General features: G+C 41.8%; 2 protein-coding genes across 3 annotated transcripts in view; both read right to left on the bottom strand.

Annotated features, from left to right (window-relative positions):
- Positions 1–19071: 19071 nt before the first annotated feature.
- On the bottom strand, positions 19072–58058 carry SECISBP2 (SECIS binding protein 2). Of its 2 annotated transcripts, none has more exons than XM_073671007.1 (12): positions 57864–58058; positions 54482–54642; positions 49412–49570; positions 45882–45980; positions 43076–43214; positions 40917–41086; positions 36053–36248; positions 33746–33926; positions 28197–28417; positions 27063–27217; positions 24333–24531; positions 19072–22904 (listed from the first exon to the last, which is right to left on the bottom strand). In XM_073671007.1, the coding sequence occupies exons 1-12, from the start codon at positions 57883–57885 to the stop codon at positions 22807–22809; spliced, it is 1800 nt and encodes a 599-aa protein (XP_073527108.1). In that variant the 5' UTR covers positions 57886–58058; the 3' UTR covers positions 19072–22806. The 2 variants fall into 2 exon arrangements, with proteins under 2 accessions (XP_073527108.1, XP_073527109.1); XM_073671008.1 differs by having other exon boundaries at positions 36089–36248.
- A 5211-nt stretch (positions 58059–63269) lies between these two features.
- Positions 63270–72089, bottom strand: part of CKS2 (CDC28 protein kinase regulatory subunit 2) — a 17633-nt gene continuing 8813 nt past the window's right edge. Inside the window, exons 2-3 of the mRNA XM_073653181.1 lie at positions 71363–71490; positions 63270–63958 (exon numbers count right to left, since the gene is read on the bottom strand). Of these exons, the coding sequence (XP_073509282.1) occupies positions 63906–63958; positions 71363–71490 (181 nt within the window). The 3' untranslated portion in view covers positions 63270–63905. The remainder of the gene's footprint in view (positions 63959–71362; positions 71491–72089) is intronic.

Here is a 72089-nt window from a genome sequence, read left to right as displayed (position 1 = left end):
TGCGTATTTATGCGGTGTCAAACCTGCAGCGGCAAGATGTTACAGCATAGTGGATGGGATTTCTAGAAATGCCATGCCCACTATACATGCATCTGAGGCTGCGGATCACCCGCGGACACTGACATGCGGCACGTCTTTCAGGACTGCAGCATGTCAAATTCTCCTGCAGAGTTGCTAGTCGCTGCAACAGAAATTTGACCACTAGAATGTATTGAATGCAGTAAATCCGCATGGTTCATTGAACACATGCGGATTTACCTGTGTTCAATAGAATGCAGCGTTTTAGACGCAGCAAAGATATGCTACGTCCAAAGCGCTGCTACGTCTGGATAGTGGGCACATACCCTTAAATTAATAAAATGGCGTGGGCTCCCAGATCATTTTCATAACCAGCAGAGGGAAAGCCAACCACTGGGGGCTGATATTACTAGCCGCCATTAGCCAAAAATGTTCCTTGGCTATTAATAACAGCCCACAGCTACTTGCTTAGCCTTTAGTTAGATTACAGGGGGACCCCAGAAAAAAATTGACGTAGAGTTCCCCTATAAAATCTAACCAGCAAAGGCTAGGCAGACAGCTGCGGGCTGATATTAATAGCCAGGCAAGGGGCCATGGATCCTCGCCCCCTCCGAGGCTAATAATATCAGCTCTCGGCCGCCCCAGTATTGGCACATCTATAAGATGCACCAAATCTTGTGCTTAGCCTCCGCTCTTCCCACTTGCCCTGGTGCGGCGGCAAGCCGGGTAGTAAGGTTGGGGTTCATATCAGCCTTGTATTGGTAGCTGACATGAAGCCCAGGTTAGTAATAGAGGGTGTCTATAAGACGCCCCCATTACTAACGCCATAGTAAAGATTTTGAAATAAAGATGGCCAGAATAAAGTCTTATTTTAAATAAAATTACACACTGTTTTAATCATTTATTTAAAAATAAAAAGCACAGTATACTCCCCTAACGCCCAATCCGCTGAAGCCATTGTCACCTGTAAAAAAAACGAAAATAATAAACAACCATAACCCTCACCTGTCCGACGTGATGACATAATCCAGTGTCCCACGACGATCTGGGTCACTGCTAGAGCAGTCACATCAGCAATCACTGGTGTGACTGCTGTAGAAGACAGCACTGTATACACTGATAGGAGTGTAATCACTCCTGTGTCAGTGTATAGCGCTGAGGTGCCGAGATAGAGGTTACAAGAGTTCATCAGCTGTTGAGCTCCGGTAACCTCACTGCACCAATAAACTCAGTGCTATACACTTCCAGGAGCGATCGCGCTTCTGTCACTGTATAGAGTGCTGCCGGGTGATCGGATCACCGTGGGACATCGGGATTACGGCAGATTGGTGAGGATGAAGAGTTTATTTTAATAGCTATTTATTTTAACTTTTTCTTTTTACACGGAGCACAGGCACCGGCTAAAGAGACTACTTCTCCCCTCAGCGATGGGATGCAAAAATGTACAAAGAATTGACATGCTGCAGATTTAAACACAATGACAGGAAAATTCCTGATCATGAGCACAGCACTTCAGGATTGTCATTGTATTAGCTAGCACAAGGATTCCCTAGCCTTTTTGGCCCATTTCCACACGAAAACGCATAGTTTGCACATAGCCTTAGACTTAAGAAGTGCAACAATTATTTCTGCTGAAATTATAGACACCTTGACAAAAAACAAACAAACTTCCTTGTAATTAGTGGGGCTTCTTGTAGCATGGCATGTGTCAGTCATGGGGTGGTTCAGTTTCTCATGGTTTCCAATTTCTATTCATTGTTAGATTTTATTATATTATCAAAGTTGAATAAGTTAGTTTCTCTTTCCCATCACAAATCTGTAGATTCATGTCTTGGCCACTGATTCTCGCAATGCTGCCTGCACAACTGAATTACAGATTTGAAAAGCTGCAACCTCTGTCCCCTGATACGACGCATGATCAGTGATATCAGTTATAGGGGCTGGGCTAGTCCCTGCTTCGCCGAACATGCGTCTTATCAATTCAGACATATGCTTAATAGGATCTTGTCACTGTGCATTATTATTTTTAATGCATAGTAACAGTGTGCTCCCTCGCTGACCCTGATGTGAAGTGACGATTTGGCAAGAGAGCGCTCTGTCAGTGCATATTGTAAGGTGAAAACCTGGCAAGCAGAGACCAGCCCATGTGACTTAACTTGCGGGGACAGGGCTGGACTCTTCTCATTGGGTTTTCTCCTTCTAATTAGCATTGACAGTGTGCTCTCTTGCTGGCTCGTTACTTCTTATCAGAGTAGGAAAGTTAGCGCACTGTCACTGAGAAGAATATTGCACAGTGACAAGATCCTGTTGAAAATTGATAACCAATGCATGCTCAGAGCAGGGACTAGCCCAGGCCCTCCAACGGAGGTCACTGACGCTTCGTTTCAGGGTGAGGGTGACTGCAGTCTTGCCTCCTGATGTCGATTCATTTTGAGCATCCCAGCATGCACTTAGGGCTCTCAAATGAAGCATCATCAAACCGGAAATGGGTATAAAAAAAAAGTTTTTTTTAGATAGGGACTTTTTAAAGTAAACTAAAAAGTAATTTGATTATGACATTAAATAGGCATTTAGGATTAAAATAAATGTTAGTTTATGACAACCCCTGTTACATAGGGGTTTAGCACAGTATTTATATAAATGTATAGCTAGATACATTAAGATTTTGAGTATCTATATTTATTTATAAACTATAAAAAGTTCATAAGTCAAAAAGGATTATTACAATTTCATCAGTGGTTACTGCTACACAGTCACAGCATATACAGGCTCTATATATATATTCTGTGTACATTTCAATTAATAACTATTTAGGGCTTTATTTCCCCTATATTATGATTTAATTTCACTTTGTTTTATGGTAGGATTTTTTAGTGCATTTGAGAAAAATAAATAAAATTAAAGATTGGTCTCCAAATAAATCTCCAGTTCGCATAGTGTCCAAGACATAGCTTTAGAGCAGGCATGTCCAAAGTCCGGCCCGCGGGCCATTTGCGGCCCGCGGTCCGGACTAATAAGGCCCCCAGGTATCCAGCAGCATGTACCTTGCGGCCGCTGCCGCTCTCGTCGCCACCGCCGCTCTCGTCGCCACCGCCGCTCAGTACTCCGGCGCAGGGAGAAGAGCCGAAATCTCGGACATCGCGAGATTTCGGCTTTCCTTCTCCCTGCGCCGGAGTACTGAGCGGCGGCAACCGGCCAGCCAAGATCTCGCGACGTGCGAGATCTCCAGCCCCCAGGGGTTGTAAGACGTTCAGAGGTCAGATAGGCTGAAGACCTCAGCTTAGTTGTGTAAAATTATATAAATAATATATATATTAAGTTATATATAAGTCCCTGCGCCACCTTACACCTCCAGAAAGGTTAGGCCAGCAGGGCTCTCACACAAGCTTGTGGTAGCAAGCTGTCATACCCTTCATTAACCCCTGACTGCCTGTCACTGTGCTATAATTCCATTATCTGATGTGCGACTGTTGCACAGCTTGCTATTCTCTGCCTGTGTTATAAAGCATATAGCAGTATCTTATTTTTGCTGTTCCACCCTCTGCGCCTTTTAATCTCTCCCCTTCTGGCCAATTTTTATAATGGCAACTACAAATAAGAAACGAAAAGTTGACAGTGAGGGCCGCCGCTTCCAGGACAAGTGGAAAGTAGAATATTTTTTCACTGAAATAAAGAATCACTGTGTTTGTCTGATATGCCAAGAGACCGTTGCTGTTTATAAAGAATTTAATGTCAAGCGACACTATCAGACGAGACATAGCACATACGACAAGCTAACAGGGCACGACCGAAGTGAAAAGTATAAGCAACTTGAAGCTGTTTTATTGTCACAACAGCGATTTTTTACAAGAGCCCGTGAGTCAAATGAAAATGCCACAAAGGCGAGCTATGAGGTGGCAGCGTTAATTGCTAAAAATTGCAAATCTTTTGCAGAGGGTGACTTTATCAAACAATGTGTTATGAAAATGGTAGAGAATGTCTGTCCCGAGAAGAAGCAAGAGTTTTCCAACATTTGCCTGGCTCGTAACACTGTAGCACGGAGAATTGAAGAAATTTCATCGGATATTAAAAGACAGTTAATGTCAAAAGGAGCTGATTTTGACTTCTTTTCAATAGCCTGTGATGAAAGCACGGACCTATCTGACACGGCTCAGTTGCTGATTTTTTTAAGAGGGGTGGACGATGAAATGAATGTGACTGAAGAGCTACTTGACCTCCAGAGCCTCAAGGATCAAACAAGAGGGAAAGATTTATTTGATTCTGTTAGTTCTGCCATAGATGACATGAAACTGCCTTGGAACAAAGTTACTGGGATTATTACTGATGGGGCACCTGCCATGACTGGTGAACGAAGTGGATTATCAACCCTAATCTGTAACAAGGTGAGCGAAGAAGGAGGCAAAGCTATTAAACTTCATTGCATCATTCATCAACAAGTTCTCTGTGCTAAACATCTCCAATATGATCATGTTATGAAACCGGTACTAAAGACCATTAATTTTATCCGCTCTAAAGCCCTGTGCCACCGCCAGTTTAAACAGTTTCTACTGGATATCCAGGCTGAATATGAAGATGTTTCATATCATAACGATGTAAGATGGCTCAGTCGGGGGTCTGCACTGCAACGTTTCTACTCTCTCAGAAAGGAAATAGGAGAATTCTTGGAAACAAAGGGACAAACGATGCGAGAACTATCTGATCCAATTTGGCTGGCTGATTTGGGGTTTCTAGTCGACCTAACAAAGCATCTGAATGTACTGAACATGAATCTTCAGGGCAAAGATGCAGCGGTGAACCAACTTTATTCACACCTCAAAGCCTTTGGAACAAAGCTGCAACTTTTCCTAAGGCAGTTGTCACAAACACCGCCCAATACCATCCATTTTTCAGCGCTACAGGAAATAACAGTTTTCCACAGGATGATATCCATGCGCAAATAAGCAGGTATGCAGCAGACATCACATCTCTGGCTGGGAAGTTTCAACGGCGCTTTCAAGATTTTGCAGCTATTGAAAAGGAGATCAGCATTTTCTCCTCTCCATTCTCTGTTGACCCCGACAATGCTCCTGATCAGTTGCAGCTCGAGCTCATTGAGCTACATTGTGACAGCGAGTTACGCAGTCGTCATCAACAGCTCTCTCTTGTTAACTTTTACCGCCAACTGGATAAGAGCCGGTTTCAAGAGATTCGAACATTGGCTAAGAAAACCCTGAGCTTGTTTGGCTCAACATATTTGTGTGAGAAGACATTCTCTGTTATGAACTTTAACAAGAACCGCGTGAGGACAAGACTAAGTGACTCTCACCTGCGTGACATTTTGCGCATCAAAACCACGGCCATTGAACCAGACCTAGTCTATGTGCTGCAGTCCAGATCCCAGTTTCACCCTTCACATTAGTGCAGGCTAGTTTCTTTTTTTTAATTGAGATTAATATGTTGTAAAATCTCAATTAATGTCAGTTGGATAGACAGTTATATATTTGAACACATGTATACTTGCTGTTATGTTCCTGTTCACATTTTTTGAACTTATAAGTTGACAGACAACCTTACATTACTTTGTGTAATGTACTTTAAAATGTTCCTGAGATATCTCAGTTTCCTGTTTTTATTATATTAAAGGGGTTGTCCAAGTTCAGAACCCAGACATACCCCCTTTTTCACCCAGGCAGCCCCCCTGCCATGGGCATCAAAGCATCTCATGCTCCGATGTGCTCCCTTGCCCTGTGCTATTTACAATGACACACTGCCGGTAGGAGGCTTCACCGGCTCTAATGTGCAGGCTTTAGCGCTGCTCTAGCTGGTTTACTGGTGATAAAGCCCGCCCATCAGTGCCGGTGACGTCACTGGGCTTTCTGCCAGCCCCGTGGAGAGCCGGGTATGTCACTAGAACTCCAGAAAATGCCTTTCCTCTGCGCAATTTAGTGCAGGGCAAAAGTAGGACATTGGAGCATAAACTGCTTCGATGCTCAAGTCGGGGAGGGGCTTCCTGGGTGAGAATGGGGGTATGTCTGGGTTAACCCCTTTAAGGCAGATTGATTAAACACCTGTTTAGATTTGTCATCCAAGTCACAAAATAAAAAGTATGCCGTTTTCAATAAACTTTGCAAAAAAAGTTTATTTGCATTCATTTTAATGGTCCAAAGAATGTCAAGCAAAATGATCGGCCCTCGCACATGTTCACTTCATCAAATTTGGCACTCTTAGAAAAAAGTTTGGACACCCCTGCTTTAGAGGATTGATCTTCATTGCATCTTCTATCTGGACACCATGCGGGCAATGGCATGAAGAGTCCTTAACAAGGCAACGCTATAACAGTCATACTCCCAGGATTATGGTATGGAATGGCATAATATATGGTAGCCGGACCCCTCTAGTCTTCATGCTAGGTACAATAACTGGTCGTGGAACCAGTGAAGACTTTTTTTTTAATACAGTAATGCAACAATTTCATGTTGCTTGTGCTACTGTGAGCAGCCTGTGTGGCTGAAATGTGTTATCATGGCCTGCAGGATCTTCAAACTTATCTCCGATCGAGCATATCTAGTCGGCAATTACAAAGAGAGCTGCCAACAGTGAATCTTGATGATGTGCATGCCCAAGTGCATTCAGAGCGGCAGAACATTCCTCAGACAACCATTAATAACCTCTTGGATAGCATACCAAGGCTTGTAAGTGTGTGTAGGTTTGTGCCTGACACTCATACTCAATACTAAATAAATCGTGAGGTTTTGAAAATGTTTATATTTCTTCATCATTTACATGGCACCAACATGTTTATCAATCCTGTGATTTCCATAATTCCACAATTTTTTTTCTTCTTGGTGTTTTAATTTCAATGCTGAGGAGTGTATCTAGTTATAATAGAAAGCAGTTTCTTCGCTGTAGGGCTGGAGAACAGTACAATAATGAGTGTCTTCAGGCAACAACAGTGAAGCAAGGTGCAAGTTCCTTCCATGTTTGGGGCTACATTTCACCAAATAGGGATTTGATCAGGATTAATGGTTTCCTTAATGCTGAGACATACAGACACTTATCCATCATGTAAAACCATCAGGGAGGAGTCTTCAAATTTATTATACAGCAGAACAACTACCTGAATCATACAGCCAATGTCATCAAGAACTATCTACAGCATTTACAGTGGGGAAAATAAGTATTTGATACACTGCCGAATTTGCAAGTTTTCCCACCTACAAAGAATGGAGCCATCTGTAATTTTTATCGTAGTGTACACTTCAACTGTGAGAGACAGAATCTAAACATATAAAGACCAGAAAATCACATTGTATGATTTTTAAATAATTAAATTATTTGATCACTGTAAAGGGAAGTGTCCTAGGTTGTACATGTATATATGTATCTGCATGCTAGCCATGCTTGCAGATACGTATACATGTATATATTGGCCTCACATCTCCCTATGTGTTTCAGTCTGTTTGCTGCTGCTGGGGGAGGAACAACAGAATGTCCAGCCATGTACTAAAACAGGTTTGGCTGGACATGAACAAAGACCTTAGCCAGTGGGCGGGAAATATCACCTCATTTCCTGTGCTGGACTTAAAACCCCAGAGCCCACATGTGCTAGGCCTCTTTGACTGTTGGAGAGATGGACATAACACATGGCTGAGTATCTCTCTTCTCTTGTAACTTCTTTACTTACTAGCCCTACATACCCTGTACTAACCCTACTAGATATTGATATCCTTGTATCTATCTATCTATCTAGGGAAAGTTAGTATAGTTGGGTGGGCTGATATTGCATGAGTGATTAGGAAACGTGGGTGGAAAATATATTAGGTAATTGGGAATTGTATATCCATTTTGTGTACTGTGTTAGTGTGATAAATAGTAGTATATTAACTAGACTTTTGTGTAATAAATACCTTTTATTAGCACACGGTTTTGTCTCAGTTGGTCTACAGTATAAGGCACAGATAACGTTAGTGGATATTAATTATTAATAGTCAAGTTTGATGTTAATAGTTAATATCGGACCTCAATAGAGGTGTAGGAGAGTTCCCCATTAATAACTGATATTTTTGGAGGGAATCTCGTCCTTTAACAATCACCTACAAACAAGCAAGAATTCTGGCTCTCACAGACCTGTTAGTTTTTCTTTAGGAAGTCCTCCTACTCTGCACTCATTACCTGTATTAATTGCACCTGTTTGAACTCTTTACCTGTATAAAAGACACCTGTCCACACACTCAATCACGCGTCAACCTCTCCATCATGGCCAAGACCAAAGAGCTGTCTAAGGACATCAGAGACAAAATTGTAGACTTGCACAAGGCAGCGATGAGCTACAGGACAATAGGCAAGAAGCTTGATGAGAAGACAACTGTTGGCACAATTATTAAAAAATGGAAGAAACACAAGATGATTGTCAATCTTTTTCGGTCTGGGGCTCCATGAAGGATCTCGTCTCGTGGGGTAAGGATGATTCTGAGAAAGGTCAGGAATCAGCCCAGAACTACACGGGAGGACCTGGTCAATGACCTGAAGAGACCTGGGAACACAGTCTCAAACATTACCGTTAGTAACACACTAAGCCATCATGGATTAAAATCCTGTAGGGCACAAAAGGTTTCCCTACTCACGCCAGCACATGTCCAGGCCCGTTTGAAGTTCGCCAATGACCATCTGGATGATCCAGTGGTGGCATGGGAGAAGGTCATGTGGTCAGATGAGACCAAAATAGAACTTTTTGGCATCAACTCCACTCGCTGTGTTTGGAGGAAGAAGGACGAGTACAACCTCAAAAATACCATCCCAACCGTGAAGCATGGTGGGGGAAACATTATACTTAGGGGGTGGTTTTCTGCAAAGATGACAGGACGACTGCACCGTATTGAAGGGAGGATGGATAGGGTCATGTATTGTGAGATTTTGGCCAACAACCTCCTTCCTTCAGTAAGCACATTAAAGATTGGTTGTGGCTGGGTCTTCCAGCATGACAATGACCCAAAACACACAGCCAGGGCAACTAAGGAGTGGCTTTGTAAGAAGCATTTCAAGGTGCTGGAGTGGCCTAGCCAGTCTCCAGACCTGAACCCAATAGAAAATCTTTGGAGGGAGCTGAAACTCAATGTTGCCCAGCGACAGCACCAAAACCTGAAAGATCTGGAGAAGATCTGTATGGAGGAGTGAGCCAACATCCCTGCTGCAGTGTGTGCAAACTTGGTCAAGAACTACAGGAAATGTCTGACCTCTAATTGCAAACAAAGGTTTCTGTACCAAATATTAAGTTCTGTTTTTCTATTGTATAAATACTTATTTCATGCAATAAAATGCAAATTAATTATGTAAAAATCATACAATGTGGTTTTCTGGATTTATTTTTAAGATTCTGTCTCTCACAGTTGAAGTGTACCTACGATAAAAATTACAGACCTCTCCATTTGTTGCAGGTGGGAAAACTTGCAAAATCTGCAATGTGTCAAATACTTATTTTCCCCACTGTAGAAGAACATAGACTCCTGGAAGTGATGTTATGTCCCCCACAGAGCCATGATATCAACCTGATTGAGACTGTCTGGGATTACATGAAGAGACAGAAGGATTTGAACAAGCCTACATCCACAGAAGAACATTTTTACTTTGCAGTATTTTTTCCACACCTGCCTAAAGCTTTTACCAAATTACTGTATATGCATTGTGTGACAGCGTCACTGGCGATGTATGTGAGGAGAGATGTGCGTCATTGAGGTTGCCATCATCCGTGATGTGAAACCCAGAAGCTTTTCTCCAGCATGTTAGGCGCTGAAGAGGTTAATCAGCCATTTTGGGTTGTTTTTTGTGTGAGTAGGTGTGAGATGGACAGGACGCCTACTCACCATATCTCCACCTCAAGGGTGTGGCTGGAGAAGTTAAATCTCCAGCATTGAGGTTTTTTTTCTATTTTCTGTTTGGAGACCAGGAAGTGTCTTGTGTGCGGAACTTCAGTAGGAGCTCAAGTGTACGGCAACCTGTGTGGGTGAATCCCGCATGCTATGGATTGTTCTATCATTTATCTTTTTGTTTTCCGCTATGCTAGAATGGCCGTGTTTATTTTGTTAAACCTGCAGATAAAAATGTTCCTGTGTCTACCTCTGGAAGCAGCTGAGTGAGTCAATCTACCACAGTTGGTGCTAGAAGTACAGGCAATATCCTCAGAAAGCAAGTGTGACTGCTGTATGTCCTGGGTAAAGTCGGCTATAGGGATGGAACAGCGGTCTGACAAAATGGAGGAGCAGATCAAGCATCTGAGCCAAAGCCAACAGCAGCAGCTCCGCGAGCAGCAGCAGGTACAGCAGGAGACAAAAACTCCTGATGCAGCAGATCCAACAGCAGCGACAGATGGAACTCCTAGCAGGGGAGGTCCGCAGCAGAGAAACCACTCCTCCCCCAAGTGCAAGTGATGTCTCATACGTCTGGAAGGCGGTAAGGTGAGCTATGCAAAAGATGACCCCAGGTGATGTTGAGGCATTTTTGACTTTTCAAAAGGGTAGCAGAGTGGGCGAAGCTGGCAGAAGAGCAGTAGGTAGAGGTGCTGGCCCCCTATTTAACGGGTGAACCCCAAAAGGCTTATGACCTCACAGATGTTTGACTTGTTACATGTAGTCCAAAAATGGTTGCAGCCAAAGCCTTCCACTCCTTCCCAAATGGTCGAGCGTGTGGTGATGGACAGATTTATCCACTCCCTTCCCAGGCCAGTACAGACCTGGGTTGCCCAGAGCAACCCTCAGAACGCAGACGACCTGGTTGGCCTAGTAGAGAGGTACCAGGTTGTCGAGAAACTGAACATCACCACTTCCCCATACTGGTATACCCAAAGGGGGGCGGACTCACCACAAAGGGGGTCCAGAGCCACAAACTGGGAGCATCCCAATCCCAGTGAGAGTCCGCCAAAGTCTGTTAAGGACGTGGTCTGTTGGCGATGTCACAATCCTGGACACATAGCCACCCGGTGTCATATCCCCTTAACCAATGTACTGCAGCCTAGGCAGATGTTCCTATTACGCCTATCCGGCCTGTAGTGTGGACTATCAACTCGGATGGTGGAGACTCTGTGATTTAACATATGGAGGACTCAGATAAGTAAAACCTTGTCATTATACATTATATCCATGAGAGATTTGCCTAAATAAGATACTCCTGATGAACCTGGTTAAAGGGGAAACGAGTTGTTGTACAGGCATTGAGTCGTATATGCACTGATTTGGCAATATATATTTTTATTCATGACATGTAATTTATGAACAGTGATCATGAGCTATATATGAATTGATCCGAGCTATATAGGTAATGAATTATGGATACACTGACTGGGCAATATATACATTTATTAAATGGATCCCTTGTCCATGACAATTTATAAACTGTGATCATGAGCTATATATAAACTGATCGGGCAGTGTGTATGGTTTTGGAATGGATCCTCTGTCCATGTCATGAAAGTTAAGCAGTGCATTTTAAGATTTATCCTTCTATGTGGCATGTATGCGTATTGATTATATCTATGCACCCTTTTGTATCTGTGGCCAAATTGTGCTTATCAGGGCTACAGCTATATAAAAACTTTTTTGTATTTTTTCTATTTGTCACAAGAAATTGTTTGTTCTCCACTAAGAATCCCTGTACCCCATTGGCCGACATTATAGGATTTTATAGGGATCCCAGGGAGAGTCATCGTTGAGTGGGGGCGCCATTGCGCAGGAAAATAGGGTGCCAACCACCGCGGCAAGGCAGGGTGAGATAGGGCCTTAATAGGGTGAGGCACTATCCCCTCCTCTTATTGTGCACTGATGTTGTGGTTTGTTATTTTATGGCTGTCAATATTTTAATACATATATTAAAGGTTATATTTTAGAATTTGTTTTGAAGAGGTACGATTTCTGTGAATTGTCGTATTGATTGGTACCGTAACCATATAGATTCTTTACTGTGATTTTTAATTATAAAGTCCACCAGCCAGGCCGAAGAAAGCCGTACCAGGTTTATCACGTGAACTTGCTCAAGCTGTGGTGAGATCGGGAAACATTGGGAGGTCCTTGCCTGGGAGCCACTCCTGAAGCCAAAGTGGAGGATGTCATGATAGCAGAGGCTATCGCCGGCCCAGAAGCAACAGTGTCGAGAACTGCTGCAGCAGAACCGTGACCTGTTCTCGGAGTTGCCAGGGCATATGCAGGTGGTGGAACATGACGTGCTGACAGAGCCGCATATAAGGGTGAACCTTAAGCCCTATAGGATTCCCAAAGCACGCAGTGAGGTGATCTCAGCTGAGGTGAAGAGAATGTTAGACCTTGGTGTGATAGAGGAGTCCAAGAGCAGATGGTCGAGTCCCATCGTTTTTATGCCAAAGCCCGACAGTGAGTGGAGGTTTTGCAATGACTACCACAGGGTGAATGAAGTATCCAAGTGTGACGCATACCCGATACCCCACGTCGATGAACTCATTGAGAGGCTTGGACCTGCGAGGTACATTACCACCCTCGACCTGACGAAGGGCTACTGGCAGATCCCCATGTCCCAGAGGGCCAAGGAGAAGATGGCTCTCAACCCCTGATGGGTGTTTTCAACACACTAGAATGCCTTTTGGACTGCAGGGGGCCATGGATCGGATCCTAGCTTCACATAAGAAGTATACCTTGATGACATTGTGGTCTTTAGCCCAGACTGGGGTAGTCATCTACCAAAGGTACAGGCGATTCTGGATGCTCTGAGAAAGGCAGAGTTTACTATAAATTCGAAAAATGTGCCATTGGGAAAGAAGAGGCCAAGCCTATATCGTCGGGAGAGGCGATATCAAGCCGCAAGTAAACAAGGTCGAGGCAATCCAAAAGTAGCCGCAACCGCTTTCCAAGAAGCAGGTGAGAGCATTTCTTGAAATTGTGGGATATTACCGGCGGTTTATCCTAAATTTAGCCATGATGGCTGCACCACTGACTGATCTTCTGAAAGGCACCAAATCAACGATGGCCAAATGGACGACTGAAACAGAGACGGCATTCCAAGAGCTGGAACTATGTAAGCAACCGGTCCTGGTCGCACCGGATTTTAATAAAGAATTCGTGGTTCAGGCAGATGCTTCAGAAGTTGGCTTAGGAGCCGTGCTGTTTCAAGAGATAAATGAGGAGGAATATCCCATCCTGTATCTGAGCAGGAAGCTCTCTTCCTGCGATAAAAACTACGCTATTGTTAAGAAAGAATGTTTAGCCATAACATGGGCCGTAGATACGCTAAAGTATTACCTACTAGGCCGGAAGTTTAAACTAGTGTCAGACAATGCCCCTCTGAGATGGTTAAGGTAAAAGAAGGGTACAAATGCCCGGGTGACTTGGTGGTTCTTAGGTCTCTAGGACTTTCAGCATAGAGCATAGGCCCGGAAAGTTACATGATAACGTGGACGCCCTCTCTAGAATTCCCTGTTTGGTGTCTGAGGTTGCCCAAACCCCCGGCTTTGGGCACAGGGGAGGGGGGATATGTGACAGGGTCACTGGCGATGTGAGGGGAGATGTGTGTCATGGAGGTAGCTATCTTCCGTGATGTGAAATGCAGAAGCTTTTATTCAGCATGTAAGGAGCTGAAGAGGTTAATCAGCCATCTTGGGTTGTTTTTTTGTGAGTAGGTGTGAGGTGGGCGGGACACAATCACCATATCTCCACCTCAAGGGTGTGGCTGGAGAAGATAAATCTCCAGCATTGAAGTTTTTTTTCTATTGTCTGTTTGGAGACCAGGAAGTATCCTGTGTGTGGCACTTCAGTAGGAGCTGAAGTGTATGGCAACCTGAGTGGGCGAATCCAGCATGCTATGGACTATGCTATCCTTTATGTTTTTGTTTGCCGTTATGCCAGCTAGGCCGTGTTTAGTTGGTTAAACCTGCAGATGAAAACGTTCCTGTGTCTACCTCTGGAAGCAGCAGAGTGAGTCAATCTACCACAATTGATTGTTTATAAATTACAAAAAATGAAAGGTAATACATAATTTATTATGAAAATAAGGTTCTAATCAATTTTACTAGTGTATTACACCAAGTGAGTTTTTGATGTTAATAGATTTTCTACAGTATTTCTGTACCTATTAGGTAAATTAAGTTACTTTTTCATTGTGTTTGAGTGTATTTTTTTTTATCGATATTCTGCAGAACATGCATACAATCCTTGTGTATGGAAAGTTAGCCAAGTTCAGAGAGTGATATTGCATTTGAAGAGAGCAATACTGAAAGTTCTAATGATTGTTCTGGGTAGAGTCAGCCTAGTACCAGCAGCGAGACAAGGGCACATGGAAATGGTACAATAACAAGAACATGAAATCCTTGAAGACCTTGCTTTAATTTTGGAAATGCCAAATACTACTGCACAACATGCATGTACTTTGCTTTCAAGACAATAAAGATGTGTATGTCGACTGTGATGTACACTGATGCCAATATGTCAGTTTGAGAAACAAGGCAAATACATGGGTGGGGTCAAGCTGCCGGATCAGGTGTTAAAGAGAACCTGTCACCAGAAAAAACGATATTAACCTGCAGATAACCTGCCCGGTGCCTGTACTTAGGCGAACGATGCGAGGAGATAATGAACTTTATTCCCCCGTCAACATTCTGGTTTCAGTCACGAGGGCCAGGTGGCAAGCGTTAATAGCATTTTTTTCTGGTGACTGGTTCTCTTTAAAGAACTATTTTTATCTTCATAAATGGATATTGTAAAAAACAAAGATTTTGCAATTCACCAATTATTAAAAGCTACATACTAAAATTCTTGAGATACTAACATTTTTCATTTTGTTTACAGCTTGTTGCTCAGGAGACCGACCACCGCTTCGGTCTAACTTCTAAGCACTGCCCTGAAGCTGGCAAGAATTAGGAGGTAACTGTGAATTTCATTGAACCTAGCCAGCCTAAAAACAGGGCTTACAAGCGCAATAGAAAAGAGCTTGTAAGCACCGCATGTTCTGCTGACTGGCGACAAAAGAAAAGTATTACAATTTTATAGCTGAAACATGAGCAAACCTCAAGGAGCAGTTACCATTCAGTAACAGCTTAGTTAAGTACGTGGCAGAGCGTGGCAGATCTCGCCCTTTCACTACGAGAAGGACTGCGTAGGGTTATGGGATCCTACTCTGCTTGCCAGGGTCTCACAACCTGGAAAGTCCAGCAAAGCTAGAAAAAAATTAAAAGTGCCAATTTTCTACTAGACCCCTCTTTGTATACCATAAGGGAACGTCTTTACTTAGTAGTGTACGTTTTAGGCCATTTTTGAAATTCTGGCACCATAAGTTTATTGCAAAGACAGTGTGGTGTCATAAAATAATTAAGAAAAAAAAAAAGAGGAGTAGAACTTGAAAGTTAAAGAAGTGCAAATAAGGTTGAGTGCATAAAATGCCGACACAGACATTAACCTGCATATTTGTGGTTTAAAGCAACTAAGAAGAGCTGGCTTTCTACATTTAGTCCTTACATAGACCTTTTAACATTTTATACAAATTTGAAAGCAATAATATGCCAAAATAATAAAAAAAATCTTTGTTCATAGTTTGTCACTTACATAGGATAGTTCAGCTATACAAAGCAGTTCAAAGTTATAACTGATTAAAACCTAAAATTTAGTTGAAGCATCAATGATCCTTGATCCTGAAAAGGTTAGTCAAAAAGCTTGATACACTAAAAAATATATGAACTCATATGGTAAATATAGTTTTTGAAAAAATAAAAATGGCAGAATTGCCATTTTTTGGGGTCAACACCACTCACCCCAAAAATGGAATAAAAAGGAGTGAAATCAGCAAACGTACCCAAAAATGTTATTAAAATGGCATCTCACAATGCAAAGAACAAGCCCTCGTACAGTTCAACTTAAGAAAAAAATAAGCTTTGGCTCTCAAAAAATGGTGACAAATCAATTTTTTTTAAATGGTAAAAACAAAATTTCAAAACTATACAACCTTTTTATTGCCCTATTGGTATTGACCTAAACAATTCTGTAGTCAGGTAATTTTTGCTGCAAACTGAACAACGTAAAAATAATTCAATTAACAATGGCGAAATTGCAGAGTGTTTTTTGACGATTTCACTGCGCTTAATTTTTTTTTCCCTATTTTTCAATACATTTTATGGTAAAATTATAAATTATAACTCTTTACTGAACAAAAATGCACCGTACACTCACTAAATGGGCCTTTGAAACCACACAAAACCAGTTGTCAGGGAAAAAATTAAAGAAAAAAAAAAAGATGAACACAAGTGCAACTTTATCACCATTTTTAATACTTCACATATGGCTCTTCACAATACTCTAAAAAAGCACTAGCATAAATTACTACATGATCCTGTGTTGGGCTCTTTAATTCCTAACCAGTCCAGGATTACATTCCGCCGTGCCTCTAATCTGTGCACTATGATTGCATCCTGTTGTCTCAAGAAAAGAACTGCACCAGAAATGCAATCCAGTACAAAAACCAGGCTGCTATAAATGCAATGTTAAGAAATGCATGTGCTGCAACACGATTAAAGCGCACCTGTCAGTGTATGTGGTTTACGGAGCACAATCCTACTGACAGGTGGGCGACATTACACTGATTAAAATGATATCTTGGTTGATGAAATCCTTCCTGTGGTTCTTGTGTAATCTTTACTTTCAGTTTGGAGATCATGATATGCTCATGCTTCAGGGCGGCCTGTGCGGGCGCTCTATCTGGTGCTCTGCTTACATATTCATCTGTATGCTCTTATGACAGCTCACTGTGCCTTCACTGACCTGCCTCCTATTTTACCTAACCAAGCACTACTAGATGCATTATATAAAATAGGAGGCAGGTCAGTGAAGGCCCAGTGACCTGTCATAAGAGCATACAGATGAATATGTAGCAAAGCACCAGATAGAGCGCACCCCACAGGCCGCCCTGAAGCACGAGCATATCATTATCTCCAAACTGAAAGTAAAGATTACACAAGAACCACAGGACGGATTTCATCAACCAAGGTATCATTTTAATCAGAGTAATGTCACCCACCTGACAGTTTATGTGGTTTACTGACCACAATCCTGCTGACGGGTGCACTTTAAGCACAACACTATCCACTTTTCGTCCAACAGCACAGGGGAAAGTCTCCCCATCTATATCATCAAATGTAACTGCAGTTTTCAATCTGTAGAAAGAAGTCCTCAGCCTCTTCATAGGAGGCTAAACTCACATAGGGCCAATATTTCTAAAGCAGGAGAGGAGAATTTTTTTTCTGACGAGGGCTATTTATGCCATCCTTCAAGCGCCGTATAAATCGCGCACTAACTCCGCCCACAAAGTATGTCCTGATGCTGGCACTGGTGTCAGGACAATCTTTCATGTGAGCACTGTGTGTAAGTGCTCACAGAGCAAGAAGAAATTAATGGGCTGTTGGCTTTCAAAATACAGCTGCCAGCCCAAGTACTGCTGTCCCCGGGAATGTTGGGGACCGGATAAAGGGTCCACGAGGGCCATAAACGGCCCGCGGGTCTGAAGTTCCCACCCCTGCTCTAAAGGCTTTCTTCATCATGGCCTCTTGAGTCACTGTGCAACATCTCACAATACAGATATAGCCAGTATCAAAATCATACCCACTTAATTTATTCCCCCTGAAAACCCAAACAGAATGGAGGTATTATGGAGGTTTATTTGATTTATGGATTACATGCACTCAAACCCCGAGGTCTAAATGAGATCGCGGAGATCTTTATGTAACCAATATGTCAGTACTGTGTTATTCTATATTAGCTTTTAACAAGTCCATTAATCATGTGAATTTTTGATCTATTTAGTTTTGATCATATTATTTTGAACTAAATTAACTCACTCCAACCATATAGGTATCCTCTAGATATTTCTTATGTATATTCGATCGCTCATCCCTACTCATTGACCTATTCCGAAAATCTATCATCGATCATTTAATCCCTCTACCTATTTCTTTCAAGTTGACAATCATCGTTATTCGATTTTTTAAGTTTGAGACACTTGCTATTTACATATTTATTTTCCTAATTTTTATATTTACATATAGGGTCACATATACATTATATATATATTTTTTATGTATAATAAACAACTGTTCTTTATAAATTCCTTTCACCACCCCTCTCCCCTTTTTTATTCCCTCAATATGAATTTTTAGCACGCTCATTGTTATGGACTATAACACTATGAAATACAGTTTCTCATAGAACACACTATTATATATACATCTTTTCTACGCATCACATCAGTATATGTATTCCGTATATGTGCAATACCTATGTATATATAAATAGATTCAATAAACATAGCAGAAACAAGGCAGCCGTATTTACCAAAACAGGTCAGAAAACTAATGTACTAACCGGATACAGAAGCCGCCTTGATAAAGGCAGAGGCAGCACATGTGCAAAATACTGATGAAACAACCAATCACAACCGACCAATTCATGGAGGGGGTAGTCGCCTAGTATTGGAATTGCACATGGATAAGACTTATATAGTGATGCCCATACTATTAGATTAGGGAGGCTGAATAGCGCTATGTAAGTGCACACCACAGTGACAGGCACCCTAGTTTCCAAGGCCACGATGATGGACTTGGCTGTATCCTGCATAAAAAAAAAATGTATAAAATATATATATAATAGTTTTATATTTCTATTTCTCATACCTTCATTTTGATATATATGATGTCATCCTTTCCCCTGGATTTCCTTAGGTTTCTTTTCTTCCTTTGTAAGGAATTTAATCACAGAATGAAGCTCCAAATCCCTCACTTTGTAGAGTCGCACTGTACTGCACTTGCCATCCTGTCACTTCCAGTGCTTTCATCAGACTGAACTTCTACTCTGTCTGTAGCATTGTCTGTGCATTTCCAGACAAGTCTCAACTTGCAAAGAAAAGCTCCGCTCTCTAACACTGACAGAACATGCCAGATTTTTTTATCTGGATTTTTCTCTTGTCTGCATTATAACATTACTATTCACATTTACGATCACAATTCCTCATTGACTGATTAGAACAAACTGCTTCCATTTACCCTCTCTTATATACACATTCTTAATTTCTTCTACTTATCCCACTATAAATTGACCAAATCTCACACTACCTCACACACAATCAGGCACCAAAGATGAATATAAAATACAAAATAATCTGATGTTAGTCTCTTGATCTCTCGTTTTTGTTCTCCTGACCGCTACACGCGAACATTCACCATCATCACTTTTCTTCCTATTTTAAGTTATTAACTTCTATCCCATTTCAAGAGAGTATCCTTTTGTCTACCCCAATATATTTCCTACGAAGAAACCCAGAAACTTGAATTTCATTTTAGAAACCATTCCCACAGCCCTACAATTCTTTCCTACTCCTAACAACTAAACACCCTATGCCTACAATTTCCTCCCTATTACCTTTTCACATTGCACAGCTTTTATAGCCCCACTGCTTGTTCACCACCTCTAGTGAACCTGCGCCTCACCTCACATCCCTCCATTAATGAATCCTCTCTTTGCACCCTTAATGCTTGACTGCAATTTTTTGCATTATTTCCTCATACTTTTTTCTTTCTAAATTTTTTTTTACATTTTTACACTTTTTACTTTTATTTAATTGCATTTTTTTTTTACTTTAACACCATGCAGACAGTGTTCCCCTTTTGTACACACTCAGTGGGCATCTCAGGTGCCACTTTTTTAAATATTTAAGCCCCTTTTCTTGTCGGTCACTGTTCATTGCAGTTTACTCTTCAGGAAGGAACTAGTTCAGTTCCGAAACAAGTTGACCAACAAACTGCACCACCTCTTTACACCATCCTTACGAGTGCAGCTCGATCTACATCCAGCAGTGCTGTGTTTTATCCATGAACACATCTTCCTCTACATAAACTCTCCCTTGAAGGCAGATGTTGGTAGAAAGTAGGGATGGACATACTAGATTGTAACATGCCCAATCCTTTATTCTCATGAGAAAGGTACCTGTCAGCGGTATATTCCCTTTTTCCTAATAAAAAGCACTAGAACTTTGATTCTATTTTACTTCATGTTAAAACTAAAATGTTGTCCATTTACTGTCACCAACTTATTCAGAATCATTGAATCACCACAGCAGTGAAGCTACAAATCCTGGGATAAATCCCTAAATATATGGAATAGGGTTTGTTTGCAGTGCTAAGTAATGTAGCATAGGTGTACGCTGTTGTACAAGATTGTACATTAGACTTTATTTTCCACGTTACACAGTTTCAGATCATCTGTACACATGGAGATTGTACCATGTCCACCAGAGGTTACCAGGTTTTCACTACTAGACAGAACGTGATGATGTCTGGGTCTCACCTGCAACTAAAATCCACAACAAACGTAAAAAATGAGTAAACTGGATCTGGAGGCTTAATATAACCTCCCCTTACTTGGGGCTGTATAAAACATGCAGGTCTGTACTTCTGGTACCTAAAAAGGCAGAGAAAAATAAAATACATCAACACATAGTTTGAATCCGCAGTGTTTATGAGGAGAGTGATTCCCGATTCCTCAAGGGAGTGACTGACACAAACATACAGCAGCCTGTTACTCTAAGGCTACATTCACATATCCGTGTGGCACAACCCACTGTTGTCCGTTTTTTTTCTGAGATAGCACACAGACCCATACAGTTTTATTGAGACATGTACACATTGGTTTTAAATTCGGATTAAATTTGTCTGATCCGTGAAACTCCGAACATGTCCAATTCTCACCCGGTTTACAGATCAGACTTAGTTATTGAAGTCTATGGGAATCCCTCGCCCTATCCCTTGCCTCGTTTCAGTTAAATCCTCCTTTTTTGTCCGAACTCTGTCGATATCTAATTTGTTATTATTTATCATGTTTTGAAGCCTTTTTTGTGCTCATTTAATTAGCTTTTCTACTTTCCACTGTATCATGGCTCAATAAACACTTGGAAATATAAAGTCTATGGAGAACAGTATAAAACAGTGGAAACATGGAAAACATACTTTGTGCTTCAGAGCTCCATTCAGTTTTCTCTTATCCATTGCCAAGAGTCAATGTATAAAAAAATTCAGACAGTCTACCTGATCCAGTGAAAAAAACTGAAGCAATTAGGGTGATACCCAAGAAAGAAAATCGGTCCTTTTCTCTATTGACACTTCACAGGGATATGTAAATGCAACCAAAGGCCGGTTACACACAACTATGTAATGCACAGACCGGCCATGAGTCTCCTGACCCGAACTCAACAACCTTATAGGAATATATGGAACTGTCGAGTTTGGACAAGGAGACCGGCGGTACGTACTTGGACTGTTAAACAAGGGTATGTGAAACCGGCCTTAACAAGGGGATGAAGGAAAGCGTGCTCATCGTGGATACAGAATACTCTATGCATTTATTTCAGCATATTTTTAATTTAAAATGGGGGATCTCAATCCTTTTCTGGAAAACTATAACTAGAAAATATTTGTACAAGTATTTCAGATGTGCAAAGAAAGGCAACACAGAGTAGCCACATATTATGGGATCAAAATGGAATTCAACATGCTAATACAAGTTCATGTTTCCCCAAACCTTATTTCTTGAAAAGGTATTTCTGTTTTTCTTCCCAATAACATGATGAGATTCAGTTTTGCAGTTACACAGGTTGTACAGTATTACAGAATCATTGCACCATGGCTCTGGCATTCTCTGGGCTTTGTGTGCTATTACACCTCTGCTCCACTGAGGTGACTAGGGCTCAGCTGCAGTACCACAAACAACCTATAGGTGTGCCATTATTTTTGGAAATGTTTTTCTACCTACAGAACAAGTTTTAAACTTCTGGGTGTGCAAACTGTCTCTTCAGAGAGGAAGCTGCTTCTAATAGGTGGCGCTATAGAGCTCTAGTCCTCTTCCTCTCTGAAGAGGCAATTTGCATATTTAATTTCCCAGAGGATCATGCATGGCTTATAAGTCTCCTCACTCTGACATGCCAGGGTTGGCTTGTCACTCTCCACAAGGAGAAATGTTACCCCTTAGACCCCAAACTTCTGGGTGAAAACTGTAGGATACTAGGTTAACATTTACAAATCACATTTGTTATGGGTGGTCAAACTTTATGAAGTTGTGATGTTAACAGTTTACAGCAGAAGGGTTCAGACATCTATTACTGTCCAAAGTGGAAGGATACCCTTTTAATCCAATATTCCCTTTTCATTCTTCTACAACATTAATAAAATGTAAAAAAAATTGCTCCACTGATCTGAAAGCCGGTGGTTTAACAAAAATAGTCCTAATGAAGTATTAGCAGAAAACAATAACTGTTTTCAGATGTTGTCGATAACCCCTGAAAACTATAAAGAATTATATGAAAAAGGGTAATATTCAGCAGAGCCAGAAGGGTAAAGGATGGCTGCTTGTAATATGAAAGAACTTGCTTTACACAGTCGTTATTTCTTGCTTCTAGATCACTTTTCCTCTGCTGGTCAGTGGTATGGAGAAGCCAAATTTATATTAGATAGTCGGAGAAACATTAACGTAACAATAAACATAATTTCCGCTTTAATTAGTGGTAAAATAAATCAATGAAGTTGTAATGATTTGAAAGTATCTTCAGCTTCATTCCAAGTCAAACGGGAGTCTGTCATTCATGTGACGGCTTAGGGCTCGTTTACCTAAACGAGGTGGGGTCGGGGTCCGTCATTTAGCAAAAGCTAAGAGACCTCTTGCTCTTGTCTCAGGAAAACCACATGGGGCTACGACCACTTGTTTTCAGTGCACTGGCCCACACAGAGTTGTCGGACAGATCTCAGTTCTTGTGAGCTTGAAACAACAGTAATCAAAGATGAAAATTGAACATGTCATTTGTCACAGATTCTTCAAGGCTCACGGCATATGGAGTATATTTCTCTTCTAGCATTCGTTTCCATACTTTTACTGAAAGAACAAAAAAAGATTAAGCAAATAGAGTTAAATGTAAGACTCATTATGGCCATTCCACACAGAGGTCAATTCATCAAGCAATTTTTGACAGAATTCTGTTGTAAAACTGCTTGAAAGGTTGAAAAATTTAGTTAGTTACTTTTATAGTTTTTAAGCCAGGCGTGGCCTGCTCCATCAACTTTTTGAAAAGGGGACGCATCTGGGCCAAACAAGCCCAACAGATTCATTAAAATTTGTGGCATGTCAAATATACGCCACCCTCTGCCTGGCACACACTTCTGGCAGTGGAGTGCGTCAGTTGAAAAAATCCGCCAAATTCATTAAAGAGGTGCTTGGCTCTTCATGGATTTGGCGCATCTTACTCCATCAAAATGTTTATGAAGACACCTTAATTAATGTTTTTTTGGCATTAAGTATGGATCTTCTGACCTGTGCCCAATATAAAAAAGGAGCCCAAGTGTCCTGAAACGCATTATCCTGTCCAGAGTGTTAAATATTCTAATAAATCCATGGATAAAAAATACACTAGCGCCCAAAGGGATGGTGGGGGAAGAATACTAGAAGCTGCTGGCAGATACACAGGTCCTGAGGATGGCTCGTAAGTGGGGGAATGGATAATGTGAACAGTACTGTCGTGCTAATAGATTGGGGGAGTGCAGTAGGAAAAAACTGCACTCCCCCAATTTATTAGCGTGGAAGTACTATTCACTATACTCTAATAAATGACTTTAACGAGAAATCTTCACTACCGGTTATATTCTCATTGTAAGCTCAATCCCATACAATGTCACTTTTATTTTTGCTTTAGACTGTATGCGTCAACCTAACTGGAAGACAGCTAAAAATCATACCCAACCGCTGTATAACCAGGACTATGGCTGGAAAATAAGGAGAACTAGAAAATAACACTACACCTGAACTGCAAAACCACATACATGTGGACAAGTAGTGGTGGTAGTTTTGGAGGAAAGCAGCCATGATCTCCTAACCTTGGAAAACCTATTAAACCACTGGATCTGGAAATATCACAGAGCACCGGTTACCATGTAAAAACACTAAACCAAACAATCACCTGAAAATAAAGTAAAGGGCTTCTCATTGCCCCATTGGGTTGATGTTGCATAGGTGTAGTTAATTGCAGTGGTGACGGAGAAACCATCTTTCTGGAGCCCATGATTTTTAAGATCTTAAAAATCCTTTTTCTTCTGACTATGTATACAGACCAAACAAGATGTATAACTAATGTCACCGATGTCTTTGTTGGCCTTCAACGTCTTTGCAACAGTTAAATGTTCTTGGAATAAAAAAACTGATGTTCTTATCATTGAAGACATAACTATTTCTCACATTGGACTGGTTTTATGTGTAAATCTCTATAAGGTAAGCTGGTCCGAGAATGTCAAGTATTTGGGGGACACATACTGTAATTCGGCTCCTCTGTCTCCTCTATGGCAGATTCTGTAGCAACTTCCACAGACTCTTGCCGGATGTCTTCTGAGACACTTTCAACATCATTTTCTTCGCCCTCATTTTCTTTCTGCTGCGTTTGTAAAGAGTTAATCATGTCCTTATAATCTTGTCTTGCCTTCATTGTGAGATCATATAATTTGTGAAAATGGTCCTGTAACACATATCAGACACGGGATATTAAATATCCGACTGACAGCCCATATAGCAGCACTCCCTGTGCTCACTTTGGCACAAACAGCCTTGGCAATAACATTATAAAATGCCTGGAGGCAAAATTACCATAAAATTCCTATAGTAATTTCAGATTTTCTAATATTTAACAATTTGGGTGGAAATCTTAAACTCTATCTTCACTAATGAACATCATGTTATAATTTACATCCAGAATTAATCTACTCAAAAGGAATCTGTCATCATATTTGACCTATCTGAACTATTATTACAGACATACAGGTTATAGACTGCGGAGGAGAGTGATCCCTGTATGTCTCACATCAGATGTCTTGAGAAATCCTCTTTCATCACTTTATATAAATGACCTCTTCCACGCTCTGGGGCGGATGGTGTCTGTAAGATAACTCTGCCTCCATAGATTATACATAAAAAGAGGAGTTACCAGGACAATAATACACAGCAGCCTAAAGTCATCCCCCATACAATACTGTTAGTCACACCCCCATCATAAAGACCAGAAACATTTGCACTAAATAAAAAGGCCCGTATCTCAGTAACCATATGGTAGATTGAAAGAAACAAAAAAAAATACACGGGAAAAAATAAAATAAAAAACTTGCAGGACCTCTTTAAAGGAAAGCAGTCATCACAGCTTTCCCCTTGCAGCTAATAGAGCACCAGTGTGGAATATACCTTTAAATGTGTCTGTTGTATTCAGCAGTGAGACGAAAAACCATAAAAATTAACTTAGATCACTGCACCACCACAATGGCCAAGGAGGTGCCCACTGTTACTTAGGTGGATATCCTGAATGTGGGCGGGATTAGCCATGACTGTTTAGTGCTATAGCTCCACCCAGATGACTGAACGACATGTGGCAGGAGTGGAAGCTCATTTCCTGGCTTCCAGTCTCATTCACTAAGGACATGTTTACAAAGGTAATATTCCACACTGTACTGCCCTATCAGTGGAATAGTTATAAAGGGAAATATGTGAAAAGGTTCCCTTTATTGGCTATAAATAGAAAAAGTATGAAAAAAAAAAATTAACAGAAGACCTATCACCAATTCCATCACATTTGATGGGACGACTAGCCATTCCTTCTGTCCAAACCATGTACGTCACAAGAGAACCCCTGAAGAACCTCCTTGTAAGTCACAAGAGAACCCCTGAAGAACCTCCTTGTAAGTCACAACAGAACCACTGAAGAACCTCTTTGTAAGTCACAAAAGAACACCTGAAGAACTTCATTCTAAGTCACAAAAGAACCTCTGAAGAACCTCATTCTAAGTCACAAGAGAACCCCTGAAGAACCTCCTTGTAAGTCACAAGAGAACCCCTGAAGAACCTCCTTGTAAGTCACAAGAGAACCCCTGAAGAACCTCCTTGTAAGTCACAAGAGAACCCCTGAAGAACCTCCTTGTAAGTCACAAGAGAACCCCTGAAGAACCTCCTTGTAAGTCACAAGAGAACCCCTGAAGAACCTCCTTGTAAGTCACAAGAGAACCCCTGAAGAACCTCCTTGTAAGTCACAAGAGAACCCCTGAAGAACCTCCTTGTAAGTCACAAGAGAACCCCTGAAGAACCTCCTTGTAAGTCACAAGAGAACCCCTGAAGAACCTCCTTCTAAGTCACAAAATAACCCCCCTCAAGAACCTCCTTGTAAGTCACAACAGAACCCCTGAAGAACCTCATTCTAAGTCACAAAAGAACCCCTGAAGAACCTCATTCTAAGTCACAAAAGAACACCTGAAGAACCTCATTCTAAGTCACAAAAGAACACCTGAAGAACTTCATTCTAAGTCACAAAAGAACCTCTGAAGAACCTCATTCTAAGTCACAAAAGAACCTCTGAAGAACCTCATTCTAAGTCACAAGAGAACCCCTGAAGAACCTCCTTGTATGTCACAAGAGAACCCCTGAAGAACCTCCTTGTAAGTCACAAGAGAACCCCTCAAGAACCTCCTTGTAAGTCACAAGAGAACCCCTCAAGAACCTCCTTGTAAGTCACAAGAGAACCCCTCAAGAACCTCCTTGTAAGTCACAAGAGAACCCCTGAAGAACCTCCTTGTAAGTCACAAGAGAACCCCTCAAGAACCTCCTTGTAAGTCACAAGAGAACCCCTGAAGAACCTCCTTGTAAGGCACAAGAGAACCCCTGAAGAACCTCCTTGTAAGTCACAAAAGAACCCCCCTCAAGAACCTCCTTGTAAGTCACAACAGAACCCCTGAAGAACCTCCTTGTAAGTCACAACAGAACCCCTGAAGAACCACCTTGTAAGTCAATTGATGAACACAGAAATCCAGTAGAGCGATAAAATCAGGTGCAACAATAATGACGTAACATAAAAAAAAATGTTATTTTTATTTTTTTGCAGTTATGGTGCCTTTGCATGTGTTGATGCTCTGTGTCCTATACATAAAAATGACAGAACTGCAATTTACCTTACATGTTTTTTTACATTTACCCGATCTTTTACCATCAGAAAATGGAGAACTGCTGCCTCACCTGCGCTCCATCATAGCTGAATATGCCAACCACGCTGACAGGTACAGCCTTGTTCACACAACGACCCAAAGCTTTACGATTAAGGGCAAACACAAAGGGAATATTCTGTTCACAGGCACAGTTAATGATTGCTTGCAGAGTGTCATCCAAACCTCCTGGAGAAAAAAGAATCCAAGAAAAGATGATCTGGGCTGAAGGACAATTTACCCAGGGCGAGATTACAACACTATATTAAGCTATGAAGCTTAGAATTCCCTTAGGGCAAGGCCAATATCTGCACACTACATATTCATCCATCAAACTTACAACATTCACAATTTTATGGAATTGGATCTTATGTATTAAAGAGATATTTTACAAGAGCAATTGCCACAACTGGCATAGACACGACTGGTCTCAGCAGTCACGTCCTTACTTACTGGCATCCACTGCTCAGCCATGGACCTAATGAAAAGCTATAAATGTAGCAACAGTTAAAGGGGCTGTCCGAGATAACCTCTTATTTGCAGCCATGACATCAGGTCGACAGCGCACATGACTACCAGAGACGATCACAGTGCGTAGCGGCTCTGCAGATGTGGACGGCATGGGTCGCTGAGCCTAGTGATTGCCTGTACTGGTTACATGTGTTGCTGACGTGACGCCACCGCTGCAGCCTATTAACAGAGACCAGAGCAGCGGCAGAGAGGCTGGCTCTGGGATCGGGGAGGGAAACTGCTTAGCTTTATATATCTACAAGCCTTAGTTTAACAGAAAGTTTATAGCGGACAATCCCTTAAAAAGGAGTTTTCTTGGATTTTACATGAATTACCCCCAGGATCCCCAATGTCCAGAACAATGAGGCAATAGTGGTCCACTTCATGGCCATACCTCATACTATGACACCTGTGAATATGAGGATATGCCTGGTAGAGCAGCTAAATCCTTCCACAAGAACAAGGCAGAACAGCAATACCCACAAAATGCCATCGTGTGGCGCTATTACTGTGAAGTGATTGTTTTGCTCAAGTGAGTACCATTGCCCCCTCTACTCTGCTGAATAAAATCACGGAAAACCCTTTACATGAAATAAAATAATAGACATAGTGGTTACAAAGAATTAGGAATTCTCAGACTATGTGCAGTTTCATTTACCTTTAGACTGAATCTTTTCGCAGTTGGGAGAAATGATTATACATTTAAGCTTCTTCAGTTTCAGATGTTTCAGCACCTCCCGTAATCCCATCACCAGACGCCTTTTGGTTTTTGCCTTCACTGGATCTTTGAGGTACAAACGATCCTGGAAACGCACCAGCTCCTTAAGCAGTTCTGTCACACAAGCGTCCACTTCTTTGCTGAGAACCTGACTGCAGTACCTGAAAATACACAATAAATCACTAAATACACAGGTAACTGCTTATTCGTGCTCTCCATCACTGGTCCAATGCCGCGATAAAGGTAAATCTGGAGCAATACCTATATGTGGTCATCCAGACGCCTTGGCAAATGGCTAGATTGGCAGAACACGGTCCCTCTGATAGCTCCAGAAATGGAAGACACGCTTATTTATTTATGGCATACAGAGTACTGCCACTATGTATAATTCACATCGGCATACCCTTTATAATAATAATAATAATAATAATAATCTTTATTTATATAGCGCCAACATATTCCGCAACGCTTTACAATTCAGACAATTTACAGACATTATGGGCACTGTCCCCATTGGGGCTCACAATCTACATTCCCTATCAGTATGTCTTTGGAGTGTGGGAGGAAATCGGAGAACCCGGAAGAACCCTTGCAAACATGGGTAAAACATACAAACTCCTTGCAGATGTTGTCCTTGGTGGGACAATCTCTGTTTGGCTGCAGTGGTGACGTCATGTGCTGCAGCCAATCACTGAGATCAGCGGCTCTGCTCATGTTAACGACACAAGTCGTTGAACTCACAGATAGATACAGTGCAGGGTTTGGATACAGTACTGGACTTTGTTTTTTTAAGAGATCAATCGCAGCACATGGCATAATATTTTGCAAAAGAAGGGCTGGTCCGAAACTAAAATTTATTTTAATCCTAAATCTCCATCAATTTAATATCATAATCTAATCTTTTTTCTAATATACTTTAATTATAAATTCCGTATCGTTCCCTCACTACTCTGTTTTAATTTACTTATTTTTTACTACTTGCTGTTAAATGATGCTTTCTTTGAGAGTTGTCAACAGGGGACAGATGCTGCGGTCACTGCTACAGTCTCTGCCCTGCCCTGAAATGAAGCGTCATCAGTGACGTAGCTAGTCCCTGCTGTACGGAGCACGTGTCGGCTGTCAATTTAACGTATGCTCAGTAGGTTCTTGTCACTGTGGACTAGTCTTCTCAGTGCACAGTGACAATGCGCTCTCTCGATGGCTCTGATGAGAAGTGACGAGCCAGCAAAAGAGCGCACTGTCAGTGTGCATTGTAAGGAGAGAACAAGCAGAGACCAATGATGTCACTTGCGGAGGCCGGGCTGGGATCTGTTTGAAGCGTTCTCTCCTTACAAGGCGCACTGACACTGCGCTCTCTTGCTGGCTCCTCACTTCTCACCAGAGCAGGCGAGGGAGCTCATTGTCACTGAGCATACTGCACAGTAACAAGATCCTACTGAGGATACATCGGGACTAACAACCACGCATGCTCGGTAGAGCAAGGACTAGACCAGCTGCTGAAACAGATGTCACTGATGACGATTCGTTTTAGGGTGGGGCAGTGACCGCAGCATCTGTACCAAATGATAACTCACTTGAATATCCCAGCATGCATTGGGATTCTCAAAGAAATCGTCACCACACGGGAAGTAGTGAAACATACATTATAATATTAATATACCATTCCCATTTAATTTAGGTGTATCCATATAAATGGCCCACCCTGTATATATGTGTGTATAATATATATTATATATATATATATATATATATATATATATATATATATATACACATATACATACACATACACACTACTGTTCAAAAGTTTAGGGTCACCCAGACAATTTTGTGTTTCCCATGAAAACTCATACTTTTATTTATCAAATGAGTTGCAAAAATAATAGAAAATATAGTCCAGACATTGACAAGGTTAGAAATAATGATTTTTATTAGAAAGAATAATTTTCTCCTTCAGACTTTGCTTTCGTCACAGAATGCTCCCTTTGCAGCAATTACAGCATTGCTGACCTTTGGCATTCTAGCGGTTAATTTGCTGAGGTAATCTTGAGAAATTTCCCCCCATGCTTCCTGAAGACCCTCCCACAAGTTGGATTGGCTTGATGGGCACTTTTTGCGTACCATACGGTCAAGCTTCTCCCACAACAGCTCAATGGGGTTGAGATCTGGTGACTGTGCGGGCCACTCCATTACAGATAGAATACCAGCTGCCTGCTTCTTCCCTAAATAGTTAATGCATAATTTGGAGGTGTGCTTTGGGTCATTGTCCTGTTGTAGGATGAAATTGGCTCCAATCAAGCGCTCTCCACAGGGTATGACATGGCGTTGCAAAATGGAGTGATAGCCTTCCTTATTCAAAATCCCATTTACCTTGTACAAATCTCCCACTTTACCAGCACCAAAGCGACCCCAGACCATCACATTACCTCCACCATGCTTGACAGATGGCGTCAGGCACTCTTCCAGCATCTTTTCAGTTGTTCTGCGTCTCACAAATGTTCTTCTGTGTTATCCAAACACCTCAAACTTTGATTCATCTGTACATAAAACTTTTTTCCAATCTTCCTTTGTCCAATGTCTGTGTTCTTTTGCCCATATTAATCTTTTCCTTTTATTAGCCAGGCTCAGATATGGCTTTTTCTTTGCCACTTTGCCCTGAAGGCCAGCATCCCGGAGTCACCTCTTCACTGTAGACATTGACACTGGCGTTTTGCGTGTACTATTTAATGAAGCTGCCAGTTGAGGAGCTGTGAGGCGTCGATTTCTCAAACTAGAGACTCTAATGTACTTGTCTTGTTGCTCAGTTGTGCAGCGGGGCCTCCCACTTCTCTTTCTACTCTTGTTAGAGCCTGTTTGTGCTCTCCTCTGAAGGGAGTAGTACACACTGTTGTAGGAAATCTTCCATTTCTTGGCAATCTCTCGCATGGAATAGCCTTCATTTCTAAGAACAAGAATAGACTGTCGAGTTTCACAAGAAAGTTCTCTTTTTCTGGCCATTTTGAGAGTTTCATAGAACAAACAAATGTAATGCTCCAGATTCTCAACTAGCTCAAAGGAAGGTCAATTTTATAGCTTCTCAAATCAGCCAAACCCTTTTCAGCTGGTCTAACATACATGTGCAAGGGTTTTCTAAACATCCATTAGCCTTCTTACACAGTTAGAAAACACAATGTACCATTAAAACACTGGAGTGGTGGTTGTTGGAAATGGGCCTCTATACACCTATGTAGATATTGCAATAAAAACAAGACGTTTGCAGCTAGAATAGTCATTTAACACATTAACAATGTATAGATTGTATTTCTGATTCATTTTATGTTAGCTTCATTGAAAAAAAATGTGCTTTTCTTTCAAAAATAATGAAATTTCTAAATGAACCCAAACTTTTGAACGGTAGAGTGTGTGTGTGTGTATATTTATATATATATATATATATATATATATATATATATATATATATATATATATATATATATATATACACACACACACACATACACAGTCCAGACCAAAAGTTTGGACACACCTTCTCATTTAAGGATTTTTCATGACTATGAAAATTGGACGTTCACACTGAAGGCATCAAAACTATGAATTAACACATGTGGAATTATATACTTAACAAAAAAGTGTGAAACAACTGAAAATATGTCTTATATTCTAGGTTCTTCAAAGTAGCCACCTTTCGCTTTGATGACTGCTTTGCACACTCTTGGCATTCTCTTGATGAGCTTCAAGAGGTAGTCACCGGAAATGGTTTTCACTTCACAGGTGTGCCCTGTCAGGTTTAATAAGTGGGATTTCTTGCCTTATAAATGGGGTTGGGACCATCAGTTGTGTTGTGCAGAAGTCTGGTGGATACACAGCTGATAGTCCTACTGAATAGACTGTTAGAATTTGTATTATGGCAAGAAAAAAGCAGCTAAGTAAAGAAAAAGGAGTGGCCATCATTACTTTAAGAAATGAAGGTCAGTCAGTGCGAAAAATTGGGAAAACTTTGAAAGTGTCCCCAAGTGCAGTTGCAAAAACCATCAAGCGCTACAAAGAAACTGGCTCGCATGAGGACCGCCCCAGGAAAGGAAGACCAAGAGTCACCTCTGCTTCTGAGGATAAGTTTATCCGAGTCACCAGCCTCAGAAATCGCAGGTTAACAGCAGCTCAGATTAGAGACCAGGTCAATGCCACACAGAGTTCTAGCAGCGGACACATCTGTTCAACAACTGTTAAGAGGAGACTTTGTGCAGCAGGCCTTCATGGTAAAATAGCTGCTAGGAAACCACTGCTAAGGACAGGCAACAAGCAGAAGAGACTTGTTTGGGCTAAAGAACACAATAAATGGACATTAGACCAGTGGAAATCTGTGCTTTGGTCTGATGAGTCCAAATTTGAGATCTTTGGTTCCAACCACCGTGTCTTTGTGCGACGCAGAAAAGGTGAACGGATGGACTCTACATGCCTGGCTCCCACCGTGAAGCATGGAGGAGGAGGTGTGATGGTGTGGGGGTGCTTTGCTGGTCACACTGTTGGGGATTTATTCAAAATTGAAGGCATATTGAACCAGCATGGCTACCACAGCATCTTGCAGCGGCATGCTATTCCATCCGGTTTGTGTTTAGTTGGGCCATCATTTATTTTTCAATAGGACAATGACCCCACACACACCTCCAGGCTGTGTAAGGGCTATTTGACCAAGAGGGAGAGTGATGGGATGCTACGCCAGATGACCTGGCCTCCACAGTCATCAAACCTGAACCCAATCGAGATGGTTTGGGGTGAGCCGGACCGCAGAGTGAAGGCAAAAGGGCCAACAAGTGCTAAGTATCTCTGGGAACTCCTTCAAGATTGTTGGAAGACCATTTCCGGTGACTACCTCTTGAAGCTCATCAAGAGAATGCCAAGAGTGTGCAAAGCAGTCATCAAAGCAAAAGGTGGCTACTTTGAAGAACCTAGAATATAAGACATATTTTCAGTTGTTTCACACTTTTTTGTTAAGTATATGATTCCACATGTGTTAATTCATAGTTTTGATGCCTTCAGTGTGAATGTACAATTTTCAGTCATGAAAATACAGAAAAATCTTTAAATGAGAAGGTGTGTCCAAACTTTTGGTCTGTACTGTACATACATACACAGTACAGACCAAAAGTTTGGACACACCTTCTCATTTAAAGATTTTTCTGTATTTTCATGACTATGAAAATTGTACATTCACACTGAAGGCATCAAAACTATGAATTAACACATGTGGAATTATATACTTAACAAAAAAGCAGTGACAGAGTAGCGAGGGAATGACAGGGTATTTTTAATAAACGTATACAAGAAAAAAAAGTTAGAATAGGATATTAAATAGAGAATTAAATAGAGATGTAGGATTGCAATACATTTGACCACCCCTTTAAGTGCAGCCTTTGAGAATGGTACTATCAAACAATTTGGCACCAAGACCAAAAAAAAATTGTACATGATGAGATTCTGAATTTACTCACTCTCGAAATCGCCTGCTGTGAATCTTGGGGAGGTTGGAGCTTGGTTGTGGGACAGGAACAGAAACGTCTGTGGCATCAGGAACATCCTGAGACGGTTCGTCAGGAGGAGATACACAGACATCAGTCGGTTCTGTACTTTCTTCTTCTGCTATCTCAGGACAGTGATCAGCCAGTCCAGAATCTATGAATAGATATTTTTTTATATCATTGAACTCAAACACGGGTAGAGAAGCTTATCACGTGCATCAGTCTTTGTTTCAATTAATTTTAGATATAAAAAAAAAACAATCATACTGAGAGCTTATGTCCACATTATGACTAATCTGCATATTTTAGCCTTGTTTAGCTCTTTTAAATGGTGTCTGGGTATTTTCTCTCGTTAGTCTTTCTGGTGTGATGTAAGAGCTGTAGTGAGCCCATCGCATGCCCCTCTACTGCACCTGCCCCTCTCTCAGCATGCAGCGTCACTGGTCAAAAACTGCAGCTGCATCCTGAGCATTCTACACTTGGTTGCTGTACTCTACACACAGAATTACTGCAGAGGTTTCTGAATATTTACAGAAAGCTTGGAGAAAATATAGATTCATATATTTCATCCATTTTAAAAATAAACTTTTTTTTATATATTTCTATATAATTAAAGGGCTATTTCATCACAGAATGTTTTGGCATATCACTAGGATATTCTGACGTTGAGAAACCGTCCTTTGTCAATTCAGATGGGACTGATGTCCTTTCAACTTTTCTCCTGTATTGCGTCACTCCTTGCTACCAGCTACAAAAGAGAATCAGGCACCAGGTTTTTCCCACCTAACCTGAGAGCAGCATGATGTAGAGACAGAGACCCGGATTCCAGCGATATGTCACTTATTGTGCTGCTTAGTATAGTTTTGATAATCAGCTGATAAAACAGAATATTCATGAGCTCTGTATAACCCTGCCACCACCACTGATTGGTAGCTTTCTGTACACCGTGTACACAGACAGAAAGTTGCCAATCAGTGATGTGGGTGGAGTTATACAGATCAACATTCAGAGAACTGGAAGATCTGCAGCAGATAAAACAGTAAGTGAGTCATCACTGGAGTCAGGGTCTCTGTCCGTACATTATGCTGCTCTCATATGGGGTAGCAAAAACCTGATGACAGATTCCTTTTAAATAAATGGCAACACAGCTGTGTTTAATGAAATGAGCAGTGTTGTAGTTCCCTGCATGGCAGGTAGCAGACAGCATCTCTGAGCAAACACAATACGTCACAATGGTTCATGCAGTAAATCAGTAAGTGTTGGCATAGTCTAGCATTCGATATGAAGAATTGTGGAAAGCAGCATTCACCAGATCTTTCTTGGCTTAAAAGTCCTTTATTCCATCATATATGGACAATCCAGGAAAACATGTGACAAGCAGGTAAAAACAGGGAGTAGATGCAGGAGAAGGAGAGAGGATGACGGCCGTCTCCTGCATCTACTCCCTGTTTTTACCTGCTTGTCCATATATGATGGAATAAAGGACTTTTAAAGGGGTTGTCCAATAGTATTAATAATGTGCCAATTTATTTTTATGGTGAAAAGAAGCTTCTTTGTAATTACCTTATGTTGCCGTTACTGCCTGTGATCGGCACTACTGTGGGCCGCTCACAGGCATCATGTGACCCCGCGCTGATGTCACGTGAAGTGAGGTGTGACATCAGTGACGTGGTTCCTGTGGTGGATGCCGGGCTGTGGGCGGGGTTACCCCACGTGTCACACCCAGCATCCACCGCACGCTTTCCCAATGAATGGGGATAGGGAGAGCGCGCGGTGGATGCTGGGTATAATGCGTGGGGAAACCCACACACAACCCAGCAGCCATCGTGGAACGCAGAAGTAAGTCACCCCGGCTGCAGCCGGGGGTCACGTGATGCCTGTGAGCGGCCCCCATACATATTAGAGCATCGGCCAAACCCGTCAATATCAGCCATCAGTTGGCCGGCGCCCCCATACATATTAGAGCATCGGCCAGACCAGTCAATAGCCATTAGTCGGCCGGTGCCCCCATACATATTAGAGCATCGGCCAAACCAGTCATTATCAGCCATTAGTTGGCCAGTGCCCCCACACATATTAGAGCATCGGCCAAACCCGTCAATATCAGCCATCAGTTGGCCGGCGCCCCCATACATATTAGAGAATCGGCCAAACCAGTCGATATTGGAGGGTTCGGCTGACATTTGTCTAATGTGTAAGGGGGGCTTTAGTTACAATGTGGTCTGTTATAAAACGTGTTAAATTAAAGAAGTACTTGCATAGAAAGTTAACCCCTCTAACCTTTCTTGAGTGCTTCTTGGACTTGATCGTAATTACCAATATTGTGCGGATCTGGAGACGCTGGAGACCGTTCAGTTAGGGCTTGGCTTTCTGCTGTACAATCTGTATCTAATGGAGGTAATGGTACTGGCTGAGCTGCTTCTTGGGAAGGGAATACATTGAGCTGTTTGCGTTGCTCTCGCTCTTTCAAAATGATCTATGACAAAAAAAAAAAAAATAGACCAATAGTTTTTCTTTCCTCAACTAAATTAGCTACATAAGATTCTTGAAGTGAACAGGCAGCAAAGTCCCATCAAGCACATTCAGGTCACTTGTGCAACAATCAGAACAGTTCAGATGTCATTTTGCCGAGGCTTTCCAGAAAAATGACGGCTACAAGATAATTGGTTGGTGTGGACAATGCCTACAATTTGCCAGTTAAATATTTTGCAACAACTTTTACAAAACTTCCGGTTTTTGCATCTTTTCAACTGATTGATTAGGTGAATCATGAAGCCAACAACTCTCAGGTAATGCACCCTATTACTCTATGGGAAACATAAGGGAACATTATGGCACCTTGCTACATTTTCTTGCACAGTATCAAATGCATCTGACATGACTTCATGTTTTACAATCATGGACAAACTCACAGAAAGCTAAGAGTCTATAAATGTGCTCCCTTTTTCCAACTCAATGCAATATAAATCACTGACCCATTAATAGACATATAGCAGAAATTACATATTTAATTGCTATGTATTTTATTGATGAGTAATAAAAGCTCATGGTGCAGTACTTATTCGTACAATCACACAGTAGTGGGGGCTTATGAAGGTCTTCTATATTTATCGATGGCAAAGGATTCTGAATAACATCCTTTCCTTCTAAACAGTCAGTTTTACCCCCATTTCCTAGGCTTAACGGGGAATTTCCATCTTGTACATTTAAAGCACCACTCCAGCATTTATTTTTATTTCAGCGCTGGAGCCACTAACGTAAGGTCCCTTATACCATCACCACAAGCCACCGCTCCGATCCAACGCTGCCAACTTGTGACCGCAACTTCTGACTGACTGGAAGTCACAAGCGCTCACTGAAAGTCTATGAGGGCCTTGTTCCGGCCTCATAGTTTTACATTGAAAAGTGACCTCCGGTTCACCCAGCAAACACTGGAGCGATCCGGCAGGTCACAACCTGTAGAAGACCAATTGGAGTGGCGCCAATAACAGATGAAGACAGCGGCTGGTGAGTAGAAGACTAGGGGCAGGGAACTCAGATTAGTACCACCACTTCAGCGCGGAAATAAAAAAACAAAAAAAAAACAAAACGCTGGAATGGAGCTTTAAGACTTATCCAAATGCAATGGCAGCCATACCAAAGTATTGCAAATGTGGATCCTATCAATGGAACCTGCATCAATCTCAAGAATGGGGACATGATGCTCTCCACTGTCAGTAGAGAGGTGATCAGAATTTCCATTTATTTGTATGTCACTTCTGACCACATCTCCAATAAAAACAGCATGCAACAGGACCTGATTCTTGAGACAGATGCAGGTCCTACTGGTGGGACCTGCATCCTTTATACATTTATGGCATATTGCTTGGATATCCCATAAATGTACAAGATGGGAAACACACTTTGAAGGGGTTATCCAGGACCATTTTATTTTTTTCTCAAGGGCCCTTTCTGGCAGGTATTTGCTAACCATTTGCCTGTTGTGCCTTGCACCGATCTCTGCCGGCTCAGAGCAGTTACAGACCGCTCCTGCTGGTTATTCTGCAGCTTCCGGTGAAATCACATAGACAGAGAAGCGGCTTCTCTTCTGCTCCGTTGATGGGCGTGACTGCTTATGTCATGCTGATTGACAGTCGCCTTCCCACTGCATAACTTTCTGCAGCCATCTGTCAATAAGCATGACGCTGGCAGTGAAGCCCCATCAACAGACAGCCCGAAAAAAGAAGAAGAGCTCTTCTGTTGATGTGAAGCTGGAGAATTGCTGGCAGGATCGGTTTCTGACTGTGCAACTACCTACCTGGCTGTCAGTTCTTAGCCTCGTGAGAATAAAATCAAATCTCAGATAAACCCTTTAAGGAGAGAAAGCAGTATAGTGTTGCTTCACTAGACCCAGCCTCCACTGAGCCTCCTTTCTTAGTACCATTTGTTCCAATTGTCCTACAAGGAATTGTTAAAGGATCTGGGAATTCTTAGCTTGCAAAAAAGAAGGCTGAGAGGAGACTTAATAGCTGTCTACAAATATCTCAAGGGCTGTCACACTGTAGAGGGATCAGCTTTACTCTCATTTTCACATGGAAACATGAGAAGTAATGGGATGAAACTGAATGGGAGAAGATACAGATTAGATATTAGAAAAAACTTTTGACAGTGAGGGTGATCAATGAGTGGAACAGTCTGCCACGAGAGGTGGTGAGTTCTCCTTCAAAGGAAGTCTTCAGAGGCTGGACAGATATCTGTCTGAGATGGTTTAGTGAATCCTGCATTGAGCAAAGGAATTGGACCAGATGACCCAGGAGGTCCCTCCCAATTCTAGCATTCTATGATTCAATTCATAAAATTAGGTGACACCATTTCATCAACCACTTTACAATTGGGGTAATTTACCTTATCGCTTGCTCCTGCCTGGCTAATTATGGGGACAATTCCAGAAGTCTCATCAAAGAGAATTGGAAACACAATTACGTTAAAAAGGGAGACCCCAATAATGACAGAAGTATGGACGAAACATAATGTCAATGCGGAAAGTAGTTTTCTTTAGGGAATTTAGCTGATAAAACCACCAAAAGGCTGGAGATTGGAGCAACCTGATCCTATGAAAGGAGGCTCAATAAAAGAAAAATTAAATAAAAAAAAAAAAATAGTCCAAATCTATATAAAGTGTCACTAGGAATAGCTATTAATCAGAAGGTGCTACTCAGTGAAAACCCTACGACCAGGAAGCTGAGTGAACAAAGTGACCACTGAAAAGGTGTCAACAACAATATATTTTTATTTGCACAATCACAGAACTCTAACATATCAAAACGTAAAAAACAGATGCCTCTTGTGTGAGGAACACAAAAAATAAATCAGCCCAATACAAACAACACCCTTGGTCAAAAAACACCCTTGCGAAAATAGGAAACAGGAAATTTAATAGTCAGTGAAAGATATCCCCCACTGATACAGAAGGAGAAGTTATTCCTTGTCATGCAGGTTTAATGGCTTTGCTACATACAGGTGCATCTCACTAAATTAGAATATTGTCAAAAAGTTAATTTATTTCAATTCTTCAATACAAAAAGTGAAACTCATATTATATAGAGTCATTACAGAGTGATCTATTTCAAGTGTTTATTTCTGTTAATGTTGATGATTATGGCTTACAGCCAATGAAAACACAAAAGTCATTTTCTCAATAAATTAAAATAATTAACAAAAAACACCTGCAAAAGCTTCCTAAGGGTTTAAAAAGGTCCCTTAGTCTGTTTCAGTAGGCTCCACAATCATGGGGAAGACTGCTGACTTGACAGATGTCCAGAAGGCAGTCATTGACACACTCCACGAGGTCCCAGAGTTCCAATTTTCATTTGGAAATCAAGGTCCCAGAGTCTGGAGGAAGAGTGGAGAGGCACACAATCCAAGCTGCTTGAGGTCTAGTGTGAGGTTTCCACAATCAGTGATGGTTTGGGGAGCCATGTCATCTGCTGGTGTAGGTCCAGTGTGTTTAATCAAGACCAAAGTCAGCGCAGCCGTCTACCAGGAAATTTTACAGCACTTCATGCTTCCCTCTGGCGACAAGGTTTTTTGGAGATGGAAATTTCATTCTCCAGCAGGACTTGGCACCTGTCCACACTGCCAAAAGTACCAATACCTGGTTTAAAAACAACAGTATCACTGTGCTTGATTGGCCAGCAAACTTGCCTGACCTTAACCCCATAGAGAATCTATGGGGTATTGTCAAGAGGAAGATGAGAGACACCAGACCCAACAATGCAGACGAGCTGAAGGCTGCTGTCAAAGCAACCTGGGCTTCCATAACACCTCAGCAGTGCCACAGGCTGATCGCCTCCATGCCATGCCGCATTGATGCAGTAACTGATGCAAAGGAGCCCCGACCAAGTATTGAGTGCATTTAGTGAACATACATTTCAGAAGGCCAACATTTCGGATTTTAAAATCATTTTTCAAGCTGTTGTTATAAAATATTCTAATTTACTGAGATAATGACTTTTGTGTTTTCATTGGCTGTAAGCCATAATCATTAACATTAACAGAAATAAACACTTGAAATAGATCACTCTGTTTGTAATGACTCTATATAAATATACAAGTTTCACTTTTTGTATTGAAGACCTGAAATAAATAAACTTTTTGATGATATTGTAATTTTGTGAGATGAACCTGTATATACACCCCAAAGAAGCAAAAAATAAGTCACATAATATATTAAGGTGCATGTGCATAAAGGGTTATCATTATACTTTCATAAAGAATGGACAGCAAAAAATAAGATGACCATTGTAGAAAGTGCCTGTGCATTTAAGGGTGTCAGTAGTGAAGGTAAGCTGGTATATGTGAACAGTGGCTATTCACCTTGTATGAACTGCAACAAAGGTGTAGTGCACCAGTACCCAATTTGCATATTCATAAAAAAGCAGCGCATTTTTACATAAAAGTATGCTGCTAAGTACAAGTGCCTTTTTCACATGTAAAGCGCCATGGAACAAATGGCACTATAATAATAACAATAATAATTTTACACCACTATTAACTAAGTGTCATTTCACCATCACTTGAGAAGCTAATTCAATAGTGATGAACCGCGAGCCAAACCAAAACAAAGAATGGTTGGGGGTCTCCAAATTCAGAAAGAACTAAGTACCTTTTTAAGGGAAGTGGGTTTTTTGGCTTTGGGCACTTCCCTCTGCTTTCCTTTCTTGACGAGCGGGGAAGTGGAATCCAGGGGGTTGTGTGGGGTCAAACTCAGTTTTGATTGTAGGTTCTTCCCCACATTTGGTGGCTCTCTGGGTTTTACAGTGACGCCGCTCCCAACTGAAACAAAATAAAAAATGAATACCATCGTCCAAAATAAATGATTTATCGTCAAAATGAATAACATGGTACATATAGTAGAATATTTTACAATGTGGTAAAGCAAATTTTCACCTTGGAACACCATTCAATAATTTCATATACAATTAATTTATGGAAAAATTGGAGTCATTTCGAAAATACACTATCACTAATTGTGTACTGATCACGGTTATAGCCTGTATTTATACAGTAAATGCATTGTATTGCTACAGCTTTAGACGCATGGTAGAGAAGGTAAGGCAGTTTATATGTGTGCAGCTTCTTCACTAAGACAAGTCTCAGGCCATTACAAGGGAGGCAATCATGACTTCTCAGGTCTTGGGTCATCACCGGATAGGAATTCTTCCTTTCAGGCCCAATCTCCCTGAGATAATGAGTAGGATGTTTCATCATTTTGAAATTGAAGACCGACTGAAGAGGGACTTGTTAAAATGAATGTAAAAAAATGTTTAAAAATTATTTTATAAAAGTGAAATAATTAGATTTCTAGGTTCCTTAGCTATATTTTAGATTTAGTTTAGAATTTTGTGTGTTGTTCCATAAATAACATACTTATATAATGTTTTGGGGTCTGACTGCTGTGATCCCACAGATCTCAAAAACGGAGGTCCCGTGTGTGAATGGTGGGATAGTGAACATGCATGACCACTGCTCTACTCACTGTTATGGGTGTGATAGTGCACCGCGTGATAACTACTCCCAAGGACAGTGAATGGGGAGGTGGCTATGTGCTCGCACAACCACTCCTTTCAATTAGGAGACTTTTGGAACTCTGATCACGTGAATTGGACCCCAATCGATCATCCACTTCAATCCTGTGGGTAACTGATAATCTGTTTGTGGGACAACCCGCTTCCTCTTTTCCTCTGGAAATACTTCAATTTTTATGGTCTATTCTTCTAATAGTGACATGCTCCAGCAGTAGTATTTCACTTTCCTGCATTTCTTGATCTTTCTCTGTGGTAGCACAATATGGAACCAATGGGGTTAAATTAGGGTGTCGATGACAAAGAGCAGAGAGGTAGAAGAAGCAATGCAGGAGGTGCCCATATGCTGTGGTCATGGAGGGTGGAGGAACATAAGTGCTTTCCTAAAGGAATGGATTGGGATCGTTTGATGGTGACAAGCAATTTCCAAGTGCTTACCAATGGCAGGCATCTGTGGGAAAGAATCTACGGTGTTGGATTTTTTCAGTTGTTGCTGGGTGCAGTCGTTGGAAATTACTGAGTGCTAAACCATGGAGATGCCTCTCGTCAGTGGATTAGAGATCAATAAGCCAATGATTGTTTTAACTTATGCGTTTTCATCCAAGATGATGACATTCACAGACCAACCGTGACCGACAAACCTATCCATAGCGTATGGCCAACTTTAGCTACAATGAGCTTGGTATAATATAAAGAAGACCTGTCCCAGGGCAAAAATGGGCAGATTTTGCTCCCATTTTATTTCTGCTGTTCCTCTGAGTATGCAGTTTTTTGTTTTTTCAAAATCCACCATACGGATCTAGAGATATGGGCCTTTTGATTTAGTGCTAATTTCTATGGTCTGTACAAGGGGGTGTGGCTCAAAGAGTAATAATGCGGAGCAGCTTAAAGACGCGACCCTAGAGGATCCTGTTAGCCACGCCCCCTTGGTAAGGACCATAGAAAGTACAACTAAATAAAGAGGCCCAAATTTCAGGAACCGTAGGTTGGATTTATTAACCATGTAACTTGCCAATTCAGTGTTGTTATAATCCAATTTTTCTAAAAATAAGAGGTGGAGAACATTTATTGATGCCCGTCAGACAATGCTCCTGTGATGATCGTACACAAGTCTCTAGACTATTCGCTGAAACCCCAGGGAGCAGTTGGAGGAATATTTAGTACCATGCTATAATTGCACACCCAGTGCTGAATTTATCTAGTACACCACAAGGTAGTAAAAGGGGCTGCTCCCACTTACCAGATAAGACTACTGGTTTGGTGGCCTGCTTGCTTTTCTCTATAGTTTGCCTCTGCTCCAGTGCCATCAGCATGCCTCCTAAATCCAGCTGCACTGGTTTCTTGCTCTTTTTGCCACCACTTTTTTTGTTTGCTGGTTCCTAAAAAATAAAGTGTTTTTTTTCAATCTGACATTTATTATTACTGTCAAATATATCACTGTTTTTAAAATTAAAGACTTCTCTTCTAGTCATTCTCTTCTTCCAAAGTATGACAATGCAATAAGAAGGCTTGAAGTAGGGACAAATACACTGTGTGCAGAATTATTAGGCAAGAGTATTTTGATCACATGATACTTTTTATACATGTTGTCCTACTCCAAGCTGCATAGGCTTGAGAGCCAACTACCAATTAAGTAAATCTGGTGATGTGCATCTCTGTAATGAGGAGGGGTGTTGACTAATGACATCAACACCCTATATAAGGTGTGCTTAATTATTAGGCAACTTCCTTTCCTTTGGCAAAATGGGTCAGAAGAGAGATTTGAGGGGCTCTGAAAAGTCCAAAATTGTGAGATGTCTTGCAGAGGGATGCAGCAGTCTTGAAATTTCCAAACTTTTGAAGCGTGATCACCGAACAATCAAGCGTTTCATGGCAAATAGCCAACAGGGTTGCAAGAAGCGTGTTGGCCAAAAAAGGCGCAAAATAACTGCCCATGAATTGAGGAAAATCAAGCGTGAAGCTGCCAAGATGCCATTCGCCACCAGTTTTGCCATATTTCAGAGCTGCAACGTTACTGGAGTATCAAAAACCACAAGGTGTGCGATACTCAGGGACATGGCCAAGGTAAGGAAAGCTGAAAAACGACCACCTTTGAACAAGAAACATAAGATAAAAGATGTTGCGTGGAATTATTTTCATGCATTTGTTTTAAAATCTGTGGCGATTGTGTGGAGTATATACACTGTGTGCAGAATTATTAGGCAAGTTGTATTTTAGAGGATTATTTTTATTATTGATCAACAACTATGTTCTCAATCAACCCAAAAGACTCATAAATATCCAAGCTTAATATTTTTGGAAGTTGGAGTGTTTTTTTTTTAGATTTGGCTATCTTAGGACGATATCTGTTTGTGCAGGTAACTATTACTGTGCAGAATTATTAGGCAACTTAATAAAAACCAAATATAATCCCATCTCACTTGTTTATTTTCACCAGGTAAACCAACATCAGTGCACAAACTTTAGAGATAAACATTTCTGACATGCAAAAACAAAAAAGTTAGCGATCAATATAGCCACCTTTCTTTATGATAACACTCAACAGCCTTCCATCCATAGATTCTGTCAGTTGCTTGATCTGTTTTCGATCAACATTGCGTGTAGCAGCCACCACAGCCTCCCAGACACTGTTCCTAGAGGTGTACTGTTTTCCCTCCCTGTAGATCTCACATTTTATGACGGACCACAGGTTCTCTATGGGGTTCAGATCAGGTGAACAAGGGGGCCATGTCATTATTTTTTCTTCTTTTAGACCTTCACTAGCCAGCCACGCTGTGGAGTAGTTGGATGCATGTGATGGAGCATTGTCCTGTATGAAAATCATGTTTTTCTTGAACGATACCGACTTCTTCCTGCTTGAAGAAGTTGTCTTCCAGAAACTGGCAGTAGGTCTGGGAGTTGAGCTTCACTCCATCCTCAACCCGAAAAGGTTCCACAAGTTCATCTTTGATGATACCAGCCCATACCAGTACCCCACCTCCACCTTGCTGGCGTCTGAGTCGGAGTGGACCTCTCTGCCCTTTACTGATCCAGCCTCTGGCCCATCCATCTGGCCCATCAAGAGTCACGCTCATTTCATCAGTCCATAAAACCTTTGAAAAATCAATCTTAAGATATTTCTTGGCCCATTCTTGACGTTTTATCTTATGTTTCTTGTTCAAAGTGGTCGTTTTTCAGCTTTCCTTACCTTGGCCATGTCCCTGAGTATCACACACCTTGTGGTTTTTGATACTCCAGTAACGTTGCAGCTCTGAAATATGGCAAAACTGGTGGCGAATGGCATCTTGGCAGCTTCACGCTTGATTTTCCTCAATTCGTGGGCAGTTATTTTGCGCCTATTTTGGCCAACACGCTTCTTGCGACCCTGTTGGCTATTTGCCATGAAATGCTTGATTGTTCGGTGATCACGCTTCAAAAGTTCGGAAATTTCAAGACTGCTGCATCCCTCTGCAAGACATCTCACAATTTTGGACTTTTCAGAGCCCCTCAAATCTCTCTTCTGACCCATTTTGCCAAAGGAAAGGAAGTTGCCTAATAATTAAGCACACCTTATATAGGGTGTTGATGTCATTAGTCAACACCCCTCCTCATTACAGAGATGCACATCACCAGATTTACTTAATTGGTAGTTGGCTCTCAAGCCTATGCAGCTTGGAGTAGGACAACATGTATAAAAAGTATCATGTGATCAAGATACTCATTTGCCTAATAATTCGGCACACAGTGTAATGGCTGAGGTTTTGTGGATCTAGAATACCCACAGATATCTGTGAGCCCACACCACGTCCAATAATTTCATGTGGAATCTGTGGAAACGTAATGCCATTTTCCATCATATGCCCTATTGCAGAAATGGTCTCCCCTAGAAACACCAAAGCTCCATAAAACAGAAATATGGGGACTAGGATGCCATTGTACAGGCTAACTGTATATAGCTTTTGTTCTGTGCGTGAGATCTAAAGATAACATAGATCCAACCATAAATAATAAGTAAAAACATATTACAAAACCCCTTACAACATCATACTCGTTCAGTTAATCCTTACCACTGATCCTCTAGGTCCCCAGTAGAAGCCAGGGTTGCTTTTATTTTCACACTTAATACCTGCAGAAGAGGAGATCAGGTCAGGGAATTCTTCAGCGTCCTGTGTGGAAGAAGCATTGTTAAGAAAATCGTGTTTTTCATGAAAATCATAAACTCTGCATATATGTGGTGAGGACTCCTCTTCTTACCATAAAATATGACTTACAGACCCAACAGCTTTCAAATATGAAAGCTACAGTATACAACTCCTCAACAAAGAAATGGAGGAAAAGTCATGGAACTATGAAAATCACCGGATCGAGCGCAGCCAACTTACTGGAGCAGCGGCTACAGGGAGAAAAGTAAGTTATATTCTCCCTGCAGCCACTCGCTTCCAGTCATCAGGGCGGTGTAGGGAACTTTTACAACAACCTCTCGCTATACATTGAGCACGCTGTAATCACTCCCCGGCACACTGACTGCTTGCTCTGCAGCATGTGTGTGCAGCACGTGTATGTAGAGCAAACTGTCAATGTGTCGGGGAATGATTACAGTGCACTAATTGTGTAGTGAGAGGTGACTGAAATGACCTCATACATTACTCTTATAAGTGGAAGTGATTGGCTGCAGGGAGAATATAACTTCCTTTTTTCCCTATAGCTGCTGCTCCAGTAAGTCGGCTACATAGGGTTTAAACCCTATTTACAGGAAGATTACCTCTGCAGCTATATAGTGTGTACTCACCTCAGATTTCCATTCAAATCCCCAAAATACGGGATTTATAAAAAAAAACCCTGACAAAGCATGCACTATAATGATATAGGTGGAATCACTTTGGACTCTCTCTGGCCTCTGTTCAGGTAGTGCAAGGAATGACTCATGCACTACTCCGTGCTGACTCGGTATGAGTCCCCCACAAGGCCAAGGCAACAGAGAATAATAGGGATAAAATGGAGCCTTTACTCCATCCTTAAAATTGCACAGTGAGGTACAAAAATTAGGTAGACGAAGCAACGTTTTGGCCCAGATGGGCCTTTTTCAAGCCAGAGATACAATAAAAGTTCCAGCCATTTTATTGTATCTCCTAGTGCCTTGGAATCTGTTTGGATTATCTGTTCAGGTAATGCCACATTTTTTTAGGCGTGCACACAACTGGAGCCGACCACACATTTGTCCACTCAAAAGACACCGAAAAAGATGGACACTGTCAGAGCAGAGGCCAGGCGAAGTCCAAAGAGTCTACATCTGCCTCATTATATAGTGAATGGTTCTGTCAGGGATTTCGTCTGAATCACATTTATTTCGGGATTTAGGCTTTGTGCACACGAAGCGATTTTAATGTGTTTTTGTGGCGTATTTTCGCCGCGAAAACGCATTAAAATCGCTTGTAATAGGTCTGCCATTTACTGCAATGCAAATCCGCATGTGCTGTGCGCAACATGCGGAAATTTCCGCTGTGAATTCGCATTGCGGTAAAACCCGCAGCAAGAGCAATTCTAGTGTGATTTCGCTACGAAATCGCCACCATTGACTTGCATTGGATCGCATAGGATCCGCATGACTACATGTACTCATCCGTATCTTATGCGACTAATGCGCGGATGGGTCTGGAGAAGAGGAGATTCTCCTCCAGACCCGGGTTCCATAGTACCTGTATGTAAAAAAAAGAATTAAAATAAAAAATAACCTTATCCTAGCCAAGGTTATGTTCTATTTCTTTTTTTTTTTTTTTTTTTTAACATTATGTTGGTCACACAATATAAATCCATGCTGGTTGCATGGATTTATATAGTGTGACCAAGTTGACAAGCACTTTCCAAGTGATGCTAAAATCTCTTGGAAAAGCGCTCGACAAAAGCATGCGAAATCGCATGCTAAAAACGCTTGACAAACGATTGTCCCTGGTAGAAAAAAGGCATGTACAATCCGCATGCACAATCCGCATGTACAATCCACATGTGTTTTTTTCTGCCAGGGGAGATGCAGAAACGCTCAGGAAAAATCCGGAGCATTTCTGCATCGTGGGCACATAGCCTTAAACACAAACCCTGTTATAAGTGCTCAGAGTAGATAAGAGCAGCACAAGATAAATGAGATCCAAACATTATACTGATTTTTGGGAGGCAGAATGAGCAAATAAAACAGTTCAAAAGTTGTTTTTAATTTTTTTCCCACTGTTTACTGCCCAGTAAAAGTAATGTCAGCTTACAGACCTTTGTACCACAAGGACATAATTTGGCCTTACTATTGGTAACCTAGAATTGAGCCCCCACTCTACTTTAATCATCTGGAGAAACAAGTACTTCTTCAATTTACAGTTTATTCATGTTTGCAGCTGTTTATGAGATGTTAACACTTTTCTTTTGTTTACAGCTTGTTGCCTTGGAGACTGACCACCGCTGCAGTCAAGCTTGTAAGCGCTGCGCTGAAGCTGGCTACTTAGCAGCGCAGACCAGTCTATTAGACAATGAGCAGCAAACAAAAGAATACAAAGTGTTAACTCAAGAACGGCAGTGAATGGCAAAAGTACTTGACTTTTAAAAGCACTATCCAAAATAGCCATCTATGAAGATGGGAAGAACCCAGTAATCAATAGGTAATTATTAGATGACGCATTCCTTATAAGTATTATTTCAATCACAGACATTCATGGTATTTCCAGAGGATATGCAATAAATGTGTGATAGATGCGGCACCATCTTTACAATTATTATCTGCAGGAGTTAAAGGAACAGCCCAGGTGAATGTGTCAGGAAAAGTCTTGTAGATAAAAGTTCAGCAATCAGGTGTAAATACCTGTACAATACAATATACTGGATGACTGTGGTCTTCCCTATACTTGTGGAACAATAGAGCATATGGTAAAAAGCTGCTGGAATAAAGTGATGTGAACAAAAAAATAGCAATATAAGCGTATAAAAATTGGTCACAAAAAAATGTAGTCGAGATCAGTGTAGTTTAGATTATGTGGTCACCAAGAGGCGGCCATTAGGCCTCTTTCACATCAGCGGTATTCGTCATCCAGTTATATTGATTTTTTTCACGTCCACAGTCTGTGCTTTTTTTGATCCGTTTTATGGATAGAACATGCCCATTACAGTCTATGGAGAGAGCTTAAAATACATATGTATCCATTTCTCCATCTGTGTTTGCATTTATTGCTATTATTTTCTATTAGGCAAACACTGATCCGTTTTTGACCAACAGAAATAAAATAGGAATGAATGCAAATATTGATCTGGTTTAATTCTACGACTGTGTTGCGGGTCTGTATTAAAGGGAACCTGTCCCCAGAAAAAAACGCTATTAACCTGCAGATATGGGGTTAATAGTAGTGTTCTTAACCTGCCCGGCGCCCACACTTAGCCAAATGCTGCAGGGAGAAAATTAACTTTAATCCTCAGGTTTCAGTCATGGGGGCTAATAACCCCATATCTGCAGGTTAACAACGTTTTTTTTTTCTGGTGACAGGTTCCCTTAAAGAACGTATAATACGCTAGAGAGAAACATGTTTTAGGACAGGTTCCCCTCCATGCACAGAATCGGCTGTACCTGAAATCTCGGGGGCTCTTGATAGACAATGTTCTCATTTGTGGATTTCACAGTTCCTGGCACTTCACTGTTGTTATTTTTCTTTTTTCGCTTCCTTTTTTTCTTTGCTACCAATTTTTCGGCTTCTGCTTCAGTAGCTTTGTTAGGTGTTGGTGGCAGCTGCAAAAGTACATCAATACTAAATCAGTTATACCATGATAAATCAAAGATGATTGGCGTTATTTTCCTAAATCTCTTATTCTGTAGTAACAGAACATTAGCATACATGTACATATGTTGGCAGTGCAATTCTGGAAGCACTTTACATTCTTACTTTAGTTCAGGTAAGGAAACATCTCAGAAATATATTCCCTTATCTCACATACTGAAACTGATTATACACTGCTCAAAAAAATAAAGGGAACACTCAAATAACACATCCTAGATCTGAATGAATGAAATATTCTCATTGAATACTTTGTTCTGTACAAAGTTGAATGTGCTGACAACAAAATCACACAAAAATCATCAATGGAAATCAAATTTATTAACCAATGGAGGCCTGGATTTGGAGTCACCCCCGAAATTAAAGTGGAAACACACACTGCAGGCTGATCCAACTTTGATGTAATATCCTTAAAACAAGTCAAAATGAGGCTCAGTATTGTGTGTGACCTCCCTACAACGCCTGGGCATGCTCCTGATGAGGTTGCGGATGGTCTCCTGTGGGATCTCCTCCCAGACCTGGACTAAAGCATGCACCAACTCCTGGACAGTCTGTGGTGCAACATGACATTGGTGGATGGAGCGAGACATGATGTACCAGATGTGCTCAATCAGATTCAGGTCTGGGGAACAGGCGGGCCAGTCCATAGCTTCAATGCCTTCATCTTGCAGGAACTGCTGACACTCCAGCCACATGAGGTCTGGCATTGTCCTGCATTAGGAGGAACCCAGGGCCAACAGCACCAGCATATGGTCTCACAAGGGGTCTGAGGATCTCATCTCGGTACCTAATGGCAGTCAGGCTACCTCTGGCAAGCACGTGGAGGGCTGTGCGGCCCTCCAAAGAAATGCCACCCCACACCATTACTGACCCACTGCCAAACCGGTCATGCTGCAGGATGTTGCAGGCAGCAGATCGCTCTCCACGGTGTCTCCAGACTCTGTCACGTCTGTCACATGTGCTCAGTGTGAACCTGCTTTCATCTGTGAAGAGCACAGGGCGCCAGTGGTGACTTTGCCAATCCTGGTGTTCTGTGGCAAATGCCAAGCGTCCTGCACGGTGTTGGGCTGTGAGCACAAACCCCATCTGTGGACGTCGTGCCCTCATACCACCCTCATGGAGTCGGTTTCTAACCGTTTGTGCAGACACATGCACATTTGTGGCCTGCTGGACGGCTCTGGCAGTGCTCCTCCTGTTCCTCTTTGCACAAAGGCGGAGGTAGCGGTCCTGCTGCTGGCTTGTTGCCCTCCTACGGCCCCCTCCACGTCTCCTGGTAGCGCCTTCAGCCTCTGGAGACTACGCTGAAAGACACAGCAAACCTTCTTGCAACACCTCGCATTGATGTGCCATCCTGGATGAACTGCACTACCTGAGCAACTTCTGTGGGTTGTAGAGTCCATCTCATGCTACCATGAGTGTGAAAGCACAACCAACATTCAAAAGTGACCAAAACATCAGCCAGAAAGCATTGGTACTTAGATGTGGTCTGTGGTCCCCACCTGCAGAAACACTCCTTTATTGAGTGTGTCTTGATAATTGCCAATAATTTCCATCTATTGTCTATTCCATTTGCACAACAGCATGTGAAATTGATTGTCAATCAGTGTTGCTTCCTAAGTGGACAGTTTGATTTCACAGAAGTTTGATCTACTTGGAGTTATATTCTGTTGTTTAAGTGTTCCCTTTATTTTTTTGAGTAGTGTATATAAAGAACAAGAGGACCATCTATTTTATTCCTTTTTTCTACATTTGTCTACTATAGCCAATATAGTATGTTTTGGCCAGTTAACAGGAAGCCCATCTGATGCCATTTTCCAGTTTGTTTTTTTTCTTTTTTTCTGGGTCCTGGGTTCAAATCCCACCAAGGACAACATCGGCAAGGAGTTTGTATGTTCTCTCCATGTTTGCGTGGGTTTCCTTCTGGTTCTCTGGTTTCCTCCCACACTCCAAAGACATACTGATAGGGAATGTAGATTGTGAGCCCCAATGGGGACAGTGCCCATAATGTCTGTAAAGCGCTGTGGAATTAATGGCGCTATATAGGTATTGTATGACTGACAGCTCTATCATCCTTTATGGCAGCCTAAATCTACATATTACACATGTGTAAATTGTTTTTTATATATTAACCAAATGCTATCAATGACGCTACTGAATGTTTGTGAGATGTTCGGTTAATATTTCACAATTGGATTGCACCAAAAACTTAATGGAGGCAGACCAGAAATTATGTATCTCACCAAGGTTAAAGTGAGAAAATATTTTTTCATTTCTTGTTTCTGTGCAGAATCACCATCCACATCAATGAACCCACATATACACAAACATTCTCACAACTGTTTAAAGGGAACTTATGGCTATTTTACTGCAGATAGAGGGGTAATCTGCCAGTAAATAGCGTTTTAAACCATGTTTGCTGTGCTACTGACGCAGAAACTACAGGGAGAAAATGAAATAATATTCTCCCTGCAGCCGCTCACTTCCAGTGATCATAGCGGTTGAGGGAGCGGTAACAAATCACTTCTTACTAAACAGTGAGCGTAATCATTCCTCCACACATTGATTGACTGCCTGCTCTGCACACACACACACACACACACACACACACACATGCTACACACACACACACACGCTGCACACACACACACACACACACATGCTGCACACACACACACACACATGCTGCGCACACACACACACACACATGCTGCGCACACACACACACACACATGCTGCGCACACACACACACATGCTGCGCACACACACACATGCTGCACATCTGGCTGTTGTTGCGGTGGCTATATCAGCTCCTTGCACCGCCTCAATGACTAGAAGTGAGAACATAACTTCATTTTCTCCCTATAACTGCACATCCAGAAAGCAGGCTAAATATAATTTAAAGGGAATCTGTTAGCATAGAATGACTGTTAAAACAAAGTACAGGCACTCAGTGCACCTTTCGCATTGCCAAACCTTTAAGTTCACCTTCACACCTACTTGTTTTCCATCTATCTCCGCCCTTCCCAGGCTCTATAAAGTCAGAGGTGTCAAGCAAAATAGAGAGGGTGGGCATAAGAGGGAAAACAAGCAGGTGAAAAAAAGGTGCAGTTAAATGTTTGGCCACGTCAAGGGTGCACAGAGCGCCTGTACTTGGTTTGAGAGATTTATTCTGTGCGGACAGATTCCCTTTAAACACTATATCTGCAGGTAAATAGCATTTTTGAACATGTCAGGTTCCCTTTAAGGCCAAAACAGGCCATGTCATTAATGGAATCATTAAAGAGGAATTATGCACAGTAATAACAATGTACTTTTCACATCACATAACTGAAGTAGGCTATGAGCACACGTTCAGGAATTGCTTGCAGAAACTTATGCAGCATTTCTGCACCTCTTGGCTGTAATAACGCAGCGTTTTCATGCGTTTTTGATGCATTTTTTGTGCGTTTTTGCCTGCGGATTTGCCATGTGTTTTTTCCAATGCATTATATAGGCAAAAATGAAGGAAAAAAAGGCACAAAGAATGGACATGCTGCGTTTTTTTCGGAACATGAAATCCAGTCAGGAAAACTCCTGATTAAGTGCACAGAACTTGTAAAATGTCATAGGAAGTCATGGGATAAGGTATGCAATGCGGAAAAAACGCACAAAAACCACACCAAAAACGCACTGTGTGCACATAGCCGTATAATGCCCTCTCTCCACAATGATCAGCACATAAGCAAAAAGTAGATGTCTTACACATAAGTTGATGACCTACAATTACGACATGTACTTCAGACCTTGTTCCCGGGTTCACCCCCTGTCCTGCGGGACTTCCCCTTGTCCAAGGTGCTGCTGGATCCACCTGGATCTGGGCTAAAATCCCATTTGCCGGCAGGGAACGAGTAACCATTACATAACCGGACGAGAAGTGAGTGAGAGCCAGATGTAGGACCGATAAGCAATGAGCACTGGGAGCTCACATTGGAAGCCTCTAAACATGTTTCTCCTAACTATACTGAAAGATCATATATTCTTCACTGTACGTACTACACTACATCCAGAATGCACAGGGGACAACCGGAATTCCTGGGGCCCGGTAAAGTTTTTTTCACTTTTTATGAGATTGCCAGACATTAGGGACTACTGAACCTACGTGGTTCAGTTCCTACACAAATACATTGGAATCCCCATCACAGATGACCCTAAGACTTGTCTACCATTTGTTGACCCTGAACAATACCAAAGGACTGTAGATAGATTGTTCCTGACGGAGGTCCCATTTACAACCTGAAAAGGTGTGGCCAGATATTGGATGGCATCAACAGTACCAACAATCTGGATGGAAACCAGCAGCAAGCCTCTCCCTTGCCTAAAAATAAAATATATATCTATATACAACAGAGCTGCCCTAGAAAGCTACGAAAAATTTTGGGTAGATGGATTGAATCCCCCCTGACTGCTAAACCAGTGAGCAAGGGTTAGGTGGTGGCTTAATGGGGGAAGAGGGGGAAAGGGGCTTCTGGGACCCAATTTTATTCCATGTGGTCATGAATACCTTGCGCCAACCTCACTAGATAGAAATAGACAATGAGCACTGACTATTACTTAGTGTATTTGGCATAATTTTGCGTTTGTGGGCAGAATTTACTAAGAAATGTTTTGAGATATTCTATTCAAGTTCTCTGTATGTGTTTTACGGTACATCTAATACTATTACTACTATATACTAAATATGGCATATTCGTTCCTGGTAATGACTGATTCGACATCAAAACTTCTTAGTTTGCTCCATCCATAATGTGCGTGATCCTTTCTATCTCCCCAATAAACATTATGTGGTATAAAGGCATGAATAGATGTGGCAGGTACCACAACTTACCATATTGTAGCCTTGTAATTTTGGATCCTTACTGTTGCTAGCTGCAGTGAAGATCGCTTTTACTGAGGTAGGTGAAGGGATCACATTTTTTGGAGATTGCTTTACTTTGCTAGCCCAAGACAGGGTGGGTGAAGTCGTTTCAGAAGACAAGCATGTCACATCTAGAAAAGGCAAACAGAAACAGGCAAAACTTTATAGAGTCCAATTATTATTATGCAAGAAGGTTTCATTCACATGATCAAATGCTCCTCTTTATAGGGTCCTGAACATGGAGTCACAGCAATGCATGCTATCATGTCAACTATACAATGTGTTCAATTATTGCCACCCTAGCTAAAAACAGCTGATCAATGGGGGAACCTCAACCTCCACCAATCTATGGTGATCCTAAACATAGGTCATCAATACAATAAAAGCCTGGAAAACCGCTTTAGATATTATATTTAGCACCCCATTTCCTCCAGATTTGACTATGGGGGCATATCTAATTTACTCAGATTTTTTTTTGTTCACAAAGCTACAAATTCTGAAGGATTCATTTTTAACAGATTGAAACCGAAGGACAACTGTTTCATATGATCACGAGATTGTCTCCCTGGAGGTATATGCCATATTTTTCAGGGGTTTAGCCATAATTAGAAGCATCAGAAAATTTTTTTGCTTTCCTATGGATAATATTCAGGCAATAAGATACAGATAAAGTAACAATATTACCAGGCACAGTGCCCTCACCCCTCCCTGAGCTCACCAGAATAGTAGAGGTATGGAGGGACTCGGGTTAATAAAGAGGATCCTGCTAAATCAGTACTGCCTCATTTCTGGAGAGTTGGGCTGGATTCATATATTTTTGCAAAAAATATTAAGATTTGAGAGTCCTCAGTAGCTGATGCCTTTTAATGGCTAACTGAAAAGATGGTAACAAATTGCAAGCTTTCGAGACTACTCAGATCTTTTCACCAGTCATAGTATAACACAAAATCTGAAGTCACACATTTATACTAAACCCGCACCTCGCAGTCCCGCCTGACGTCACTATTACGTCGGAGGGATCACGCAGTACGGTCTCCCCACTTTCACCAAGGTGACGTTCCGCAACCCCTAGGGATGCACAAGCATGAGGAGTGAGAGAGGGTGGCCCACCCAGCCACGGGCATGAGACAACACTCGCTCACAACCCTAACAGGTTGAGAGGCCCCTTAAACTAGTACCAGTGAAACAGAGCCTTGCCAGCCTGGTAGGACTGCCACCAATTCCTCATTAGATATAAGCCCGGTCCATTAACATAATTATATCAGGCCAGAAACCAGCGCTGGTAGCATGTGAAGTTTAACTGAGAACACGGATGTGTGGATTCATGGATCGAGATAAAAGAGCAGCTCCAGGTTAAATTACATATTTAATCGCCTTAAGGGCACAGTAGACAAAACACATTTGTTATACATATACAATGGTCGGATATGCAAATACAGGAGGTAGTACAAAAAGTATAAGCAGATGAAACATGTTATTAAACCTGACAGGGCACACCTGTGAAGTGAAAACCATTTCAGGTGACTACCTCTTGAAGCTCATCAAGAGAATGCCAAGAGTGTGCAAAGCAGTCATCAAAGCAAAAGGTGGCTACTTTGATGAACCTAGAATATAAGACATATTTTCAGTTGTTTCACACTTTTTGGTTAAGTGTATAATTCCACATGTGTTAATTCATAGTTTTGATGCCTTCAGTGTGAATGTACAATTTTCAAAGTCATGAAAATACAGAAAAATCTTTAAATGAGAAGGTGTGTCCAAACTTTTGGTCTGTACTGTATGAGTTTTGTTTGTTGTTCCAGATCAGCCCAGATGTTGTGGGAGAAGTGAGATAGAAAGATTGATGAAGACACTAAGCTGGGTGTTTATCATAAACAGGAAACCAGTATATTCAGGATATGCAACTAGCCTCATCATCTTGAATGTTTTTTCCTTATTACAGTTTATGGAGAAAAACAAAGGGCTCATAAGAGGAGTCTGCACATGATGAATACACGGGCCTGCGGACTCAGTGCTGGCACTACGCTATAACTATTTGACCAGAAATGGTTGAAAATGTCCACTCATTCAACTGCTGAGTTGGGTAATCTCTGAGGCAAGTGGACAACAATTTGTGTTGATGATGGATGAGGAAACAGACCAGCAGGGACCCGGCGACCATCAGGTGAATCGCTGCGGGCGATCACTGGGTGATCATTATTTTTTAACCAGTCTGAGTCCCTTTAAAGGGAATCTGACAGCAGATTATTGCTATGTAATCTGAAGACAGCAGGAGATAGAGGCTGAGACACAGAATTCAAGGATGTGTCACTTACCAATGTGTGTGCTGTTGCTTACTAACTCAAGGATTTATGGAGATTAACATTGCCGGACTAGTCAGACTCTGCCTCCTCCTGGTCCAACTCCGCCCCCTCCTGTGATAAGCAGCTCACTGTCTATGGATTTGTACATACAGAGCCTGGTGTGGGCGGGGCTAGCTTTCTCAGCTCTGCTTCATGCTAAATCTAAAAACTGATTGTATCAGAACGGCTGCACGCAGTAATCTAAGTGATACATCATTGGATTCAGCGTCTCTTTATCTACATCAGGCTGCTCTCAGATGAGGTAGCAAAAACCTGCTGACAGATTCCCTTTAATATGTGCGTCACGTCTCCATACCGATAGTATGGCATGCAACTGATTATATTCAGGTCTCTGCTGCGATGTCCTGTAAAGCTGCTGACAGACATACTGACAGCTGCAGTCCGCAAGGGTCACACAGACCACGTATCACACAGGACAATTGTCAGGCGTCCGCTTCCTGGCAGCTCTAATAGATCATACTGAAAGGTGTGTGAACCCCTTATTGCAAATGGCCACAGTGCTGTGCAGCCTGGAACAATAAGCAAACAATTGGCATCCATTTCTCTATAAGCCGACAGCCGCTGGTGACGGTGATGCCTGACGCGTGAGACCACGAAGCCTGACGCTGGTGACTGTGATGCCTGACGTGTGAGACCGCGAAGCCTGACGTGTGAGACCGCGAAGCCTGACGCTGGTGACTGTGATGCCTGACGTGTGGGACCGCAAAGCCTGACATTTGGGTTTCTCCCCTCAATCTGTTCCTTTGGACGGCTACAGGAGATGAAACCAATGAGTAGTGCTCCAAAAAGCTCCCAGGCCTCCCTCTGCTCAGTGCAGACTGTTACATTATAGCAGAGTCCCCAGTGTCTGCCACCTGCACCTCCACTCCTGCCAGCTACACTGTAGTGGTGTCTTCCATGTGGCAGCGCCCCCTGCTGTTCGGAGCTGTAACCACAGCAGGGTATTCCATAGAGAGTAGCAGTGAGGCACTAACATGCCCTGTACTTACCGCCGGGCTGCACGGCAGCCATGTTCCGCCCCGGAGCCTCTAGCGCTGTCAGTTTCTGTGCTATCAGCCCGGCGCCCAGTCACTAGCAGACGCCATCTGATGACCACATTCCCGGGAATGTTACAAACCGGAAAAACAAGCAGCGTGCGGTGCAGGACGGTGACTGTGATGACGTCAGCACTGACAAGGAAGAGATGTCTGCAGACAGGCGGCCATCTTTGTGAAGCCCCTGGTAACTGCTCTTTGCCTGTGCAGCTCCGGAAATATGGCCGCGTTACTGCGTACTTCTCCATGTGACGGATCCGCACTCCCCCGTGTCTTATGGCGGCGGCTATTGGACTTTGTACAGACTGGAAAAAGCCTCTGCTGGAGCTCTGTAGTGACGGGTCATTATCCAGCATCCATGGGCTGCAGGATGAAATCATGGCTCCACTGTGACACATGCTGCAAATGGAAAGCAGCTCAGCATACTTGTTTCACGTTTGGGGGAAGATTTCCAAAACTAGCGCCAAGGAAAAGATCAACTGTTACCCATAGCAACCACTGAGCAACCTGATTGAAAGGGATAGTCTCACATTTGAAAGTGATTCCCTAGCTAATGGCTAGGGGAAAACTGTCTGATCGCTGGGGGTCCTACCACTAGGACCACCTCCAATCCCGAGAATAGTACAGTGGTCAATCAGACGCTCTGCCAGTCCATCCATTTGAATAAGATGCCTCGGCTGATCTACGACACTAACAGAAGAATGAATATGGCAGAAGTTTGCATGATTGACCACCACTCCATTCACATGAGAGCCCTGGTTCTCTGGATCAGTAGGGGTCTCAGAATTTGGGAAGATATCCCTCGTGCTTGGATAAGGAGTTATCCTAACACGCTCTGGTTCTTACAGAGTAGTTTCGGCGTGCTTGAAAACTATGTTCGAGTCATCGCCACAGTTTGCTCGCGGCATGTTTGTTAGGCAATCCCTGCACGTGTCGTGGCTGTCTAACAGCCGCAGCGACTTGCATAGTTTTCGAGCACGCTGAAACTACTCGTCAAGTACCCGAGCGTGCTCGGATGACCCCTTATCCAAGCACGTTCGCGCATCACTAATTATTATGTATCCTATGAATGCGAGTATACACACACAAATAACCGCCGCTCAGTGGTCCGGGTCCAGAGATCCATACTGATCGCACAAAACACTGCTCTGAAGTGCGCAGCGCACACTGAGCGGTGTATGGGCTCAATAGTAAGTCTATGGGCCCTCAAAAGTTCCTGCTTCCCTTCCCTGCACAATGACTTTTGCATACACTTAGTGGAAGCTCCAATACAAAAGTAGCGTTGAGTTTGTTCACTGTGACTATGTACATTTGTCGTTTCCTGAAACAAAAGTTAGATTCTAAAAAAGTGACCAATGTGAAAAATGCAAGATTTTTATTTGTAACTTATCATGTAAAAATAATAATAAAAAAAAAATCACTATTAACCTGCAGATATGGAGTTAATCAGCAGGCTAATTTTCTAAAGCTGTGCAGCCAGCATGAATTGATGGTTTTTATTCAGTCTACTACCAGAAAATAAAATAAAAAAAATGTCATGTAGTACAAAATGGCACCAATAAGAACTTCAACTCATCTTGTAAAAAGCAAGCCCCCAACACAGCTTTTTCGGAGGAAAAATAAAGTTACCGCTCTCAGAATATAGTGATGCAATAACAATACATTTTTGTACAAAAGTGTTTTACATATACAGAAGTATAAAATACTGTGTAACCCTGGCGTTACTAATAGTTGAAAAACCCTAAATTACTTACCGGTAATGTGATTTTCCTGACCATGACAGCACCACCTCACTACTTAATAGTTATATAACCCATGATCTTTCCTTCTACACACCCCGTGAATTAAACACCACAAAGGAAATGAAGTGATCACCCTCTACCAGTGACGGGAGGGAATATAAGGGTGCTGTCATGGGTTCAGGAAAATCACATTACTGGTAAGTAATTTAGTGTTTTCCTATGCCCATGACAGCACCACCACGAGAGATTTACAGAGAAACTTTAAAGTTAGGATGGGACCACAGCCTGTAGAATCCTTTTCCTAAAGGAAAGGACAGCAGAAGATCCCAGATCAAGCCTATAGTGTCTGTAGAAGGTGCAAGGTGAAGACTGAATCGCAACCTGACATATCGCTTGATGGGGACATCGGCTTTCTTATTCTACCTTGGATTCCCCGGATGGAGTAGCACAGAAAGTAGGGTGCACAATTTCCTGACTTCTATGGAAATTGGAAACCATTTTGGGAAGATAAGGTAGCTCCGGAACCGGCCCATCATCTAGGATCTGTATAAACAGAGGCTTAACCGACAAAGCTTGATTGTCACTAACTTACCATGCTGAAGTCAGGGCCACTGGGATAATAGTCTTTAATGTGAAGACCTTGAATCCATGGGCTTAAGCGAAGGCTTGTTAGAGCCATAAGCACTGGATTCAGATACCAGGGTGCCATCTTTGGACTGAAAATGGGCCTAGATCCAAAACTCACTTTCACCATGGCGTACTATTAGGTCATACATCAGAAAGGGGTTAAGGATGATTTTACATATAAACACACACACACTCACTTGTTTGTACAGTCATTTCTGAACAGACTATAGTCCTGTAAATTAACTGCCCAGTCATGGCTCAGATGTCCCCACCATGTCAATTATTTTCCAGCAAAATTAATTCTAATTCCTCCATTTTGTTGGCGAAGCTTCTGGCATTAGTGTACATGCATTTTATGTATCTCTCTGTACCTCTATGCCTTCTTACTATATGGACTCTTCTAACCCCACCCCCAATTTCGTTATTTGTGCCCAGGTCACCATCTTCCCAACCTACAAAATGAATACCCCCCCAACCCCTAGTTTAAACACTCCTCCAACCTTCTAGCCATTTTCTCCTCCAGCACAGCTGCACCCTCCCCATTGAGGTGCAGCCCGTCCCTAGTGTAGAACATGTAGCCAACTGAGAAGTTGGCCCAGTTCTCCAGGAAGCCAAATCCCTCCTTCCTACACCAATTCCTGAGCCACTTATTTATCTCCCTAATCTCCCGTTGCCTCTCTGGCGTGGCACAGGCAGAATTTCATAGAATACCACCTTGGAGGTCCTTGCTTTCAGCTTGCAGCCTAATTCCCTGAAATCATCTTTAAAGGACCTTCCACTTACCTCTTTGTCATTTGTGCCAATATGCAACATGACCGCTGGGTCCTCACCAGCCCCTCCCAGTAAACTTTCAACCCGATCAGCGATGTGCCGGACTCGAGCGCCAGGTAGGCAGCACACTGTTCCACGATCCCTGTCTTTATGTCAGATTGCCCTATCTGTTCCTCTAATAATTGAGTCCACCACTACTAGCACCTGCCTGGCCTGCCTTGCTCTATTTCCCCCCTTACTGGAGCTGACACTCCTCCGGCTTTAAGACATGCCTTGCTGCAGCAGTGCTACTCCTGTACCGACACCCCCCTCATCTGCCAACTTTAAAAACTTATTGGGGTGTGCCAGATCAGGACTAGCCTCCCTGGCACTCTTCCCTCTACCCCTATGTAGTGGTATGGATTAATATAGTGTGACCACATTGTCAAGCACTTTCCAAGTGATGCTAAAATAGCTTGGAAAGCGCTTGTCAACCCGCATGCGGAAATGCATGTGAAGAACGCTTCACATCCGCATGTACCTGGCAGGAAAAACGCATGTACAATCCGCATGCATTTTTTTCTGCCAGGGAGATGGAGAAACACACAAAAAAAAAATCCGGAGCATTTCTGTAGCGTGGGCACATAGCCTTACATCAATTGTATTACTCCATATTGAGCGCACGGCGGCATCTATACACGGCGGGAGGCTGCACGGCGCCCCCCCCCAGAGACAGCGGGAGGCTGCATGCAGTCACGCACACACACACATACATACACGCATAAACACATTTTAAACACAAAAATACATATAAACAGACATCACACAATGATATCTGCCTGCACACACACACTCACCATCCCTCAGCTCCAGTCCTCCTGCTCTTCTACGGTGCAGCAGTGCAGGCCAGGCGCGCACTGCGTGACGTCACAGCTAGGAGACACGGCCGCGCACAGGGCCGTGTCTCCTAGCAGTGACGCGGCCGGGCCAGCACACAGGGAAGTTAACAGCTGCATTGCTGGCCCGGCTGAAGAACAAGCAGCAGCAGTGCGCCGCTGCTGGGGGAGCGGTCCGGTATGTGCCACAGCACCGAACATATAATGAGGGCAATCTGGCCATAGACACCCCGGAGCCCTGGGCGGTAGCCCAGATTGACCTCATTATAATCCGCCTATGGGTGGATGCCTCAACATCTATCCTGACTGCACATTATCTGGTGCATAGCAGACATTGTGGACCGAGCCTAAAAATGATTGTACCTGACAAGTGAGCACTTGGCTCATTCATCAGGCGATATGGAGCATGCTTAGACAGACATAATTGGGAGCGAATGTTTCTAGGAACTGTTATTATGGGTCTTTAGGGTGTTCGTAACAGTATTACTAAACTTGTTTATTGCACATAACTTCAAGGTGCTTGTGGGGTACCCCATCCTATAGTCTGGGAACTTTTTATAATTCTATAAGGTTGTAAGGATTAATCTACACATGGCAGATTTGTGGAAGTTTGCACCACTGAAAAAAAAAGTTATAGTCCTCTGATTGGGGTATTTTACAGGATGTGCATGAATTTATGCAAGCAGTTCAGATAAATGAGAAACCAGATAATTTAGCAACAAATCTGCCATTTTTGAATTCACCTTTAGAATATGTTGCTAGGGAATTTGTGCTGCAATTTCAGCCCTGATTCAAGCAGCTTTTTTCTTTTTTTTACATAAAATGTTGCAATTTTTTTGATCCCCAACTTGCAATTTCACAAAAAGTTTGCAGCTTTTCTGTTTTATATGCCATGCAAGCTCTGCTTACTTAGAGAAGTGGGTGGAGTTTAGCCAAAATAGCATGTAGCCAACAAATGCACCATAATTTATGCCCAAAAAGTGGTGTAATTTACAACATATATCGCCACCAGTCACTCACAAGTACATTTTCTGCGGTGGTGCACTAGAGCTGAAAAAAGCTTCAATTTCATGAAGAGGAGAACGCCTCTCAATAAATTTGGTCCATCTTCTTCCAGCATTACCTTCATGAAATGCCAGGTTTTATGACTCAGGGCCTTTGCAATGCACAGGGTGATGTGTGCAGCCAATCCGCCATAGTTCCACAATGAAATTGACAGCCATTTTTTGCCACTGCGAGAGGTGCAAGTGGAAAGTACCCTAAATATTTTGAAGTGAAAAGTTACTGCAGAAGTCCCTTTTTTGAGTTACTGTGTCCATCTAGACAAATAAGGAATCGGGACTACATTTTTAGCCTCTAAAATGGGGATTTCAGTTTTATTGAGTGTAGCACAAAGATCATACATTCAAATTCATTTAGTAATTGATGCTAAAAGGCCATAGCACATGTAGTATTGTCTACATTTAGTGTCAGGCCAGCCCTTATTTCTAGGATTCAATAACAGTGCATTGGGAAAGCTTTAATACTCACACAATAACCTTTTAAAATCACTTGAGGAGCCTATACCTCCATTTGTGTTCAATATAGGAGAGTGTGCGTATCGTGCCATTATACAGAAAATTGTAATTCTTATAAACTAGAGTGATTTCTATCTACATAAAACAAAGTCAACATAACTAAGAAGGTAAAAACAAATGTAAGGTTCTCCAAGACAAATATTACCTTAAATCTAAAGGTCACACTTGTAGATAAGAACACAAACTTTATTAGACAGTGGTGTAAGAAGGAAAGTTCACACAGATGTGACAAGAGAAAAAAAAAACAAATAGCAGCAGCTCCACCATGTAGACGTATTAACTGAGCTCTCGTGCTGTTAAGAATACAGCTCTTGCACAGCTGTGGTTGCGATGGTCATAGTCATTGTATTCATTGAATACTACAATATATACAGATTGTCCCAAAAGGTAAGAGTGAAGGGCAGTTCATTTCTGTTGGTCTTTTGGAAGTGGTCTTCTGAAAAGCAGTACGTGAGGCTCTGTCGAGGAGAAAAAAAAATAGAGGTTAGCACGGACATAGCTGTGAGCATAGAGATTCCCCTGACAGTCAACACCTGTCTAGTTTACACAGTAACTTGATGGTTTTAGAAAGTATATCTAGACACATGGCTAAGCAAAGATGTATTCGGAAGAAAAAAAACAAAAAAAAAAAAAAAAAAAAACATACATAGTGGCCCAAACCCAACCAATAGGACAGGGCGCTACTAGTTTATTGGAGCAGTTACATCTCAATTTACTTCAGAGTGACTTAAAAAGGGGTGGTCCGAAGGCCAAGCATTTTCCCCCATTTATTTAGTGCCATAATCTAAGCTATTTTCTAATATACTTGCTTTAAAGGGAACCTGTCATGTCAGTTGGAGCTTGCAAACAGCCCCCAGGTTGTAGTTAGTGATGCAATATGCATCATGTTCATCACTAACATGCTTTTTGCATTAAAATCAGTGCTGTAATCTTTTGTAAAAATCACTTTATGTACTTCCATCTTACTTGCTCGTTTAGTCATAGAGGTGTTCCTTTCCTTATTCAGTCAGGCTTGTCCCGCCCACTCAATCTGAATGGCCACTGGTGTGCGAGGACATCACAGGAATAGGCTTGCTGTGGTCACGCTGATGCTGTGACACACGCACGCGCAGTGACCGATCGGCCCCAGCATGCGCACGCACACACTGGGGCCGATCATAGCAGCGACGCGTGCAGTTCAACACACATTACACAAGCGTGGGTCACAACATCAGCGTGACCACAGCAAGCCTATTCCTGTGACATTGGCGCACACCGGGGGCAATTCAAATTGAGTAAGATATAAGTACATAAAGTGATTTTTACAAAAGATTACAGCACCGATTTCAATGCAAAAAGCATATTATGATGCATATTGCATCACTAACATTTTACACGCTCCAACTGACATGATAGGATCCCATTAAAAAGTCACTACTGTTCCCCAACTACTTCTGTATTTTTTTTTCTCTATTTCCTGTCTGATTATTAGTTTGATGATCTCGCTTGAGATACTCAAAGCATCATCAGGAGGGAGAGGAGAAGGGGGTTGCTCATCAGTGTCGCTCTTTCAGGGGCTGGCCCCTGGTTTGTTGAGCAGTCTCCACCATGCGCGATAAGCACGGCGCCAGGTCTACTTAGATGAATAGTAATAAGTCGGTAGCAGAGTGATGTCACTTGGGGACAGATCAGGGACCATAGGTTGTGACAATGACTGCAGCTTCTGCCCCCTGATGATGCTTTGTTTGAGTATCCCAGCATGCACTGGAAGTAGGAGGAAAAAAAATAGTTAAACAGTAGGGAATTTTTAAAGCAAGCATGTTAGAAAATAGCTTAGATTATGGGACTAAATAGATGGGTAAAAATGCTTTGCCTTCAGACCATCCCTTTAAAGCTACATGGAGACATTTTGTGGTGTTACCACTCTACGAGACTGCAGACAACGCTAAATACTCCTTATGACTGAAGAGCCATCAATGAAATCAAATCCGTTGTATACTATGCAAATCCAGTCTTCATGGAAGGGTAGCAAGAAAGCCATAAGAAGTTCCGTTTGCAGTTTGGAAAAAATCCATGTAGGGGTACAACTAGCATGTGGAAGAATGTGCTCTGGTCAGATGAGATTAAAGTAGAACTTTAGAGCTAAATGCAAAACATTATCTGTGGTGGAAAACTAACACTGCACATCACCCTGAAAACACCATCCCCACTGTCAGACATGGTGGCATCATGCTGTGAGGATGCTTTTCTCCAGCAGGGACAGGGAAGCTGATAAGAGTTGATGGTAAAATGGATGGAGCTATCCTGGAGGAAAGCATGTTAGAGGCTGAAAAAGACTTAGACTGGAGCATAGGTTTATCTTCCAGCAGGACAAAGACCCTAAACGTACTGCAGGAGATGCAATTGAATGGTTTAGATCTAATCAAATCCATGTGTGTGAATGGCCCAGTCAAACGTACAGACCTAAATCCCACTGAGAATCTGTGGAAAGACTTGAAAAATGCTGTTCCCAGATGCTCCCAATCCAGTCTCACTGACTACAGCTAGTTTGCAAAGAATGGGTACAAATTTCAGCCTCTAGATGTGCAAAGCTGGTCGAGACAGACCCCAAAAGACATGCAGCAGTAATTACAGCAAAAGTTGGACCTACAAAATATTGACTCGGGGGCTGAATACAAACGTATGTCACAATTTTCAGATTTATATTTTTAAAATATTTAGAAAACCATGCATCATTTCCTTTACACACTTATATAGATAGATTTATATCTATCTACACATTGAATATTTATGTGGAAAAAAAAAACCTGCAAGATATACTAGTCTCTTCCATATTTTGGATGAGACCCGTCAATGGCTGTGCAGCAAAAAATAAATTTAAATGCATCTGATTTTTATAGATGCATTGGAGTTAACAGGAAACTATTTTTTTGGTCTTGTAAGTTTTACTCACTGCCCATTTATAAAAAGAAGTGCTATACAAATGACACTACAGCAAAAAAGTTTTACCTTTTCTGGATGAAAATTGTACAATTTTTTTTTTTTTTTACACGTACACCTATGCAAACTTAGCCTTAATGGGGTTGTCCACTACTTGAACAACCCCTTCTCAATCACTATATTTCCCCCATGTAACATACAGCGTTTACCCCAAAATAAGGCTGGATATTAAATTTTTTTGCTCTGAAAGATGGGTTAGGGCTTATATTCAGGGGGATCTCTTATTCTCCCCCCTACCCACAATCAACAATCTACATTTGTTCTTGAACAAAAAAGACATTTATTCAAAATATAATCCGGTGATCCCACACATATATACCAGCTTGTCTCCTCTTCAGTTCCTCTAGACTCCCACAGTTAAAGGACCTTTGGTTATACGTGATGTCACCAAAAGGTCCTTAAGCAGTGTTAACCTCAGAATAGAAGGGATTATATTTCAAGCATACTCCAAAAATCCTGTAAAGTTATGCTAGGTCTCATTTTTGGGGAAACAATATAATAACAGCTATACTCTCCTCTGATGCAGGTGCTGCTCCAGTGATGCTGGCACCTGATCTCCCAAGGCTTGCTTGACATTGTTATGCCACGTGGGCACTACAGCCAATCAGCAACTGCTTCATTTTCACCTCCTTCAGACAAAACTGATATCTGGAGGAAGTCAGCACAGCAACAGCAGCTCTCACTTCTTCCAGGTGTCAGTTTTATCAGAAGCAAGGGAGAGTGAATTGGCCGCTAATTGTTATGCCAGGCGAGCCCTGCAGCCAATGCCACGCAAACCCCAGGAGACCAGACATAACACTGGAACAGTGACAGCAGAGAGCATAGGCTGTTATTTTACACATGGGAAATAGTGACTGAGGAGTTAGAGTAGTGGACAACCTCTTTAACCACTTCTTGCCAGAGCCTGTTTTTGCCTTCGTGACCGGGCCAATTTTTACAATTCTGACCAGTCACTTTATGAAGTAATTACTCTGGAACGCTTCAACGGATCCCCCTGATTCTGAGATTGTTTTTTAGTGACATATTGTACTTCATGATAGTGGTAAAATTTCTTCGATATCACTTGCGTTTATTTGTGAAAAAAAATCGGAAATTTGGCGAAAATTTTGAAAATTTCAAACTTTGAATTTTCATGCCCTTAAATCAGAGAGATATGTCACACAAAATAGTTAATAAATAACATTTCCCACATGTCTACTTTACATCAGCACAATTTTGGAGCCAAAATTTTTTTTTTTTTGTTAGGGAGCTATAAGGGTTAAAAGTTGACCAGCGATTTCTCATTTTTCCAACAAAATTTACAAAAACATTTTTTTTAGGGACCACATCATATTTGAAGTCACTTTGAGGGGTCTTTATGACAGAAAATACCCAAAAGTGACACCATTCTAAAAACTGCACCCCTCAAGGTGCTCAAAACCACATTCAAGAACTTTATTAACCCTTCCGGTGCTTCACAGGAATTTTTGGAATGTGGAAGAAAAAAATGAACATTTAACTTTTTTCACAAAAATGTTACTTTAGACCAATTTTTTTTATTTTCACAGGGGTAACAGGAAAAAATGGACCCCAAATTTTTTTGTGCAATTTCTCCTGAACACGCCAATACCCCATATTTGGAGGCAAACCACTGTTTGGGTGCACGGCAGGGTTTCAAAGGGAAGGAGCGCCATTTGACTTTTTGAATGTAAAATTTGTTTGAATAATTAGCGGATGCCATGTTGCATTTGGGGAGCCCCTGATGTGCCTAAACAGTGGAAACCCCCCACAAGTGACACCATTTTGGAAACTAGACCCCTTAGGGAACTTATCTAGATGTGTGGTGAGCACCTTGCACCCCCAGCTGCTTCACAGAAGTTTATAATATTGAGCCATAAAAATAAAATTTTCACATTTTTCCCACAAAAAATGTTTTTCACCCCCTAATTTTGCATTATCATAAGGGTAATAGGATAAATTGCACCATGAAATTTGTTGTGCCATTTTTCCTGAGTACGCCGATACCCCATATGTGGGGGAAAACCACTGCTTTGGTGTACAGCAGGGTTCGGAAGAGAAAGGAGCGCTATGTTGGCTGGGATAGATTGCAGACACCATGTCACATTTGAAGAGTCGCTGACATGCCAAAACAGCAGAAACCCCCACAAGTGACCCCATTTTGTAAACTACACCTCTCAAGGAATTCATCTAGGGAAGTAGGGAGTATTTTTTAATTTTTAAATTTATACCATTGGGCAGTGAAGAAAACAATTATATTTTTACCACAAAAAAATGTTTTACCCTCAAATTTTACATTTTCACACAGGGCAATGGGTAAAAATGGTGCCGAAATGTGTCACACAATTTCTTCTAAAAGTGGCAATACCCCATATGTGGCTGTATCGTACCGCTCGGCCATACGGCGAGATCTGGGGGGGACGGAGCGCTATTTGACAATTGGAGAACAAATTATTGTAGAATAGGCATTTGGATTTGAAAGCACAAAATTTTCTGAATTTCTTTTGGGGGGCAAGGGCCATTTCGCTTTTCCAGAGCCTTTCTGCTACCAGTAACTTGGAAGTCCCTTATATTTTTAACAGATGACGGACCTGAGTGCGGACTAGCTTTTTTTTGAGGACTGAGTTGAAGCTTTTATTGGGAAAATTTTACGTAACATTTATCCGGCGCTCGAGGCTGAGCACTTACATCGGGGTTTCCATCTAAATTTCCAAGTGATATAATTCAGATGAAACCCCTGCGGGATCCATTCACTGTAATGAGGCAGCAGAGTTACTCTGGACTCCGTCTGGCCTCTGTTTAGCGGTGTCCTTTTTTTCAGAAGTGCACAAAACTGTGGCCAACCGCACTTTTATGCACGCCTAAAACAAATGACACCGTGGGATCCCAGGCCAGACGGCATCCACAGTGGCCTACATCTGCCTCATTACAGGGAATCTTCCGTCATGGGTTCCGTCTGAATCACGTATTACAGAGATTTACACGGAAACTCTGGTGTAAGTGCTCAGCGCAGAGCACAGGATAAATGTGGGCAGAGCCATACTGCGATCTTTGGGAGACATAATAAACAAATCAGTAGCAGGTGAAGAATTGGTTTTATTTATTTTTTACGCCGTTCCTCGTGTGATATAACTGATTAGATTACTTTACTCTTCAGGTCGGTGCGATTACAGAGATACCAGATTTATATCGGGTTTTTATGATTGACAGCTGTCACACACTAAGACGCTTTTTTTTGCAAAATCTAGTTTTTGCATCGCCATATTTTGAGAGCTATAATTTTTCCATATTTCGGCCGACAGTCATGTGATGGCTTGTTTTTTGCGGGACGAGTTGACATTTTTATTGGTACCATTTTTGGTTACGGGACATTTTTTGATCGCTTTCTATTCCGTTTTTTGGGAGGTAAAATTAACAAAAAGCAACAATTCAGGAATTGTTTTTTGAGTTTTTTTTCTGCCGTTCTGCGTGTGGTAAAAGTGATAAGGCAGCGTTATTCTTCGGGTCAGTACGTTTACAGCGATACTACACTTACTGTATATTTTTTTATGTTTCGGCGCTTTTACACAATAAAACAATTTTATAGAAAAAATATTTTTTTTGCATTGCTTTATTCTGAGCGCTATAACTTTTTATTTTTCGGCTGATGGAGCTGTATGGCGGCTTTTTTTTTGCGGAACAAGATGACGTTTTCAGCGGTACCATTTTTATTTAAATGTTGCTTTTTGATCGCATGTTTTTCCACTTTTTGTTTGGCGATCTGATGAAAAAGCATATTTTTTTGCTCCGTTTTTTATTTATTTTTATTACGGTGTGCACAGAAGGAGTTAGTGTGACAGTTTCATAGATCGGGTTGTTTCGGACGCGGCGATACCAAATATGTGTACTTTTTTTGGTTTTGCATAAATATACGGATTTATTGGTTTAATATTTTATTTATTTTGTGATTTTTTTTAACAGTTTAAAAACATTTTTTTTTTTTTTTTTTACATTTTTACTTAATCCCTGTATGGGACATTAATTTTTATTTTTCTGATCACTCATCTCATGTAATGCAATAGACATGTATTACATTACATGAGATCTTTGCTGACTGTTTCACAGTCAGTGTGTCCTGCCAGGCTTCAGCTGCAGGCTGAGCCTGGCAGGACACCATATATGGCAGATCTGGAGGCGGTCATGTGACCTCCAGCTGCCATAGCAACGCCAGGTCCTGGAAGGTATCAGGGATCGTCGGAGAGGTAAGTAAGACGACCCCCTCTCCTCTATCTTCTATATGCCACGATCACTATAGATCGCGGCATACAGAACATAGCAAAGGGTTAACATCATTGGGACCTGATCCAATCAGGTCCCGATGATGTCCCCTGTCAGAGCCAACGCTCTGCACCGGAATCGCAGTGCTTGCAGGACCCTGGGGGTCCTGAGCACTGCAGGACCACCCACCGTTTTTAAATGTCGGCGCTACACAGAGCCCAGGCAGCGCCGACGTTTATGTACAGTGGGCGGTCGGGAACCGGTTAAATCCAGAAAGCTTCACAATTCAAGAGTCTTTTTACAGTCACCTCTGTACAAGTGTTTGTTTAACAACTGAGGATGGCATTTCTAATCAAAACACCGTAATGTGTTCAGTGCTATTAAACATTTTACAGCCGTGTAATTAGACATCACCTGTATTTTAGTTTAGTTTGTGCTTGGTCCTTTGCTATGAGTAAGAGGATACGGTGGAAACATTAGAAGCTGTACCAAGCTTCCTGCGCTTTGGATTTTAAATTATGTTACTAATAAAATATGACTTGCCTTATGTTGGACTCCGTTCTGAGGTAGCAATCTTGATGTGGGCGAGTCGCTTGCAAATCTACTAATTTTTCTCATATATTGCTTACCTGGTTCATGGATCATGTAATGAACCCAGCCAAGGCTTTGCTGAACACCAAGTCTTCTCCACTCTTCTTCTGCCATCAGATGTGTTTTTGGCACTTGTTTTGCCAACTCTTTTGGCAGCATGACATGCCTAATAAAAACATCAAAATGAAAGTCAACTTTTCGGCACTGGAAATCTATTTGTAGAAATTTCTGAAGCAAAAGCAGACACTTTTAGGCCTGGGCTACACAAAGATTTATGTAGTATACCTTGTAAATTATTAATCAAAATCCCTGGCCATTGTGGTCTTAGGAGTCTAGGTGGAATCACTTATGACCGCCCCCTGACTGCTAATACCAGAATAAGCAGAGATTTCAGGGGATAAAAGACAAGTTATAATGAATATTTTCCTACAAACCTATACATCATTCATCTCAGCTTCTTGTGTATAACACATTGCCTGTTCCTTTTAAATACACATTTTAAAAGACAACCAACTGAGCAATATACTTCTGCAATTTCAGCCCACGTGAACTCTGCTTGTTCTGGCAAGAAGACAATTTCTTCCTCCGTGTCAGCATGTGACTTCTGCTACAATTTAAAGGACAATTCCAAGGGTTTAATTTATTTTTAGTTTTTACCCCCTTTATTAGCCATCAGTAATTGACAAGTAAATTAATGCACCGCCCCCCCCCCCCCACACACACACACACACCATCTTCTGCAGTTTCCAATGCTGAATCGGTCCT

The sequence above is a fragment of the Phyllobates terribilis genome, unplaced genomic scaffold (assembly GCF_046119375.1).
Source record: "Phyllobates terribilis strain yellow unplaced genomic scaffold, ASM4611937v1 Scaffold_1__5_contigs__length_1240528914, whole genome shotgun sequence".
Taxonomy (NCBI): domain Eukaryota; kingdom Metazoa; phylum Chordata; class Amphibia; order Anura; family Dendrobatidae; genus Phyllobates; species Phyllobates terribilis.
This window is presented reverse-complemented; position numbering and strand designations above follow the sequence as displayed.

Excerpts from the sequence above, each read along its gene's own strand:
- SECISBP2 (XM_073671007.1), bottom strand. The coding sequence starts at position 57,885 with ATGGCTGCCGTGCAGCCCGGCG. Across the intron at positions 28,418-33,745 it reads CACAGCAGGCGATTTCGAGA|GTACTGCAGTCAGGTTCTCA; the intron begins GTGAGTAAATTC and ends GTGTATTTTCAG. Across the intron at positions 27,218-28,196 it reads CGAAAAGATTCAGTCTAAAG|GAGGTTTGGATGACACTCTG; the intron begins GTAAATGAAACT and ends TTTTTTCTCCAG.